The 72089-nt window shown below is 41.6% G+C and overlaps 3 protein-coding genes across 9 annotated transcripts in view; 2 read left to right on the top strand and 1 right to left on the bottom strand.

The window, feature by feature from the left end:
* LOC111975381 (carboxyl-terminal PDZ ligand of neuronal nitric oxide synthase protein) overlaps window positions 1–3997 on the top strand; it is a 193785-nt gene extending 189788 nt beyond the window's left edge. For both annotated transcript variants that reach the window (XM_024003639.2, XM_024003638.2), the window contains one exon: window positions 805–3997. In XM_024003639.2, the coding sequence (XP_023859407.1) occupies window positions 805–1447 (643 nt within the window). In that variant the 3' untranslated portion in view covers window positions 1448–3997. The remainder of the gene's footprint in view (window positions 1–804) is intronic.
* A 12239-nt stretch (window positions 3998–16236) lies between these two features.
* LOC111975304 (serine/threonine-protein kinase Kist-like) lies at window positions 16237–32779 on the bottom strand. Of its 3 annotated transcripts, none has more exons than XM_024003511.2 (8): window positions 31795–32779; window positions 29027–29361; window positions 28617–28814; window positions 26896–26990; window positions 26603–26679; window positions 24698–24796; window positions 22508–22596; window positions 16237–22366 (listed from the first exon to the last, which is right to left on the bottom strand). In XM_024003511.2, exons 1-8 carry the CDS (start codon window positions 32102–32104, stop codon window positions 22220–22222), a joined length of 1350 nt encoding a protein of 449 aa, XP_023859279.1. In that variant the 5' UTR covers window positions 32105–32779; the 3' UTR covers window positions 16237–22219. The 3 variants fall into 3 exon arrangements, 2 of the variants coding, with proteins under 2 accessions (XP_023859279.1, XP_023859280.1); XR_002878816.2 differs by lacking the exon at window positions 16237–22366 and adding an exon at window positions 23358–23461; XM_024003512.2 differs by lacking the exon at window positions 24698–24796.
* On the top strand, window positions 32009–66994 carry LOC111975303 (UDP-N-acetylhexosamine pyrophosphorylase). 4 transcript variants are annotated; one of them, XM_024003509.1, is made up of 12 exons: window positions 32009–32095; window positions 35858–36017; window positions 37048–37385; window positions 44179–44383; window positions 48732–48907; window positions 48997–49169; window positions 55313–55506; window positions 63744–63884; window positions 64425–64613; window positions 64809–64850; window positions 65971–66037; window positions 66227–66994. In XM_024003509.1, exons 3-12 carry the CDS (start codon window positions 37103–37105, stop codon window positions 66317–66319), a joined length of 1563 nt encoding a protein of 520 aa, XP_023859277.1. In that variant the 5' UTR covers window positions 32009–32095; window positions 35858–36017; window positions 37048–37102; the 3' UTR covers window positions 66320–66994. The 4 variants fall into 4 exon arrangements, with proteins under 4 accessions (XP_023859277.1, XP_070303760.1, XP_070303759.1 ...); XM_070447659.1 differs by lacking the exon at window positions 32009–32095 and having other exon boundaries at window positions 32778–36017; window positions 37052–37385; XM_070447658.1 differs by lacking the exon at window positions 32009–32095 and having other exon boundaries at window positions 32778–36017.
* Window positions 66995–72089: the final 5095 nt, after the last annotated feature.

Genomic DNA, 72089 nt, shown 5'->3' with positions numbered 1-72089 from the left:
TGTTTAAATGATTCATCAGAGTAAGAGGAGGGTTAGTTAGACTGAAGACAGAGATTAAACCATACACACACACACACACACACACACACACACACACACACACACACACACACACACACACACACACACACACGCAGCCTTGGGTCTCCCTCTGTCTAAAGAGAAAGAATGAGCTGTCTGTCTACACACTGTAGCTGATCATTGATCTGTCTGTCTCTTGACTGAACTCGCTGCCGAACTCACATCCTCATCATATAATTGGTAAAACCGTGATGTGTGTTTGGGCACTGATGTGTTGAGAAATATGGATTGTGTGTGTGTGCGTGAGTGTGTGAGTGTACATGTGTACATGTGTGTGTGAGTGTACGTGTGTGAGTGTGTGTGTGTGTGTCAGCGACAGTGAGTGGTAAGTCACGTACAGACAGACTAGTCATAAATGACTGGTATTCTTTGCGGTGACTTACTTCTTATTACTATGGCAATGATAAGTCATCACCATGGCAATATGCTCATTTATGGGGGACAGAGAAATATTCCACTGATAATATAAACACACAGTCAACAAACACACACAATCTCACAGCATGAGACAGAGAGAGAGAGAGATGCGAGCAAGTAAGGGGGTGACGGGGAGGGATTGAACAATTGAGTCATTAATTTCAGGTTCAGGCAACGTATTAGGTTTTGTTCATAGCTAAACTGCAGAGCTAAAACGGATGTCTGTGCATCTTCTCTCTCCCCTGTCTACTAAACAGTCACAGRAACACACAAGGATTGACACAGTTCTCTTCTCTTTCCCTCCAGTCATACCTCTCTGGACTCCTTCCCTCGTCTGGACCCCCCTCCCCCCGGTAAGAAGCGTCTTCCTCGTGCCCTGAAGACCACCCAGGACATGATGATCTCATCTGACCCTGTCGTCACCACTCCCCCTGAGACCCCCGATCACTCCCTCCTCTCCTCCCCTGACAAGACCCCCCTCATTAGCAAGGAGCATACCCCACTCCAGGGAAAGAGGGATGGAGAGAATGATGGAGGGAGAGACGGATTCACTGGACTGACTGGCCCTCTGGACAGCGAGAGGAAAGAGGAGGATGAGGTGGTGGAGATGGAGAGAAATGGAAGTAKTAAGATGGATGGAGTGGAAGGGGATGAGACGGAAGAGAGGAGAGAGCCAGAGAAGACCCAGATTCAGCTCCAGCTCTCTGTCCCAGACCTCATCCATAAGGACCACCCGGACCCCCACAGGTCGAAGACGTCTGAGCCCAGGCAGAAGGCACCGGGAGTGGACACGAGGCTGGCCTCCACCCCTCTGAAGGCTCCATACAGGATCAGTCTGAGTGTGAGTGAGGATGGGCTGATGGAGAATGGCTCCCTCTGTATGAGAGGATCAGCAGTTACAGACACAGAGGAGCTTGAACAACACCCCGACCTGCTTTCCTTTGAGTAGAGACACACATAAACACATACACCACATACATACATACATACATACACACATACATGGATACATACACACAGACAGTGATGTGGTGAGGACTTGGCAGAGGGAGAGGAGAAGACAGAAATAGTGTGCGAGAAAATAAGAGGGAGAGAGGATGTTTTTGACTAGACCCTAGACTAGGGTTAGGGCACAGAGATATAGATTGAGATGTAGTGTGTTTGTATGTATGTGAGTGGGAGTTGGATATAGTGGTAGAGAAGTGGATTAAGGAAGGGTATGTGTGAGAGGTAGCAAGAACAAGACAGAGACAGGGAAAGAGTATCTATTTTAGGATCATGAAGGGACAGACCAAAGTGGCTTAGAATCTTTTCAAGACAACCAAAACCTCCTGGTCTGCCAAACATTGTTTTATAACCTTGTTTTAAGTCATGTTTTATAGTGTTAATCTTAGAAGATAATGCTGAAGGAAGATTTATACCCAAGGATTCTAGATATCTAGATTTCAAATAATTAATTTGAAATGTCATAGTACCCTATCATGCTGAGACAGAATGTATTTTTTATGATCTTTTATAATTGTTGCCCCTCAGAAAATGTCAAGCCGTCAGCGCTAAATATGAAAACAAAAGTGAACATGACCAGTAGCATAACACAGTTTTGCGGGGCCACCTCGCAAGATCTTGCATGGATTGCGGGGGTGTCTGGTACGCCAGTGAACACGACATAAACACTGATTAATATGATTCAACACCACAAGCTCTTTCTCTGTTTTATACGCCCACTGTTGTGTTCCTCATTCTCACCCTTCAAGTGGAGACATGTATTGTGGGAGACGTGCGATTGGGTTTGTTTCGCCTGTGYATGTGTCTGGTTTATGTTTGTTGATCGACAGTCATTGTTTTAGTAGTGCCTCTCACAGTCCTGTTGTTTTATTTCCTTTTTATGTGTCATCTTTATTTTGTAATTTGATTTGAAGTAATGGTCATTCTGCAACAAAAAAAGTTTTAAAAAATATATCACAAACACACACACAGGACACATAGTAGGACAGAATGAGGGGAATGTAAGGCAGGTCTCTCACAGAGAAAGGAGGCTTTGTCTGGGGCTGCTATTCTCACTTACAGGCTCCTCACCACTCTACTCATCTACTCCTTCTCTTCCCCTCTCATCCACTCCTTCCTGAGATGAACAAACAGATATAATCCACTATCACAGCCCTTTTATGCTCCTAGCACAGATTGAGATTAATGAGACTTTACACCAGTGTTTCACAAAACTGACCGTAGATCAGTGTGTCAGGGAAACTACTACTCCAATAGAACAATGCTTAGTTATTCTGGGTGGGGTGTATGTGGATCTGTGCTTTCATCAGTCAGCATACAGAATATTAGTCTGGACCCAGTATTTCTGGAATGTAGTAGCCAGACACTGAGACTGGAGAGAGAGAGAGAGGGAGAGGGGGGGGGGGCTGCAGGCGACAACATGAAGATTCATACCATTGGGAGTATTTACATCCAGATTGTTCTTAGCCTATTGTATCAACCGAGTGTTTTCCAAACCGTGGGTCATGGGGACCTGGCTGAAAATGTCTGTGACTAAAAACATGGATTTGTGTGATTGGATGTTGGAAAGGCTATATGTATGTCAATGTGTTTTTAGATAATCTGTTTGATAAGGCAACCTAATCATGATGTAAACTAAAGAAGTAATTGATATATTTTAAATGAATCAATCATCGTTTGTAGAGTCTAGACGGGTGTTGGCGTTATATTGTGATTTCTAAATGAGAACACTAAAGAGGACAGTTGCTTATTAAGCTACATTTTACAGCATCAACACATAGCTTATCTGTATCCATACTATGCTGACCACTTAAGTTATATCAGATCTTGAAATGTGAAGGAATATACTGTACATTTGTGGAAATATTTTTACTACACCTTTATAACGTCTCTGTATATGAAAATCTTTTCACATCTTAAGAAATTAATGAAAGTGATTTATTTTGAAATACAATTTAGTCAAAAATCTAGTAGAACATTTTTCTATTTCGCTAGTTGTAAAGATATTTGATTGAAATGGAATGATATCACATACTGTGCATTTGATTTGTTATGATTGATTTATTCATAATTGTAGTTATTGTTTTAAGTTTTGTATTCTACAAGATGGTCAATATAATTTCACTACTCCGCTGTTGAATGAAGGAAAGCTATAATGAGCAAGGATGATGTGGATGTGTGTGACTGTAAGAGAGAGAGAGAGAGAGAGAGAGAGAGAGAGAGAGAGAGAGAGAGAGAGAGAGAGAGAGAGAGAGAAGCTTGTGGTGTATTTAGAGACATATGGACAGTTCTGATGAAGACCTTTCACTGGAACAGTTTTTCTATTCATTATTTGTAATACATTTGGGTCACCATGTGTTACAACAAATCTGTGATTTAAATGTTTGTTTTTGATTTATTTAGATTTTATAGTTTTATGATTCTCTGTTTTTTAACATTGGGGAAATAGTTACTCTTGCTACTGGAAAATATAAAGTAAAAAAATGAAATATGACTCCTTGTGCCTGTAACTTATTGTCACGCCCTGACCTTAGAGAGCCTTTTTATGTCTCTATTTGGTTTGGTCAGGATGTGATTTGGGGTGGGTATTCAATGTTTTGTTTTTCTATGATTTTGTATTTCTATGTTTTGGCCGGGTATGGTTCTCAATCAGGGACAGCTGTCTATCGTTGTCTCTGATTGGGAACCATTACATTTACATTTAAGTCATTTAGCAGACGCTCTTATCCAGAGCGACTTACAAATTGGTGCATTCACCTTATGATATCCAGACCATACTTGGGTAGCCCTTTTCCCCCCTTTCTTTGTGGGAGGTTAACTTTGTTTGTGGCACATAGCCCTTAAGCTTCACGGTTGTTTTGTATTGTTTATTGTTTTTGTCGGCGTCATTTCTAAACAAAAGGAATATGTACGCTTACCACGCTGCGCTTTGGTCCTCTTCTGTTGACAGTCGTGACACTTATGGACGAAACGGAGAGAACTTASCGCTCTTCTCTCTTTTCAGAAGCTTTCCTGTCTATTTCGGGCCATACAGATGTGGGATCCTAATTTGATCACTTTTTTTATTGCTGAAAAATGTTGCTGCACAGCAGGAAATACACACTTGTAATGTTTTCGAGGTTTAAAAATGCTTCTAACTTTTGTAATTTCCACTTTAAAATGTCAGCCTTGATTTGCCCTAACATGTCAACCCATACAAGAAATGTCCATTAAAGATTTACTATGCAGAAATCGCTTCACCATTTCCTGGTTGCAAAATTCTAATTTCAGTTTATGTGACAAAACAAGCAAGTATAGTGTAGAGAATTATTGTACCATTTTCAATAACCAAAAATGTATTATTTTCCGCTGTTTGAAGCTGGTCTACCAAAATGAAAGTAAAAGACTTAAAAACTAAACTTAAGAATCGGAAGCATAGAAATAACGCATATTGAACAGATCTACCACTTCCTAGATTGCTTTCAATGAGAATGACAGATCTATAACTCACATTTCTATGTGAATTTGGTAGGTTACCCCAAAAGAATATTGCAACTAATTATAATCCACATAATAATTCACATTTCCTGTTGCTGCAAGAMTATTTTCCTGCTGTAGCAAACTGGCTCAGATTAAGATCCTACATCTGTATCCTATTGTATTACTTCTTACTCTCACACATAACCATGGCAACTTGTGTCACATTTAAAAGTGCTACTGTGACTTCCTGTTCTGCTGAATTTAGGWTCCTGGAAAGTTTAGAGACGTCCATCAAATATAATTAGATTTTTCTTTGCAATCACCCATATTTATGTTTCCCTTCATACATGCAGAATGACGATTAAGAGCAGAGGCAGAAATTAAATGGCAAATGTGACCGACTGGCTCGATTCGGTCTTGTGTTTTTACATCGGATAAAAGTAAAGACAGAGCTAGAAAATGGTATATCATACACTACAGTTGAGGAGCAATGGGAAAGTAATTCTGCTTTGAAAGTTGATAAACTTGTTACCTCACTTTTGAGAAAATGGCCCTTGAATGTTTTGGTTAACCTATTGGAGAGCTCTTCAGCATCGTTCATACCCTCATTGTTGTTATGAAAAAGTATAAACAGAAAACTACAGGCTGCATGACATCAGCAGCCTGGTGGTCCAAAATAGCGTAACTAGTGTATTTTAACACCAATAAACCCACCTGTTTAAAAATGAATTTAGTAAATGTCAATCTAACAAACCAGGCAACTAAAAGCAACTTTCTAAACAATGTTTTGGTTTGTTTATTAGCTTGTTCGCTAGCTAGCTAATGTTAAGTTAGCTGGCTAGCCAGTTCAAGTAATGACCATATCATAAAGCTGACAACGTCTTCGCTTTAGCTCATTTGTCTTCATTATTACAGGAAAATAAACTCACANTGGCTAGCCAGTTCAAGTAATGACCATATCATAAAGCTGACAACGTCTTCGCTTTAGCTCATTTGTCTTCATTATTACAGGAAAATAAACTCACAACAATATCATTATTTACAAGTTAATAGCGAGCCAATTACAGAAAAATAGCTTACGATTGTGAGTGTGACGAAATAAAAGCAGCACTCTACCAGAGCATTTTAGAACTTTGATACGTTATAGCCTAATTTGACTTTTGTGCAGGTCATGTTCTTCACATTACCGTCTCTGGTAAATATATACTATATAAAATAAAATCAAAGTTTATTTGTCACATGCACAGGATACAGAAGGTGTTGTGAAATGGTTACTTGGATTGTAAAGTCTTTTGTTTATACATCTAGCTAGCTAGCTAAACAATGAACCATAATTCCAACTCATAACGTTAGTACCCTGCATGAATCTGCAAGTAGCTAACCAACCAGGTTCAATGTTAGCTAGCTAACAATAGGCTATAACTAGCAATGCAAATGGCTCTGAGATACTAATAATATTACAACACAGATAATACACGTAACGTTAGCTAGCGAGCCAGCCAGCTAACAGTACGCTTTAACTTTAAATGTAACTAACTAGGCTATCTTACCCGTATACATGGATGGACTCTTCTCCCTCTCTGTCACGGATGCCATGGTTGCCCTTAGTTTGAAGATGTAATCCGGAGACAGGTGTTTTACACAACAGCCTTCTGTGTGTTCTGTTTTCGACTCCCTCTGCATATTTACAATCAAACGGCTGAATTTTATCCATATCCTAAGCTATCATATTCTAATTCCATCGGGCATTCCACTGATTTCAAAACTCAGTCCTCCAGAAAGTGGAGAGCAACACAATTTGCAATTCTACTATGTGATATCTTTCAAAAAAGCAGCATTAGAAAGGATTGCCTACACATACTGACCAGCTCATGTTATAGACAGAAGTATGCTACATGGCAGACCAATCCAAACTCATCTCTTGGTATGTCCAGCCCATCCATTATCTCAGACAATCATGGCTAGCGGGAAGGTTCCTGACATTTTCCGTGGCTAAACCAACTAGGTTCATAATTGAACAATTGTATTTACAGATGGCATACAAATGAATTATTAAGGCACGTGAAAGTTAACATGTTCCTGAAGGCATTTATGCCAAAAAACATTTTGTTAAAAAAAAGGTTACGTTCAAATGCCTCTTCTGTGAAGTAGTGATGCACGACATACGCCTAGTTTCCTGAAATGAGTCACAAATACTTTGTTCAAATCTTAAGATTGATTTCAAGGGAGCAGTCATTTGTCTTTGTCTTTTTATGGCTCTGTCTTTTTAATGCATTTTGCTAGAGGAGATTTATTGGGCTAATATGTGGGTTCCCACATATTGCAAACTGTGGCTTCTTTTCTTGTATACCCTTTCTATGCTGTACTGTTTGGCACATGTTTCCTGTATGCGGAGGAACTGGTGAAAGCTATACTACCAAATCTAATCAGGACCCTGGCTTGAACCTAAATCTCCTGTCCCTGTTCTCTGAAAGTTCTTCTATGGAGAAGCAAAATAAAGAGGCTACAATAAATAATGTATATTGTCAGACCTCATTTGATGTCCATGAATTTGCATACATCCTCTCTTGCACTAAGTGTCATAAATGGCATTTGTGTCATTTTTCTATTGCCTTCAAATGCTGCATACCTTTTCTGATAGGATCCGGTGTTGTATCTCAAAAATGGAATGCAGCACCAGCGTGTGTCTGTGTGCATACGTGCATACATGTGTGAGGGTCTAACATCCTCTGGCAGCCATGTGCGCCCTGTGTAACAACACTGATTAATATGTAAATTAGATTAAGTGATTTATTTACAGTTACTTTATGCAGATCTTGGCACTAGATTCAATCAGATTGACATCTTCATAGCGTTATTTTGGCATTGTYGGAGGTGGAACTGCGTTAGAGCCAGGGGTTGGAACCAAAATTATTTTCCAACCATTTCGTTTTGATTAGAAGCCATTTTATTTTGTTCCATTACACTCTTCCGACCAGCAAAATAAAGTATCCATTCTTCTCKAATTAAACATCTCTCCCTAATTTCGGTATTGCGCTTGTAACGTCATCAGTAGGCTACAGTACGAGAAGCAAAGTAGAGGGGCAAGTAGCCTACACACACACGCACACCCACTGGCAAAGATTTCCAGCTGGTAGGCAGATGCTGGAATAAGTTTCCAGTTTCCAAAATAATTTTTGTGGGTCTGAAAAAAATCCCTGGAACGTAAAATAACATTATTAACTGATTCAAAATACTGTTCTGTTCCAAAACAGTATAGATCACTTTCGTTTTCGGTTCGGGTTCTGTTCTTCAAATAATGTCATTATTTTCCGGTTTTCGGTTCTGTTCCCTGAACCGGTTCCAACCATTGGTTAGAGGTGTCAAATCCACAAGTGGCTCATTGCATTGGGTTCCCGAGTGGTGCAGCAGTCTAAGACACTGCATTTCAGCACAAGAGGTGTCACTACAKTCCCTGGTTCAAATCCAGGCTGTATCACATCTGGCTGTGATTGGGAGTCCCATAGGGTGGTGCACAATTGGCTGGGGTAGGCTGTGATTATAAATAAGATTTTGTTCTTAACTGACTTGCCTAGTTAAATAATAGTAAAAAATTGCCTTATCGCGGACAATACACTGGATGCAACTAAACCACACCCGACTATAATCCGACAAATTCTATGTAGCTGCATAGAAGTTAATGCAGCCGAATTAGACTGATAGGCATAAATCTCCCATCCAAATGAACATGAAAACATTGCATTAGTCTAACCTCAATGGTTTGACGTTTAAGAGTCATTATTTCTAACATGGATAGAGCCTACATTTTCTTGCTCCGTTTTGAACTTCTAACCCAGTAGGGAGAAGCTAATAAGGAAGGGAGTGGTTTGTCACACACTAACAGCCACTCACCGATATATCAGCTCATACCGCAGTTACACATCTGCCCTGCGTATGCCGGTCAACGCTGTTTTACACTTGATCTGATTGAATCCAGGCCCGCGTGTGTAAACAGTTAATCAGATCAAGGCATACAGACGTCATTACTAATTGAAACGCTTATTTATTCAAGTGTTTTTCTCTGTAAGGGAATCTAGGTCTTGATGCGTAATACATTTGGTGTAACCATCTCAAAGCCTCTGTGTTCATCTTCTCTTCTTTGTTGACTTTATTGTATTTTATGTCCTTCAAAGGGAATAATGAAGTGAACCAAAGAATAAACCGGTTTACCTAGCTATCCTATCTATCAACCAGACAAAGAGAAGAGGAATAGAACAAATTTGTTTTTTGATCACTTCCTCTGAGAAGGATGAAAGTGAGTTAATGTATTATCTGCTTTTTGATTGTAACACATCCTCTGTAGTGAGAGGGAGGTAATTCCACTGACTGAACTTAATCATCTGTTTTATTGTATATTTAATCTATTCTTTAATTTGAGCCAGCAGCAGGCAGGCAGCCACTGCATTTTTTCTTTATCAATAAATATCACAGTGGTCCTCTTCAAAAAACATTTTTATTTATTTATATTATTTTTTATTTAACCTTTATTTAACCAGGTAGGCAAGTTGAGAACAAGTTCTCATTTACAACTGCGACCTGGCCAAGATAAAGCAAAGCAGTTCGACACATATAACAACACAGAGTTACACATGGAGTAAAACAAACATACAGTCAATAATACAGTAGAAACATAAGTCTAAATACAATGTGAGCAAATGAGGTGAGATAAGGGAGGTAAAGGCAATAAATAGGCCATGGTGGCGAAGTAAATACAATATAGCAATTAAAACACTGGAATGGTAGATTTGACAGTAGATGAGTGTGCAAAGTAGAAATACTGGGGTGCAAAGGAGCAAAATAAATGAATAAATACAGTAGGGGAAGAGGTAGTTGTTTGGGCTATTTATAGATGGTCTATGTACAGGTGCAATGATCTGTGAGCTGCTCTGACAGCTGGTGCTTAAAGCTAGTGAGGAAGATAAGTGTTTCCAGTTTCAGAGATTTTTGTAGTTCGTTCCAGTCAGTGGCAGCAGAGAACTGGAAGGAGAGGCGACCAAAGGAGGAATTGGCTTTGGGGGTGACAAGTGAGATATATCTGCTGGAATGCATGCTACGGGTGGGTGTCTACACACACACAGTCATGAATATTCACATGACAGGCTGGCTGTTTACACTCCTTCCTAGCTCTCCTAAAACAGACTGGCAGACTCTGTTTGTTGAGGAGGTAAGGTAAAAGCCCACAGGCCAAAACACAAGAGTAAACACACACTTTTAATAGAGCCAGTGGAAGAGTGGGGAGTCAGTCGGAAGAACTCATTAATCAGAGTGAGTGAATGCATCTCATTTGATTAGAAAGTCTACTAGTCAAAAGTCTAAAGGAGCTTCCACTCCTGGTCTCATACACAAACTACACAGACACAGGCCCAGACAGACAGGTAGACTACACAGGTTAAATGGCACTAGACATAGGTAGAAAAACAGGTGACAAGTTCACCTGAGACACTAGTGAGTATCCTTTCTCTTCTTCTGTCTGTATCTCCCTCTTTCTCTCTCACTCCCTTCCTCTCACTCTGATAGGATAGTCTGAACTCCAATACACACTACACTAGACTACTAAAAGATGTTATGCCTACTGTTGGCCCCAACATTATGTCTATTGTAAATAGTTCCCTGACCTCTGGCTCTGTTCCAGYCTATTTTAAAACTGCTCTGGTCCAACCTCTCCTTAAAAATCTCTTTCTAGACCCCTCCTCACTGAATAATTATAGACCTATGCTAAGCTTCCATTTTTATCCAAGATTTTAGAAACGTTGTTTTCAAGCAATTGTTGGCTTGTTTGAGTATAAACAACTTATTTGAAAAATTCCAGTCGTGCTTCTGCTCACTTCACAGCACGGAAACTGCTTCATTGAAAGACCGTAATGACCTTCTATTGGCTGCCGAAGCCGGTGAATTTTATTTTTTATTTTTATTTTTATTTAACTAGGCAAGTCAGTTAAGAACAAATTCATATTTACAATGACGGCCTACCAAAAGGCCTCCTGCGGGGACGGGGGCCTGGGATTAAAATAAATAAATAAATACAATATAAATATAGGACAAAACAGATATCACAACAAGAGACAACACAACACTACATAAAGAGAGACCTAAGACAACAACATAGCAAGGCAGCAACACATGACAACACAGCATGGTAGCAACACAACATAACAACAACATGGTAGCGACATTATTAGGCAATGCTCTATTCTAGTTATTTTGGATCTCAGTGACGCGCTTGACACTATTGAKCATAACATCCTTGTTGACCGGCTGGAGAGGTGGGTGGGAATCTGCAGCGACGCACGCCTGGTTCAGGTCATATCTTTGTGGCAGACATTTCTCAGTGAGCATGGGTGGTTCCATATCGTCCCCAGGGCCTATTCACTATGGCAGGGGTTCTCAAAGTGCCGTCCGCGGAAGTACTATGGGGGTCCGCTGCCAGATCTCAAAATATATCAGTATTTTTAATTCCACAGCATTCCACCAATTATACATTTTTAAACTCAATACTATTCCTATTATTATTATTTTTACATAAATGCACTGTAATTTAAGCTGTAAAGGTCAAATGCAGCCATTTTTATCTCAATATAAAATAATTCCTAGGTAACAATGAAGTACCTTACTGTGATTGTTTTAAATGAAAATGGTCAAAAAGATACAAAGATATATTATTAGCAAAAGAGCAATTTCTCAAGCAATARTTTTATTAGGACTGTCTGGGAGTGGTATGAGTGGGGAGGGAAAAAGTAGCTGTTATTGGCAGTGTAACGTTCGTCATATTCCTCCTCCTCGGACGAGGAGGAGCATGGATCGGACCAACACGCAGCGAGGTATGTAGACATAATGAATATTTATTAAAGCAAAAACGAACATACGAAGAACACTTGAATAGAAACAAAACAACAAAACGACCTGAACTTGAGAACTTACATAGACACGAAGAACGCACGAACAGGAAAGACTAGCCAAACGAACGAACAAACGAACGAACGAAACAGTCACGTGTGGTGCAAACAGACACAGACACAGGAACAATCACCCACAAACAAACAGTGAGAACAGCCTACCTTAATATGGTTCTCAATCAGAGGAAACGTCAAACACCTGCCCMTAATTGAGAACCATATCAGGCAACACATTTAACCCAACATAGAAACACATAACATAGACTACCCACCCAGCTCACGTCCTGACCAACTAAACAAAGTTAAAAAACAACGGAAAACAGGTCAGGAACGTGACAGGCAGAGTTTGGAACTCACCAGGCAGGCCAAAACTCCTTCCCACCCAAACAGGCTGACATTTCAAGCGGCCTTTTCAAACAGCTCTTATAATAAAAAGGCATTATCATCATTTTCAGAATTTGTCAGTATTATGCCAACTTCAGTGTGGAAATATACACTGAGTGTATAAAACATTAGGAACATCTCCCTAATATTGAGTTGCACCAACTTTTGCCCTCAGAACAGCCTCAGTTCATCAGGGCATGGACTACAAGGTGTCCAAAGCATTCCACAGGGATGCTGGCCCATTCTTGATACACACGGGAAACTGTTGAGAGTGAAAAACCCAACAGCGCTGCAGTTCCTGACACACTCAACCCGGTGCACCTGGCACCTACTACCATACAATGTTCAAAGGCACTTCAATCTTTTGTCTTGCCCATTCACCCTCTGAATGGCACACATACACAATCCATGTCTTAATTGTCTCAAGGCTTAAAAGTAATTCTTTAACCTGTCTCCTCCCCTTCATATACACTGATTGAAGTGACATCAATAAGGGATCATAGCTTTCACCTGGATTCACCTGGTCAGTCTATGTCATAGAAATGTTTTGTGTTTTGACTGCACTGGGGCTTTAAAACTGAAAAGTTCTCTCTCCCTCATGGCAAAATGTGTAGAATTCCAGGATATTAGCTTTAAAAATGTAAAAACTAAAATATCTCTTCCCCATGACAAAGTGTGTAGAATTGCAGGAAATTATCTTGAAAACTGCAACATTTTCTTTCCAATTCCAAGAGGTGGGCCTTTTTAAATGTTCTTTCCCTGGACCTGGACTTGGTTCATCCAGCCATGCACTGCAGACATCATAGTAAAACTGCTTGTAAACTATTTTTATCTCACTCGAGTTGTATTCTGACTTAGAGGGGGGGTCCCTGATGAATTTGCAATCACAAAAAGGRTCCCCGACCCCAAAAAAGTTTCAGCTGATTCAAATTATCAAACCTTGATGATTAGTTGATTAGTTGAATCAGCTGTGTAGTGCTAGGGCAAAAAACAAAATGTGCACCCTTTGCAGTCCCGAGGACCAAGTTTGGAACTGATTGGGGAAGAACTTTGGAACTTCCCCAATCAGAACATTCACTTTCACTATGCAAATGACACGCAACTCTATTTACCAATCAGACCCAGTGACCAATCTAGCATAGCTACCCTTCATAAGTGACTTGCTAACATCAAATGTTGGATGTCTGACAATTTTCTCCAGCTCAATGATAGAAAATCTGAGGTTATATCTGGCCCCCACCTTGCTAGAACTCAGAGTACAGCCGGCCACGACCGGGAGACCCATGGGGCGGCGCACAATTGGCCCAGCGTCATCTGGGTTAGGGGAGGGTTTGGCCGGCGGGGATGTCCTTGTCCCATCGCGCTCTATTGACTCATGTGGCGGTCCGGGTGCATGCACGCTGACACGGTCACCAGGTGTACAGTGTTTCCTCCGACACGTTGGTGTGGCTGGCTGGTCATTTGTCCACAAAGGTAAAGCCTAAGGCCAGAAATCTTGGTGTCTTCTTTGAACCTGACCTAAATCTTCGAGCTGCATGTACAAAATGTTGTCCAGTCCTGCTTTTACTGTATACTGTTGCTAAAGTCAAGTCTTTTATTTCAGTTCTGATCTGGAGAAACATACACATGCTTTTATTTCCTCACAACTAGATTATTGTAACTGTTTTGTATACCTGTCTCAGTCAGAAATCACTCCATTTATTTTTTGTTTAACCTTTATTTAACTAGGCAAGTCAGTTAAGAACAAATTCTTATTTACAATGACGGCCTAACCCYGGCCAAACCCTAACCCAAACGACGCTGGGCTAATTGTGCACCGCCTATGGGACTCCCAATCACGGCCGGTTGTGATGCAGCCTGKAATCAAACCAGGTCTGTAGTGATGCCTCGAGCACTGTGATGCAGTGCCTTAGACAGCTGCGCCACTCAGGAGCCCTCCATCATCTACCGTTAGTACAGTTAGTTCAAAATGCTGCAGCTCGGCTTTTAACAGGCACAGGACAATGTAACTATATCACACCTATTTTAGCTACACTGGCCACCAGTCACTTTTAGAATAGATTTTAAAATTGTATTAATCACGTTTAAGGCTAGGCTTGGTTTAGTCCCATCCTATATCTTGATCTTTAATCTCCCTGTGAACCAGGATGCAGCCTGAGATCCTCTGGCAGGGCACCGTCGACCATTCCAAAATCTAGTTTGAAAACAAAGGAGACCAGTATTTTCCATTAGGGCCCCTGGACTTTGGAATGGTCTGCCAGAGGAGATCAAGCTTGCAGATTCAGTGACTCTTTTTAAATCCCTGCTGAAGACACACTTTACATTTTTCATTTATCCTTCCTCTGGTTTTTGTTTCTTTGTTAGTACAACCCTTTTATTTTATGATGTAAAGCACTTACTTGTATTGCACTTACTATATATTATTATTACACTGCCAATGGATGTCAGCCTCAGCATGGGGAATAGGCTTTATCAGCCTTATCAATCAGTGTGTGTGTGTGTGTGTGTGTGTGTGTGTGTGTGTGTACACACTCCCCCTCTATCCTCCATCCTCTCAGATGTGATGAGGGTGCTGTGCTGATCCTCTCTGGACTAGGTCCCTGCGGGTCCCTCACTCCCCTGCTCTCAGCTTATTTCTCTATCTCCCTCGCTTCCCCTCTCTCCAGGGAACATGCCTGCGACAGACAGTGATTAATTACATCCCTGTCTGACAGGCCCTCTAGGACAGACTATTCCTTGTTCTAGTTCTACCCCTCTTTTCATCAGCAGACCAATGACCAACTCCAGGCTGAGAGCCATGAATCACTGCAGACAGAGGATTTTGTTTGACCCAAAGTTTGACCCTTCAAACTTGTACGAGAGAAAGAGAATATGGGTAAGTCTCTTACTTCCGTCATCCATGCGTTGGTCTGTCCTCCAGGGGCCCAGTGTGGCTGAGCCCAGGTCAGACAAGGCCCKCTTTATGGGGCAGGCTGTAAACAGAGAGCCCATAAATGGGCTGAAAGTCCCACTATTCACAGTAACAGGAAGCAGCAGGACAATGTGTTGGGGGCTGTGGAATGCAGAGTGCTACAGGGGGTCTGCTCTTATAGCTTGACTCCTCACACTGTATTCATTGGGTTTGTTTTTACTTGTTTGAGAGGTCTATCCAAGTTCTAATGTCGTCCTACTATGTATTTTTAATACCTACAATTGGAAATGAACTTGGTCTTGATACAACACTACGTCTTTCATGGGTTCATATGTATTCAAGGCATCATAGTGTTAACCACTTGATCCTGACTGGCTTTGTACTTAACTATGACAAGTTAGCCTGAGCTCCAGGCTTTCCCACTATGGGAGAGAGTTCTCTTCACTTCTATTCCTTTAATAATTCTCCGTCAGCACAGCTCCTTCCACCCCAAAAGAGTTGTGAAAAGCAATTATTTGTTTGCTTCTTGGTAAAAACAGTATGGCAGGGCAATCGATCAGAGTATAACARAGATCAATAGGCCTGGTTAGATTATTAATTTGTGTGTATATGTGTGGTCTGTTCTACCCAGCAGCGAGACAACTGTGGGGATCAATGGGCTCCCGAGTGGCACAGCGGTCTAAGGCACTGCATCTCATTGCTAGAGGCGTCACTACAGACCCTGGTTAGATTCCAGGCTGTATCACAACCGGTCGTGATTGGGAGTCCCATAGGGTGGCGTACAATTGGCCCAGCGTCGCCCGGATTAGGGTTTGGCCGGGGTAGGCCGTCATTGTTTTATTTAACTTGACAAATTCTTATTTACAAAGTGGCAGAAGTAGTAAAAAAATCTATTAGTGGTAGCAGTATGTTGTAAAGTATAGCTGTGCTGACCCCTAGTGGCAGTACTATGCTATTACATCATGTGTAGTTTTACGCTATATTGATATAGCTGATCCAGACCATAAAAACAGACATATAGGACTAACATATATTGTGGACACATAGTCAAGTAGCTTTCTTTATTTTGAGACAATACGAACATATATAATCACACCCTTACAATCACAGGGTTCTTTCTGTGTGGCAATGCATGGACTCTCACACACGCTTGTTCCATCATACATACATACATACATACATACATACATACATACATACATACATACATACATACATACATACATACATACACTTGTTTTATACTCATAATATGTGCCTTCGATAATCCTGATCACACAGATCAGATAGTGTGAGTGATTCACAGTCAAGTCAGTTTTAGTTTTGTTGGAGACAGTTGTTCTTTGTAACAGGGGGGCTGACAGCTGCTCAATGCAGCAGGCTTTCACAAAACCCAAAGGAGACATGTTGCTCAAAAGACAATCATGATAATTTTTGAGTGGGGAAGGGAAATTATTTATTTAACACATTGATATCAGTGCTGTAGTCTTTGGAGACTCCTTCAATATTGCCTAGCAGACAAAACATTGACAATAAAACGCCTCATTTCAATCCTGTCATCTTTGTTTTTTTTATACCATATGGCAACAGGGGATTGGTCTACATCATTGCTGACTTAGATTTTTCTTTCATTTGATCAGTGCTGTAAAGCAGGGTTGATTCAATTCAGTTCAGGAAATCGCCAATTTGTACAATTTCTGACAACAGCAGTTCTGTAACAGCATAACTCCACTAACTAATAAACCTGAATGAAACATAACAATGCCTATCAACAAACTGGGAGGATGCAGGAAGCCTCCCCACATACAAACCTATAAATTAATATACATGTAAATACACACACTAATCTCTAACCTTAACACCCAGCTAAATGTTACTGCAGCAGCTTGGGTCAACACTGGCTTCTAATGAGAGAGAATGAGCACGATGGAGTACAGTGTCAGCTTGGGAGGCATTGCTCATTTTCAGCCTTGACACACCTCCGGCCCACCCCTTCAGTATCCACAGACTAACACCCCCCCCCCCCCCCCCCCACGCGCACGCACTCGCAAATACTTCTCATTCCCCCCCCCCCACACACACACACACTAACCCAGTGACCTGCCACCCTCATCATTTGCCTAATAACCCCAATCCCACACCAGGCCTCACCTTGACCACTCATCTCCACACCATTAAAGCCCTGTATATTTAAACACACCATTAAAGCTCTTTATATAAAGCTTCCTTCCTGTGTCGTTCACGTATGGATGGATGAGGACTAGGGCCGTTCTGTCCAGTCGGCAAAATCTGAGAGTCCTAAAGGAGGGGTTTTATGCATATTAACACGGCTCTGTTCCTCTGCTAGACTGGTCTGTCAGGGTAGGCGGTCAAAGGACAGGGATGGAGGTGGTTTATTGGAACAGGAATAGGGCTGACAGGCGCACACACAAACTCTCCGATTGCCCAGGGTGTCTGCAAACAAAGACACTCCTTCCATCTGTTTCTAAATATATTGGGGTTGGCACGGTCAGGAGGCTGCTCAGTGATATTTCTACAACTGCTCAGAGTAACAACAAATCTTTACAAAGAAAGTTATACAATCATTCTGCTTCCTCTCGAGATGGAGTTGGGCAATAAACAGGATCTATTTTATTCAGTAGCTTATAGTACTACACACTGCCTGCAGGGCTAGCTAGGAAGCTCTTTAGTCTTACCAACACAGTCCCGGGATATGAAACACCTAACTAGATGAGTCTGTACCCTAAAGAATACCTCTGCCCAAAGCAGCGTGAAATGCAGAGCCGTAGCTATACACACACGAGAAAACCAAGGTATGGAAGGTAATTTTTTTAAAGAACAAAACGATTAAATAGGAACTAATTTGGCGTCTCAACTTACTGTTGGGAGTTAGAATAGTAGAATACATATGGTACAATTTATAAACTTGGTTGTGCATCAGCAGTTATCCTGTTGTTGCATGCCACTCACTGAGTCACTCAATTAGCCAATGTCAGTGAAAAAAAATGTGATTGGTAAATTATTCTAGTGCCTCTAGCCAGTTAGGCCCTGACCTCCAGGGGGCCCCCATTGATTTTGTTATTCACTCTCACTCAGATATCATAACATGTCATCGCAAAATGCAGGAGATTAGCTTTTAAAATTGCAAAAATGTCTCCCCCCCCCCCATGGCAAAATGTGTAGAAATGCTGGAAATTAGCTGTAAAATACTTTTTTGTAAACAGAACTCTGAACGTATTAAATTATAGTTTTTAATCCCGGTACTGAGTTAATGTGTAGCGGCTAATTGTATAGCTAATAGGCAATTTATTTGTAGATCGACTGAGGTGAATGACCCTACTATGTTTTTGCTGTCCTCCAAATAGTGTTTAAGAGTTTTTAAAGCTGCAATATGTAACTTTTTGGGCAACCTGACCAAATTCACATAGAAATGTGAGTTATAGATATGTAATTCTCATTGAAAGCAAATCTAAGAAGTGGTAGCGCCTCCTGAGTGGCACAGCAGTCTAAGGTGCGGCTTGGCAGGATCGTGTTTTGGAGGACGCATGGCTCTCAACTGTCGCCTCTCGAGTCCATAGGCGAGTTGTAGCAATGGGACAAGACTAACTACCAATTGGAAATTTTAAATAAATACCTGCACATTGCCTAATTTCAGTTTGTGATACAACAAGCAAACTATTAGAATGCTAGCAACCAGGAAATAGTGGCGTGATTTCTACATGTTGTACCTTTAAAATGCATAGAAATGCAGTAAATGAGCTTCAACTTCCTTCATTTCTTGGATGGAGGGGGGTACTCAGACCCTGGCTACAGCCCTGGTGACTTACTAGCAGCAGAGTTCCCTCTCTCTGTTACTGTTGCTCTCTCATGTACAGTATAGGTACCGGTTTTCCCTGATCAGTATTGTGTCCATAGTCAACATCCAGAGGAATCCTGCTCTGCCACCTGCATTCTAATACTAATATTATATTCTCTGCCATTAGAACATAAGAAGACATAGAAAAGAAACTGACACTGCATTCAGATAGCTGACCCAAAGTGTAAACAAAACACAATGGAGCTACCTGAACATTTGTCCATGAAGAAATGCCATCATGCTCAATGGTTGTGGGGATTAGAAAGGAATCATTGAGATCTATTTTGAATAACACACCTAAGGGACAGTGTGCCAAAACATCAACAAATATACTAAATGGGAACATTATAGTGGTAGACTCTAGATTATAAACACAGAGAATGTACTGTAGCTGAGGCAGTGGATGGATCACCTCACATATTGGTGGTACATCACCCAGAGGTCCTAGAGTCAGTACTTCACATAGGCAGGACGTCGTCAACGATGTCTCAATCAGCATCCACACTTGTCGCATGATGCCAGTTGACTGGAAGTGTGAGTTACAAATGGAGTAAATCGCAGTGTATCAACAATAATGTGCTTTAAATAGTAGTTATTTTTGCTCATGTTAATATGGTCTCTTTTTCAAACAACTTTAAAAAGCATCTGGAAAGGTTGGACAGGCAGGACGGAGCTTTGGAAGATCAGCTACTGTAGGTATAGTATAGGAGAGGAAGACAAGGCCTTTCTCCAGCATGACCGCTAAGGGGTGCTGCAGTATTTATATAGATGGGCAGGATACCACTAGCCCCCTGCCTGAAACCATTCTAGTTTCAATGCCAGCCTACTGATTCAGAAGCCCCTGTGCCCCGCATAAGATTCACAGGGTCATTGGACTGAATAAGAGCAGCAGACAAACAAGGGGGAGAGTCAAAAATGCAGAATAAATACTGCCTCTAACATTTCAGTTCAGTGCATGCAACAATTTGTTGTTAATTTCAACATCAACACACGACATAGAATAATTCAAGACTTTTGTAGCCTATAATCTCACCATAGTCACACCTAAACTAGCTGTTCTCACACATTGATTTGTCATGCAGACTATAAAACTCAGACAGACAGAACTGGAATAGTCGGCTACAACACTGACAACTGTAATGCTCTCCAACTGAAATATTCAACTGTGAAAACCCTATTTCATGGGTTCTGAGCGGACAGTAGGCTTGTTGCTATGTACTGTACAGAGCTAGGGAATGACCCATCCCTTTCATAACGTATCGAAAACTTAACTTCCATTCACATCAGCCCAACCAATCAGGAGTAAACATAGTATATGTGGCAATTTGGACAAAATTGAATAACACTATATATGGTGGAAATTACAAAAAAAGTATATATATTTTTTTATGTACCATAGAAAAGTGCCACAGTTGAATGGTTGGACTTTAGTCTCAGAATGTGATTCTACTGATGTTTGAGTGGTACCTTTGGAATTCAAGTCTCAAAACAAACAACATCTCATAGAAAAATATGTCATAGGAAGGTAACTTTGGATAAGATGAAATTGTGGCTCAGCCTTCAACAAGAGACCCAAGATCAATCAGTAGGAACGGTTTCAATTACTTAAAGATAGCATATTCAAGTAGTTGAGTATGAAAAAAAACATGGGCCCTACTCAAGCTAAACAGCCTGCTGGGTTTATGAGAAACCMATAGGGCACTTGGTACTGTACTCTTTGTGCTCTATAAAAAGGTAGGTGGACATAAAGTAATTCTCTTGTTCGGGGTTTGACATCAGCACAGTGTGGAGTGGGACAGTATGGATTTATCCATCTACTGAGAGTCAAGCCATCTCCCTCTGATAAACATATGACCAATCTGGATCAATGTTAAAAGCAGACTCCAGCAGTATACATCCCAATAGGAGGACATGGAAAATTGTGAAAGGACAGATTTGTATAATCCATACTGTAGCTACATACAGTAATTAAAGCTACAGGGCATATTAGGTTAACTCTGGCCCTAGAGGCTGCAGAAAGCAGAGTGGTGATTTGATATACAGTTGAAGTTGGAAGTTTACATACACCTTAGCCAAATACATTTAAACTCAGTTTTTCACAATTCCTGACATTTAATCCTTGTAAAAATTCCTTGTTTTAGGTCAGTTAGGATCACCACTTTATTTTAAGAATGTGAAATATCAGAATAATAGTAAAGAGAATGATTTATTTCAGCTTTTATTTCATCACATTCCCAGTGGGTCAGAGGACATTTCTCCAAAAAGTACGATCTTTGTCCCCATGTGCAGTTGCAAACTGTAGTCTGGCTTTTTTATGGCGGTTTTAGAGCAGTGCCTTCTTCCTTGCTGWGCGGCCTTTCAGGTTATGTCGATATAGGACTCGTTTTACTGTGGATATAGATACTTTTGTACCGGTTTCCTCCAGCATCTTCACAAGGTCCTTTGCTGTTGTTCTGGGATTGATTTGCACTTTTCGCACCAAAGTACATTCATCTCTAGGAGACAGAACGCATCTCCTTCCTGAGCGGTATGGCAGCTGCGTTGTCCCATGGTGTTTATACTTGAATACTATTGTTTGTAAAAATGAACGCGGTATCTTCAGGCATTTGGGAATTGCTCCCAAGGATGAACCAGACTTGTGGAGGTCTACAATTCTTTATCTGAGGTCTTGGCTGATTTCTTTAGATTTTCCCATGATGTCAAGCAGAGGCACTGAGTTTGATGGTAGGCCTTGAAATACATCCACAGGTACACCTCCAATTGACTCAAATTATGTCAATTAGCCAATCAGAAGCTTCTAAAGCCATGACATTTTCTGGAATTTTCCAAGCTGTTTAAAAGGCACAGTCAACTTAGTGCATGTAAACTTCTGACCCAATGGAATTGTGATACAGTGAATTATAAGTGAAATAATCTCTGTAAACAATTGTTGGAAAAATTACTTGTGTCATGCACAAAGTAGATGTCCTAACCAACTTGCCAAAACTATAGTTAGTTAACAAGAAATTTGTGGAGTGGTTGAAAAACTAGTTTTAATGACTCCAACCTAAGTGTATGTAAACTTCCAACTTCAACTGTAAGTATACACATCATGATAGAGACGGACTGAATGGGGCCTAGGCCTGTGCTCTTCAACTAACGGTGTGTGAGCTCTCAGTGCGCATGTGTGTGTGTTCACTGCACGGTCTGGTACAAGTAGCCTCTCTTGTAAGCACTCAGGGGGTAGAATGTGGCAACGACAAACTTCCTGTCAAAGGTCCGTCCCGTCAGCAGTCTCTGGGCCTCTTTGGAGTCGCCTGCGTTAGCATATTCTACAAACACCTGGGGGAAACACACACACAGATTAAGACAAGCCGAGACAGTAAAAATGCAGGTCTACAATATGTACAAATCTCTAATTTGTATGGAAGTATTTAAATGACAACAATAGACCACTGGTTATGGGGCTAGTGTGTGTCTTACCTGTCCTTTGCCTGGGTTCTCCTTGGGAATGAGAAGAGAGACYACAGAGCCGTACTTCTGGCACTCCTCCTTCATGTCCTCCAAGATGTCTGACAACACAACAGCATCATTTTGATCAGTGTAAATCGAAATAGTCACATTTTCAGGGGCATTTTTGCCACAAAAAAATTGTGTCATTTCCATATATATTTTTTTCACAATGTAGCATCTGATCATATGTTTTAAAAGGATACTGCACGATTCTGGCAATTAATATATTTTTCTATTTACCCAGAGGCAGATAAAAATGTTTTTGCTCACAGTATGAAGGAAGTTAGATGTACAGTGCCTTCAGAAAGTATTCACACCAGTTGACTTTTTCCAAATGTTGCTGTGTGACAGCCTCTATTTAAAATGTATTCCATTTTGATTTTGTCTCTGGCCTACACATAATGTCAAAGTGGAATGATATTGTTAGACATTTTTCAAAAGTCATTAAAAATGAAAAGCTGAAATAACCCTTTGAGCATGGTGAAATTATTAATTACACTTTAGATGGTGTATCAATACCCACAGTCACTACAAAGATACAGGTGTCCTTCCTAACTCTGTTGTCGGAGAGGAAGTAAACCGCTCAGGGATTTCACGAGGACAATGGTGACTTTAAAACAGTTAGAGGGTCTTTAATGGCTGTAATAGGAGAACACTGAGGATGGTTCAACAACATTGTAGTTACTCCACAACACTAACCTAAATTACAGAGTGAAAAGGCTAGACAGCCATTTTCAAGTTTTGCCATAGATCTTCAAGGTGATTTACATTCAAACTGTAATTAGGCCACTCAGGAACATTCAAGGTCGTCTTGCCTTACCTTTGAAGAGCTTCTTCTGTTGGCACTCCAAAAGGTCCCAGTTACATTACAAATGGTCCYGTCCCGAAAATGCATCCTTTATGCAATTTTGCACTAAAGTGAAACTGCAAAGAAAAATGGCAAAGAAATKTACTTTATTTCCTGAATACAAAGTGTTATGTTTGGGACAAATCCAACATAACACGTCACGGAGTACCACTCATGTTTTCAAGCATGGTGGTGGCTGCAACATGTTATGGGTATGCTCGTCATCGGCAATGGAGTTTTTTTTAGGATAAAAAGAAACGGAATAGAGTTAAGCACAGGCAGAATCCTAGAGGAAAACCTGGTTCAGTCTGCTTTCCACCAGACACGGGCAGACAAATGTACCTTTCAGCAGGACAATAACCTAAAACACAAGGCCATATTTAAACGAGTTGCTTACCAAGACGACCTTGAATGTTCCTGAGTGGCCCAATTACAGTTTGAACATAAATCACCTTGAAGATCTATGGCAAAACTTGAAAATGGCTGTCTAGCAATGATCAACAACCAACTTGACAGAGCTTGAAGAATAAAATAACTGCAAATATTGTACAATCCAGGTGTGCAAAGCTCTTAGAGACTTACAACTGTAATTGTTGCCAAAGGTGATTCTAACATGCATTGACTCAGGGATATGAATACTTATGTAAATTAGATATTTATGCATTTAATTTTAAATAAATTAGCCAACATTTCTAAAAACATGTTTTCACTTTGTCTTAATGGGGTATTGTATGTAGATGGGTGAGAGAAAAAAATCTATTTCATAAATTTTGAATTTAGGCTGTAACGCAACAAAATGTGGAATAAGTCAAGGGGTATGAATACTTTCTGTAGGCAGTGTAGTTTTGCAAGCCAATGCTAACTAGTGTTAGCTGACTGGAAGTCTACCGGTACACTTGCAAAACTACCTCTAACTTCCTTCATACTGCATGCAGAGACAAACATTTTATCCACAAGTTAACCTGACTCTGGGTAAGTAGAAAAATGTCTTAATTGACAGCATATTGCAGTGTCCCTTTAAAAGCTAGAGTCAGCGACACATGAAGTGGACAGCAGAATTGTGCAGACTTCCGCAACTAAGGGCGCAGACAAACTTCTCAGYTGTTTTGGTCCCACATGTACAGATACTTTGTTACATAGTCTTGCTGCTGCTCGTGGCAACGTCATATCGCTGAGTCTATATATAGCCTCATCATATGGTTTAGTTCACCGATGACTCGTGGCACTGACTTGTGGTTCCACGAGCCCCAGTGTATTTCCATCGCCGATATTCAAAATTACCAACTGTAGGAGAAATTAGGGCTGTGCCCTACCTTCATACTCCTCCTCATTGTGTAGGTGGCTGTCGTCAATCAGGTTGAGCAGGCGCAGAACAGGAGAGGGCAGCAGAACCAAGTCTTCTATGTGAGGAGCTGTCACACATTTCCTCAATCAATAGGTTTAAGAAGCCTTCTCTGTGGTTTATACAGCTCCACCCAACCTCTCTACTATGATTATAATATTTTTTGTTTTCAGTGAAAACTCTATATGCATATCATAAAGAGGTAGATTACAAGCATAGAGGGAAAAAGAGGGTTGGGAACAGGTGCAGAGAGAGATAAGATTATGCTATAATGCAACCTATCATATGAGCTGGCTGAGAATGAGGTACAGTGCCTATCATAAGTATCCACCCCCCTTGGATTTCTTCATATTTTATTGGGTTACAAAGTGGGATTAAAATTAATTTGTACTTTTTTGTCAATGATCCACACAAAAAACGAATACATGTCAAAGTCAAAGCCAGGTCGCAGTTGCAAATGAGAACTTGTTCTCAACTAGCCTACCTGGTTAAATAAAGGTGAAATAAAAAAATTTAAACGTGGAAGAAAAATGTTTGTATTTTTATGAAAAACAAAACGATAATATACCTTGATTATATAAGTGTTCACTGCCCTGRGTAAATACATGTTAGAAACACCTTTGGTGGCAGCGATTACAGCTGTGAGTCTTCTTGGGTAAAAATTATTCAAGCCTCTGTCAAGGTTTAGGGGATCATGGCTAGACAGCAAAGTCTTGCCATAGATTGTCAAGCAGACTTAAGTCAAAACTGTAACTTGGCCACTTAGGAAACTTCACTGACTTCTTGGTAACAACTCCATTGTTGATTTGGTCTTATGGTGTATGTAGGTTATTGTCCTGCTGAAAGGTGAAGTCATCTCCCAGTGTATGGTGAATGTAGACTTAAGCAAGTTTTCCTCTAGGATTTCACCTGTGCTTAGCTCCATCCCGTTTATTTTTATCCTGAAAATCTCCCCAGTCTTTTCCAATGTCAAGCATACCCATACCATGATGCAGCCAGCACCATTCTTGAAGATATGGAGGCAGTTACTCAGTGATGTGTTGCATTTTCCCCAATATTACAGCTTTGCATTTAAACCAAAATGTATATTCCTTTGTGTTTTTTTYAACAGTATTACTTTAGTGCCTGGTTGTATACAGGATGCAAATTTATTTTAYTCTGTATATTTGTATTCTTTGCACTCTGTCATTGAGGTCATTACAATGTTGTTGATCCATCCTCAGTTCTCCCTTCACTGCCATTGAACTCTGTAGCGGTTTTAAAATCACCAATGGCCTCATGGTGACATCCCTAAGCAGTTTCCTTGTTGTCCTGCTGCTCAGTTCAGAAGGACAACTGTATCTTTGACGTGTCTGGGTGGTTTAAGACATCATCAACAGCATAATTATTAACTTGCCCATGCTTAAAGAGATATTCAATGTCTGATTTGTTTTTGTTAGCCAGCTACTAATCACTGCCCTTCTTTATGAGACTTTCGAAAAGCTCCCGGGTCTTTGTTAATGAATATGTGCTTTAAATGCAATACTTGACTGAGGGACCTTACAAATGTTGTATGTATGGGGACAGAGGAAGGGATAGTAATTCAAAAATTCTGTCAACCGCTATTATTTCATTTATGTGATTTGTTAAGCCAAATTTTACTCCTGAACTAATTTACGCTTGCCTAAACAAATGGGGTGAATACTTCTGAAACGACTATATTTTTATTAAGTTTGTATTAATTTGTAAGCATTTTTAGATTTTTTTTCTCACTTTGACATTATGGAGTATTCTGTGTAGATCAATGACAAAGAAAAACAATTAAATCCATTTCAATTCCAGTTTATAATGCAACAAAATGTCTGCTGTGGACTTTGTATTGGTGTTTCTGACTTACCAAAGGGAATACTGAAGAAAGGGCTAAGCAGGGCCGTCTCGGCTGTGCCTCTGTGCTTGGGGTCATAGTGAAGCATGCTGCAGGTGCACACAAACATTACAAAAATTAATGTCAACGTTAGGAACCCCTCTCTCAGGAAAATCATCACATGCATTTCAATAAGTTTACAATTTTGAAAATGACAACTTATGTTTAAGGGAGCGCAGAGTCAATTTGCTACAATGGATCAAATGTCTGCATTTATGCACAAACTAAAACTAAATGCATATGGATGAATGAATGAATGTTGTTACCTCTTGATCAGGTCTCTGAGGTGATAGACAGGGATAGCAGGACACACCACACTGTTACTGGCAAAGATATGGTCGACTATCGCTGCACTGTTGTCCTGCAGCAGCAAAGAACAGTAGGCAACATAACAGCAGGTTGGACAACACTCCCAAATCTGTCTAATAAATGTATATTACCTAAATGTCTTATCTGTGTACAGTGCATTCAGAAAGATCAGACCCCTTCACTTTTTCCACATTTTGTTACCTTACAGCCTTATTCTAAAATGGATTAAATAATGTTCCTCGTCAATCTACACACAATAACCCATAATGACSAAGCAAAAACAGGTTTAGACATATTACTTTGAGACTTGAAATTGAGCTCAGGTGCATCCTGTTTCCATTGATCATCCTTGAGCTGTTTCTACAACTTGGAGTCCACCTGTGGTAAATTCAATTGATTGGACATGATATGGAAACGCTCACACCAGTCTATATAAGGCCCCACAGTTGACAGTGCATGTCAGAACAAAAACCGAGCCATGAGGCTGAAGGAATTGTCCGTAAAGCTCAAACAGAATAGTGTTGAGGCACAAATTAGGGGAAGGGTACCAAAAAATGTCTAAAGCATTGAAGGTCCCCAACAACAGTGGCCTCCATCATTCTTAAATGGAAGTTTGGAACCACCAGGACTCTTCCTAGAGCTGGCCGCCCAGCCAAACTGAGCAATCGGGGGAGAAGGGCCTTGGTCAGGGAGGTGGCCAAGAACCCGATAGTCACCCTGACAGAGCTCCAGAGTTCCTCTGTGGAGATGGGAGAACCTTCCAGAATGACAACCATCTCCGCAGCACTCCACCTATCAGGCTTTAATGGTAGAGTGGTCAGATGGAAGCCACTCGTCAGTAAAAGGCACATACCAAATCTACGGTGAAGCATGAGTGGCAGCATCATCCTGTGGGGGTGTTTTTCAAGGGCTGGGAGACTAGTCAGGATTGAGAGAAAGATGAACGGAGCAAAGTAGAGAGATCCTTGATGAAAGCGCTCTGGAGCAGGTTCAGGACCTCAGACTGGGGCGAAAGATCACCTTCTAACAGGACAACGACCCTAAGCACACAGCCAAGACAACACAGGAGTGGCTTTGGGACAAGTCTCTAAATGTCTTTGCGTGGCCCAGCCAGAGCCCGGACTTGAACCCGATTGAACATCTCTGGAGAGACCTGAAAATAGCTGTGCATTGAAGCTCCCCATCCAACCTGACAGAGCTTGAGAGATCTGCAGAGAAGAATGGGAGAAACTCCCCAAATACAGGTGTGCCAAGCTTATAGAGTCATACCCAAGACTCGAGGCAGTAATCGCTGCCAAAGGGTCTGAATACTAATGTAAATGTGATATTTCWGTTTTTATTTTTAATAAATGTGCCTGTTTTTGCTTTGTCATTATGGGTTATTGTTTGTAGATTGATGGGGTGAAAAAACTATATAAATCAATTTTAGAATAAGGCTGTAATGTAACAAAATGTGGAAAAAGTGAAGAGGTCTGAATACTTTTTGAAAGCACTGTATGTGAAGAACATATTGATCTATTAGCTACAGGTGGATCAGAGTCCACTGCATTGTATATGACAATGTGGTAAAGAACAGTCATTTAAACAGGTGTGTTTGTGCTGGGGTGGAACAAAAGCCTGCACAGTCAGTATAGTGGCAATACAGGCCCAGAGTCGGAGAGCCGTGCTGTGGACGTACCTTCCACTCGGGTAACCTGACAGTGTCTTTGAGTTTGATGCCGGAGTGCATCTCCAGCAGGATGATACCCAGGCTCCAGAGGTCCACAGTGGCCGAGCAGCCAGAGTTACCCTCCGTCTCGAGCCCCGCCTGGGCCAGCGAGTTCTGAAGCTCAGCCTCCGGGGCACGGTACCCATCCGTCTGGATGTACTTCACATCCTTGGAACACACAAGGAAAGAACGGACACTATTATACGGGCAGAAAACCACACACACCAAAGTTTAGCCCGGTCCATATAATTGTTTCCTAGTTGTATGTCAACTAATTTTATGCATAACTGATCAATGTCCAAAGATGCTAAAACCAACTTGAAAACCCTCCCTTAGAGGTATGCAGCCCACACCAACCCCTGTTCTCAACTCCACTTCACCTGGTTACCCTCCTTGAAGCTGAGTCCAAAGTCGATGAGTTTGAAGCACTCGTCGTCTGCGCTCCAGAGCACATTGCGGGGCTTGAGATCTGCGTGGACGTAGCCCTCTCGGTGGAGGAAGGCCAGGGCCTCCAGGATGTCTCTTGCGCAGTGCTGCACCAGCCACATGGAGTGGCCCTGCTGCTGGGCACCACCACTCTGGAGGCTGCCCACCTGGCCCTGGGTACTGGCCCTAACCAGCAGCTCAGACACACTGACATCCAGCAGCTCTAGCAGCAGGCAGCGTGTGGCCACACCCACATGGCTGTGGTTGGTGAACACCCCATACAGCGTTACTATGGAGACATACAAGAATGAACAGTCAGCATAAGCACAGATTTGATTGGGTGGTGAAGTTGKGGGCTCTGTTTGAATACTCCAAAAATGCATCCCTCCCTTGAGGTTACACTGATGTGATCTGTAAAGCAAGGTTATCACTCTGTTATAAAAACATGGAAGTCTTGTCTGAGTATTCACATATCATGAATGTAAAGTAAGTGTATGGCGATATCGATTTAATAATCAAAACCATATTCTTTTAAAGCCCACTCCGGCAACAATTCCAAAGTCCACTTGTAAACGTGGTGATAATCAATAAATATAGAGAACATTGAATTGTTTTATATAGGGGCAAAGTAAACTCTCCAATATCTTATCTTTCATTTAATTGTTGTAGAACAAGGTTGGGTTATTAGTAGAGAACCACCGATAATCTGTTGAGCCGATATATCGGGTCGATATTGGCTTTTTGTAGTCTGTCGGCCCTTCGCTGATAGTCACTCTACATCGGGGGGGGGGCAAAGTACGGACCGCATCTGGCCCACCGGGCACTTCAGTCCAGCCCGCGAGACAAAAAAAAGAAAAATGTGGTATCCAATTGATAGTTACAGTCTTGTCCCATCGCTGCAACTTCCGTACAGAGGTCGAGAGCCGTGCGTCCTCCGAAACACAAACCAGCCAAGCCGCACTGCTTCTTGACAATGCCCGCTTAACCCGTAAGCCAGCCTCACCAATGTGTCAGAGGAAACAACGTACACCTGGTGACCGTGTCAGCGTGCATTCGCCCGGCCCACCACAGGGGTCGCTAGAGCACGATCGGTCAAGGAAATCTCGGCCTGCCAAACCCTCTCCTAACCCGGACGACGTAAGATTGTGCGCCGCCTCATGGGTCTCCCAGTCACAGCCAGCTGTGACAAAGCCAGCTGTGACACAGCCTGGGATCGACCCCGGATCTGTAGGGACGCCTCAACCTTAGACTGCTGCGCCAGCCAGAAGGCCCTGCAAATTGATTTTAACAAACAATAGGTCCCCCAAAAAATGCAGCCCGCTGTTGAATTTCAAAATCCCGATGAACATGCAACATGTTCCGCAAGGAGCCATCTGACTTGTGGTGACAGTCGGATTAAATGGATTGTCGTAATAGGGAAAGGATGAATCTTCCTGCATGTTTATGAAACGGTGTAGATCAGCGGGTGTGTGCGCACGCTCTAAATTCTCAAACTATGAGCAGGTTTGAGTCATTCAGGCAGAACGTGCATCGTTGTTTCATCTTTTTTCCTACCCTCGCTCTCCTTGTTAGATATTATGCACATTATGACTTGGTAGCTAATGTCATCGCCATTGAGCTAGTTCTCATAGTGGCCATAAACCTCACCAAGAGACATGAGCGATGTGGAGATGTGAAAGGGAGCGGAGTTACAGCCTCGCTCTATCAAGTCATAGCAGTAGGATCAACCCACCCATTTCTTGACAGATAGCTGAACTAGCCAATTGAGTCGTTTCGAATTTCATCCTGGCAGCTGAAAAATAAATACTTTTCCCGATCACAGAAAATTACAACAACAAAAATACTCGTTTCATAAGAATCCGTGATCACAAGTCATCATGTTGGACCCATTTGCATTGAGTCTACGTTCTTTTATGTTCTCAAACTAACATCTGTGCCTATATGATGTCCTTCCATACAGGCATGACATTCTGGAGTGATGCTTCCTTGCAAATGTTGTGGCTCAGTAGGCTAATATAAGTCCCAAATGGAAGGCAAACATAGTTTGTCATCTGTAGCACCAGACTCCACTGATCAGCCAAAACAAGCGCAATAACTCAATGCATGCACATACTCCTATTGAATATGTATTCCCCTGTATTGTGAGTATGCCTATACCATCTTAATTTACCCACTTTATCAAGAGATTTACCATTCAAATTAAATTATTACCTTTATGTTGTTATGTTGGTAAAAACAAATGTATTGTTTGGTTTTAAAATCTATGCATTATGCATACTGAATATCAGCCTAAAATATCAGCTTCCTTGACCCCCAAGAATTGATATTGGCCCTAAAAAAAATCCATATAGGTCGTTCTCTAGTTATTACGATGCGTCAGTCAGGGTCATCATCGTCAGGTGTTGGTTTGACGTGGCTGAGAAGGGCTTTACGACATGCCAATGAAGGCTTTAAAAACCAGCGTTGCCAGAAAAACAGCTTACTATGACAGATCAGAGACAATATTGAGATTTGTGACTTGGTTGTAATGACTGACAGGCAATCAGCTTGATAAAAACACAGATTTCAAGTATGAGGCTAAACCCTTTAAAATACGACTCATAATTTGATTCTCAGATTACCTCATCAATGACCAGGTTCACTAGAAGACGAGCTCTGTAATTCCAGAGATTGTGCACAGTAACATTACAACCATATTACAATACAATAAAAAGGTCCGTACCGATGTTTTTGTGTCCTTGGATGTCTTCCAGCACGGACCTCTCCTTGTGGTACCCGTAATCTCCGCCCTGAGCGTCCGCCAGGAACTCCTTAACGGCGGCCGTACTCGTCCTTCCCGAGCTCACCCGGTATACCGAGGCCGAGACGCCTTGCCCGAGTCGGGCCTGGACGTTCCAAATTTCTCCAAATATTTCAAACAACACCGGCTTCATGGCCTGATCAACGGTTCCGGGAGATCCTGCCATCAATACTGCGCTGCTATCTGGACGGGGTATCTTCCCACTTGGATCTGATGAACTACAGTGAGCCATTGAGATGAGTGAATCAAGGCAAATTAGCTAGCTAGTTAAGTTTTAGACAGTTGTATGCAGCTGCGGGAACATAGCAATCGACCAGCGAGACACCCCGATAAAAATATCGCACGTTTCGACACTAGCCAGCACTGTAAACGTGTCTACTCTCCATTTCTCGAACATTGAACTCAATAAATCAGTTGCGGGTTTCAACTTTAGCTACCAATAGCTGACATGTTAGCTACTTCGCATGTGCTAGCTAATTTAGTTAACTCAAACAGTAATTTAACATGCATRCACACGGTCACCAGATTAACGACCTAAATGCAAGCATTTATTCCGAACACGTTGGTTAATCCAAGTCATTTGCAAAAGCAAAAATGTCTCCCTTCTTGATTTGTATAATGGTATATTTTGTCATTGTTTAGCCGGCCATCTTCCCGGAAGCAGCAGCCGTCATTAAATGGTTAGTGCTATTGGGATTCTTGGGACGTCCCTACCCCCTAACCTTGAGSTCATTTGAGTAGTAACGCGAAAGCAACCGACTGTAGACAAAAGTCGAAGAGTGAAGTCGGACACTGATGTGGTTTTCCAACARCAAGGCTCAGTGCAACATGGCGGTGTTGACATTGTTTATACAAGTTTGTCTTTGTAATGTAAAAATAAACAWGTCTCCAACCCCCATATCACACACTCCCAAACGAAATATACACTCAGCGTACAAAACATTAGGAACACCAGCTCTTTAACGACAGACTGACCAGGTGAAAGTTATGATCCTTATTGATGTCACCTGTTAAATCCACTTCAATCCGTGTAGGTGAAGGGGAGGATATAGTTTAAAGAATAATTTTTAAGCCTTGAGATAATTGAGGCATGGATTGTGCATGTATGCCATTCAGAGGGTGAATGGGCAAGCCAAAATATTTAAGAGTCTTTGAATGGAGTATGGTAGTAGGTGCCAGGCACACCTGTTTGAGTGTATCAAGRACTGCAATGCTGTTGGTGTTTTCATGCTCAACAGTTTCCCACGTATCAAGAACAGTTGACCACCCAAAGGACATCCAGCCAACTTGACACAACTGTTGTAAGCATTGGAATCAACATGGGCCAGCAACCCTGTGGAATGCTTTCAACACCTTGTAGAGTCCATGGCCTGACAAACTGAGGCTGTTCAGAGGGCAAAAGTTGGTGCAACTCAATATTAGGAAGTTATYCCTAATGTTTCGTACACTCAGCGTATGTGTGTACATTGTACTATCAATTGGTGAGAGAGAGCCTCATACCATATTCAATTGTACATATCCACTGTTACATGAATTGCGGCAAAGTTGATTCCTGTTTCAGTCAGGTCTTCCTTCACATTCGCGTGAGTCAAACAAAAACTCCCTAATTTGACAATGGAGCCTCCCATAATGCAGGTAGTGGCTGCAGCTTGTAACTGCAGACATGTACAGTCAACTAAATTACCTTTGATCACATGGTTTTTGAAAGTTCATGCAGTTCTCTTGTAGGCGTTACATGAAGAATATGAACTCTGGTCTCCTATAAAAGCAACCAACATCTTAGACGTGGCCTGGCCCACCGTACCTCTTTACCCGTCCAAATGAAATATAGAATTTATTGGACCAAGACACGCGCCGACAGAACGACGCACCCGAGCGAGTGAAACAGCGCCCCTCTGATGCTGTCTGGATAAAGGGAGTATGGCATGTCATGCTTTTTCTGGCCAGACCGCATGAAATTGTTGYATGTTGTGTCAATATTGGTATGCAACTGTGGAAAAGTTTGTTTGCCTTTGGAAAGCCTAGCTTCGGGGCTAGTTAGGGACTGTCAATAAATTACACAATATAAATGAGACAATATTTTCATTTTGCACACCTTTTATTTTTCTAATTTAATGCTTTCAATATTTGTATTAATTTATACAATTTAAAGTTGGTTTGAAATTTTTAAGTCATTGAAATGTGGAGCTATTGAAATTTTAACATATTTTCYAATTTACCAATGGTTCCTGACTAGCCCCATAGGGATATTCAAAGTCAACCCAAATTTACCATGGACATTATGATTGGGTCGCATGCAGCTGCATTGAACGGATTATGGTCACCTTCCCCTGCTCAGACGCTGCATGCATCAACCAATGGTTGTTTCCACATCATCGACTGTGTCACTATCTAACAGGTTGCTATAACATATGTACCTAGCTGATACATAAAATACCTATCCAGGCATTGTAAGATCTAACAGGCGTCAGCCACACCTGGGCAGAGGAACACGCCCGATTACTTGTGTGCTGCAAGCTGTGGGAAGGTTTGAAACAAACTCAACCTTCATTTACGTTGGTCGTGTTCCCCTGCTCAGACGTTGCATATACAGGTTGGTTGTTTAGCAATAAAACCGAYGCATGCGCAACTATGGGGCAAAACAGACTGGGTTGGCTTAGATTGTTGACAACATGTGAACTATATTTAGTCTTCAATGTTTATTGAAAACATAAATACATTTGCACAATGAGCACTTGTCTCAAATGCATCATTATAGTTGTTGGTTAGCTAGCTAGCCATATTACCATAGATGTGACATCAGTCAAACACCTCAAAGCAAGACATAGTATTAAGAACAAGATAAAACTAAACGAGCCACCTCCGATTTCCATCATGGTAGCTTTTGTCATTGTTGATAGCGATCTGGCCATCCAGGATCACAGTAACGCGGAGACTTCTGCCCCATTGAAGTGCGTGCATCGTCTTTGTGACGTTGTCAGCTAATCCGTCTATTGGTGCTTTCGAGACAAATTAAATAAAATGTTATTGGTCGCATACACATATTTAGTGTATGCGCATATTTAGCAGATGTTATTGCGGGTGTAGCGGGTGTACCGAAATGCTTGTGTTCCTAGCTCCAACAGTGCAGTAATATCTAAAAATACACAACAAGACACACTAATCTAGAAAGTAAAATTATAGAATTAAGAAATGTAGAAACAACTGAAATTCAGGTAGGAAAGTCAGAGTTCTCGAAAGATGTCACATTTTTGACTTGGAATTCCGAGTTGGATGACTGTTCAATTCGATTGTCCAGTTGTTTTCCAGTTGTCTTGAACGCTTTGAAGTCAGAGATTTTAGAGTTTCGAGTTCCCCGTTGTTTTGAACGTGGAATATTCACATCGACTGACAAATTGCTATAACATATGATGTGCTTAGCTGATACTTAAAATACCTTTCCAGGCGTTGTAAGATCTGACAGGCGTCAGCAACACCTGGGCAAAGGAATTCGCCAATTGTAACGCTGTCATGACCAGAAGTCTCACAAAACTCAGTTTTGGACAAGACTGACTTTATGACCAAAATTATCCTATTTACACTTTGTGGTCAATTTTGACAGTATAATAAATGTTTCTGACTCATATCGATGCACATAGGGTGTTTTCGAAATAAGAAGTTGGTTTTAACTTTTAAATGTGAACTTCAACCGGGTATCAGAGTTGTTACGTCCCAAGGATCTCATTTAGACTTCTCCGTAATTAAARTCAAACGTCACGTTTCTACTTCTTCTCGTACCTGATTGGATGGATAGTTGTTATCCCCTACAGATATGGGATCAGTCTACAGTTAAACAATTACATATAATTATAACGACGGCAATTTTTCTCGTTGGATGGTCTCATAACTATTTTACTACCATAGTCTGTTCATGGTTCATCTTTATGGTTAATCTAATCTTTCTGATCTTTCTGAGTTTGCTGACTTTTTCTTCAATACTGTAAAGGCAAAATGTAAGTGAGCTGCAGGGCGTTCCCATTCGACTCGAGTGCCACGTCAAAGCGATGTAGGAGGTGTACTCGAGGGGGCGGGGGCACGGTGGCCAATACAAGAATCTGCTGTTAGACGCTGTCCGGCCAAATTGATTCCTAGACACAGCGTTGAAGGTAAGCTTATATGAACTCAAATTTCTACTATCTTAGCTACATTTACATCGAATAATCTAGTTAGCCCAAAAAATATATAAACCAGGTTTGTAGAATACGAGGTTTCAATTATCATCATTCTTACTACATAGCTTACTGTTTAGGACCACAAATGGTATGATGATGATGGTCATCATTTAGTCAGGTTGCAGGTTGCTAGCTAATATCCGTTTTTATTAGTTAACATAACCGAGGAATTATGGCTCTATATGATAGTGTTAAATGTGTAGTATTACAATAGTTAGCTAACGTAGAAATATCCTGCCTGGAAATAGATTTGGTGCATCAAAGAGGGACTTCTGTATCTATTGCATTTTAGAACACTTCCTATCTCTTGGATTGTCTGACAGGGGAAATGTTCTGTTTAGTGTCAACATAAGTAAACACCACTTGGTGTCCCGAGGATATGGTTCTGGCCTGCTTATTGCAGTAGACTAGGCTTCAAGATAAAGCACATTTACGCCAGTATTGGGGTGGCAAATTGACTGCTCAGTTTCTGTTGATGTAAATCAAAGGGAAAATGGTCAGATGGGCATGTAGTCTAGTTTGTAACAAGTCCCCTACTGGACTGTCCTCATATATATGTACCTAATGAAGTCACCTAGCTAATGATTTGCTTGAAGAAACATGGCAGGCACACCCGTGTCATTATGGTACCACAGAGATCAATGATATACGTGTTGCTCATCTGTATGACTAAAATTCAGATAATACATTGTACAATCTTTGTAGTCATAAATATGGCCATTGTTGAACCAGAGAGCTACCAACATCTATGTTTCTATTTAGAACAAGTGTATTGAAATGACGCTGTACAAGTGTTTTTATATCTGATGTGACTCTGAACCTCACAATACGTTTCCATTGTATTGGGTGTGGTAGTTGTCAGAGGAGTTGTGCCCAGTAATTTGGTCAACCATCATGACTGTGTAGGCTAGTTACATATTCCTGACACTCACAACACTTTCCTATTCTGTTCTGGGTGTGGTAGGTAGATTCCCTAGAGGATATTATTTTAGCCCTAACCCAGCAGTGTGATCATTGTCATGGAGAGCACCAGAAGCAGACTGGCCCAGAGGCTAGCTGAAGCCGGCCAGTCTCACCTTGTGCAGTTCTGGGACGAGCTGACCCCCGAGCAGCAAGCTGAGATGACCTCTGACCTAGAAGCTATGGACTTCCAGGAGATCAACAAGTTCTTCCGCAGCGCCATGGAGGTGTCGCGCAGCAGCAAGCAGGAGAAGATGGACGCCCGCATGGAGCCGGTGCCCAAGGAGGTGTTGGGCAGCGTGACCAGGGACAGAGACTGCATCAAGGGCTGGGAAGAGAAGGGTGAGTTGGCTGGTACAGGGGTTCTCTTTTTTGGGGGGGGGGGGGGGGGGGGGTTGTTGGGACAAGACCAGGATCAAGTACTGTATGTCAAATACATGAAAACTCCAATCTTGATTTAGCTTGGAGTTGACACTTTTGTGACTCAGTCATAATGATGCATTGCTTCAGCAAAGCCTGAAGCAGTTTCTATTTAGCTTTATAAACTGGAGCTTATTTCATTCAAGGGATTGAATTCCACCGATTTACAACAACCTCGATTATTTTATATGCTACCAGGAAGTGAAACAGACAGACGGGGAAATCGTATAAGGTTTTATGGTGCGCGATGTGTGTGTGCGCGATGTGTGTGTGTGTGTGTGTGTTGGTCTTCTCAGTTACGCAAGGGCATTAACTGAGGTCAAACCTTATGCAACACTCCCAGGTAGTGGGATGATCATTTCTGCAGGGCTACTGAAACTAACCCATCTAACATGTCTCTGGTAAACCACTTCAAACAGCACAGTGACAAGCCGCAGCATGGAGGATTTACTGGGTTCAGATAATGCCAATCCTGAGGTTAAACAAGACCTGGCAACCGTTACATGACCTGGCAACCCTTAGGGTAAAGGGGGTAAACCATGATGGCTTGTGATGTTGAAATGGCTAAGTGGGGTCCTGGCTTTTATTTCACAAAGCACCGTCAGTGAGTTAGCCATCTAATAACTAGAGATGCACGATATATCKGTAAGCATATCGGAATTGGCCAATATTAGCAAAAACCGCTGATGTGCAAAATCGATGTCAAAGCTGACGTGCATACCTATATAACGTAGGTAGATGATGTAATGACGCCACAAAATACAGTGCTACACAGAACAAAAGCAGAAAAATACTAGGCGCACTTCGAACAAATAAACAAGTTCAAGTTGAGCAGTCATTTGAAAGAGTAAGAACATTTTCAGCGAGACAACTCAAAGGCGAAATCCATTAACGCCAAGATAATCGTTCTCTGTCATGGATGATGTTGGCATTCGCCGACTGGTCGAGCACCTCAAGCCCCGGTACACAATACCAAGTAGGCGCTACGTTTCGGTTGTTACTCTACCAGAGTTACACAATATTGTTGAAACGCACATCCCTGAGCTACTTGCTTTGGGCGTCACTGCTATTAGATTCACGACTGACATTTGGACCAGTGACGTCAGCCCCATGAGAATGCTGAGTCTGACAGCACAGTGAGTCGACGAGGATTTCGTAGTGAGGAAAGCCGTATTGCATGCTCAAGAATGTGCAGGTTCTCATACCGCTGCTGCCATTTTAATTGCATTTGAGAACATGTTTTAAACTTGGAAACATGAACACACTTCTAGCTCCATTCGAACAACTAACTTGAGAAATAAGCTAATCAACTGCATCTGCAGCAGACGTGAAAGCCGACATGGCATTAACGCCTGCTCAACAAAACTGCAGACTCAGACCGTGGGGTTAAAACTTGCAAAACTACTCTACAAGAGGCTGTGAACAAGCGATTCGGTGGCATTCTCTCYGAGCCTCTACTGTCGCCACCATGCTCGATGCTAGGTACAAGGACTGCTACTTTGATGCAGACAAGAAACAGGGTTTACGTGAAATGTTAGACAGCTGGACAAGATGGAAATGGACACAGTGATAGTGCACACCGAGGAAGAGAGGCCACGGACAGACAGTTGAAACTTCACTGCTTGACATGTATGATGAAATCCAGGTTGAGACTAAACAAATGAACAATGAAACAGCACAGCAACTAAGTGAAATATATAGGTTTTGATTATGTTTTACTGGTAATGGGGACATGCATAAATGCCACCAAAATAACTTTGTTTCAACTATTTAACTGTACTAGAATGCTTTAAATGCCGCTAAAATTGTAAATATCAGTATCATTTTTTTGGCAAGGAAAATATCGGTATCGGCCAAAAATGTATCGGTGCATCCCTAACGACACTTATAACGCTTAACACTGATTCATAATGAAAGCTGAGATATGGGTTTATTGAGAACATCAATTCAGTCACACCATTCCCTTGTCCAGTTTCTCATTCTTCATGATCTAGGAAATATGGCGTTGTTTGAGAAATTTAACTGGCGTAGTCTTGTGAAATAGACTACTTCCTTGGAGTAAAACCTCTGAATGTTCATCAGGCCTGACCTATAGCCGGGGATGTCCAGCCTGAGGGATGAAGGAGAAAAGCGGGAGCTTCTGGTTCTGCTTGGGACGTAAATGGGGTGCTGCTCACTGTGCCCTCACTCATGAGGTCATCCAGCTTTGCGTCAGTTCTTAAGTGTGTGTGTGTGTCAGGGCAGCCATCATCTACAGCAGCAAGCTGAGGATACATACACCCCAGGGTGCGTATGAATCAGGATAGCCAAAGCCTACAATAGCACCTCCCAGTCAACTCTCAATGGCTTAGGACCCTTGTGTGTGTATGTGGTGTGTGTGTATTTGTGGGCTAATCACTGACTCACATAGCAACAGTTTATTGTAAGATAAAGTAGAGCTGTATAATAAGGGTGTTGTTGACCTGGTATGTTTAGATAGTTCAATTACAGTCAGTCAAACTCAGAATAACCCATAGAGATTATCTTGCTGTTTCACCTGCAATGATTATCAGAACTCCTTGCCAAGGTAGATTATACTTTAGCCATAAAAAGTCCATAGTGTTCTTGAGTTTTGGCAACCATCACAAGTATGTTTAGTTTGAGTTATATTGCTTGAATAAGCTATAGGCCTATTGTTTGTACCATATTTCATAGTTCTACAGTTGCCATGGTTCCCTAGCAGGAGCCTAAGCAGAGGGCTCCTGTACATTTTTGTGAATGTTTTTAATTTATGGCATTTTTTAAAACKTATTAATTGTTCATTCATAAAAAAACATATGTAAGGGATAAATGGTGACATTCTGTACATTACCTTATGCCTTTTCGGAGTTTATTTTTCCAAGGTAATGTACAGAATGTAGGCATTTATCCCGCTTATACCACAATTGCCAAATAAAACAATATGAAAGCACACATTTACCGGTATAAATACTTTTTTTTGTAAATCTATACATTTTTATAAGCAAATTCCTACTTATCTTTCGATTGCTAGAGACGCTACCCAGTCGTTCATTCTTTGTTCCGTTGCCATACTCGCTGGTAAAGTTCTTATCCCTTGCTTGCTACGGCTAACACAATCACGATAGCCAGAATAACAGAAAAGTTGCTGTTTTTTATTGATATTCATTTGGATACATCCATAACAATGAGCTGATAATGCCCAAWTTTTGCCTGGCATAGCTAGAAAAGTTTGCCTTCTCATCAAGGCACTCGAAACTGTTCATTACGAAGAGCTTGCATTGCCAGAAGCTAAATAGTAAATTTGTTACGAACAAACCTGAATAAAAAAAATATCAGTTGCTGAAAACAGCTCRTCAAACTTTGGGAGGAATTGACGCCATAGCGCCACTTGCGTCATGACTGCAACAGTAGGAACCAGAGAAATTCATGTTCATCACTCACTACATTGCTAGCTAGCTAAGGTTTTATTTACATTTAATTTTTTTACTTTTTCTTGTTAATCCTGTGTTTACAATGTATCCAATTTCCATWTGTGTGGTTGTTGGTTTAGCTTTCAGTAACTTTGTAGCAAGTACGGTCTGCATGTGTAGGTTCTTATTGCGTCATTATTGCAAGGTGTCTATATATATATATATATATATATATATATATCACTGTCCCACATTCTGTGTTGTGTCGTGCATATGAACAGCCCTTAGTCGCGCTATATTGGACATACACCACACCCCCTTGGGCCTTACTGCTTAATTATACCATGAAATTGTTGAATACACTTTTCTGATTGGCTTGAAGGGCATTCTAGAGCGTGCATTAGTTCCGTATAACGCACTGTGTATTTGCACGGTAGAATTCAATGGCTATAGTTCATTCTTACATGTTCTATGTCCAAGCTGCTTTTGAAAGAAAAAGTCGAATTGAGAACCGTTATTAAATTGTTGAGTTCGATTTTCCAAATGGCAAGCTAGGACTTTTTTTGGGTTAGCTAAACTAGCAAGTCTGTTTGGTTACCAAGGCACCTACTGTAGCACGCTATCTAGTTCACTGAGGTAGCAAGTTGATGTTGAATACATTTCTATTGGCAATTGAACACATTTCTAGTAACAAATGAGGCAAAGWTTTTTATAACTAAACCAAGATAGGCTATGGTCTGTCGTTTCCAGTGGGAACAGATGAGTCACAGTGGGCAGAACAAGCAAGGAGGTGGGTAGAGCCAAGCACGCGCTAGTGAGATCCTATTGGCCCGTTCTAGCATACATCTGCATATTTACGTTAGGGAATATTTACACTGTGTATTGCGCGTGTGAAATAACTCAATTAGACTTTGCACTCCTTCTAAACAACGCWATTTTTTAAATKATTTGGTGAAGGCTAAAGTCTATAAAACTTAGTCCACTCTGTTCATAACAGATTCTAGTTTTGGGAACAGAAAACTCTGACATCAAATTTTCATCGATGAGAAAATTTGCTCAATGTAGGCCAAAATCCATCTTCTAACCACTGCCTGCCAGTGGGCTTCATCTCACTACCATTTGCTAGTGAGTGRAAATGTCAAGCGGATGCTGCATATTTATATATCCAGTGAAATATCTGTCTCATTGTTCTGTGGTAGAGGTGTGCAGTGATGTGGGGAGGGCATAATTACAAGGCTGCTCTTGAATTATTATTGAAATGTGGAGTGGTTTCTGGCACCGTGTAACTGCCGTAGCATCATCCAAGTGGGTGCTTAATTTTGTTTGTCGTGAAGGAGTAGCTAGCTAGCTACAGTTGAAGTCAGAAGTTTACATACACTTAGGTTGGAGTCATTAAAACTAGTTTTTCAACGACTGCACAAATTTCTTGTTAACAAACTAGTTTTTGGCAAGTCGGTTAGGACATCTACTTTGTGCATGACACATCATTTTTCCAACAATTGTTTACAGACAGATTATTTCACTTATAATTCACTATCACAATTCCAGTGGGTCAGAAGTTTACATACACTAAGTTGACTGTGCTTTTAAACAGCTTGGAAAATTCCAGAAAATGATGTCATGGCTTTAGAAGCTTCTAATAGGCTAATTGACATCATTTGAGTCAATTGGAGATGTACCTGTGGATGTATTTCAAGGCCTACCTTCAAACTCAGTGACTCTTTGCTTGACATCATAGGAAAATCAAATGAAATCAGCCAAGGTCTACAAAAAAGGTAGACCTCCACAAGTCTGGTTTAACCTTGGGAGCAATTTCCAAATGCCTGAAGGTACCACGTTCATCTGCACAAACAATAGTACGCAAGTATAAACACCATGGGACCACGCAGCTGTCATACCGCTCAGGAAGGAGATGAGTTTTCTCCTAGAGATGAACGTACATTGGTGCGAAAAGTGCAAATCAATCTCAGAACAACAGCAAAGGACCTTGTGAAGATGCTGGAGGAAACAGGTACAAAGTATCTATATCCACAGTAAAACGAGTCCTATATCGACATAACCTGAAAGGCCGCTCAGCAAGGAAGAAGCCACTGCTCCAAAAGCCAGACTACGGTTTGCAACTGCACATGGGGACAAAGATCATACTTTTTGGAGAAATGTCCTCTGGTCTGATGAAACAAAAATAGAACTGTTTGGCCATAATGACCATCGTTATGTTTGGAGGAAAAAGGGGGAGGCTTGCAAGCTGAAGTACACCATCCCAACTGTGAAGCACAGCGGTAGCAGCATCATGAGGATGGTTGTTGGGGTGCTTTGGTGCAGGAGGGACTGGTGMACTTCACAAAATAGATGGCATCATGAGGATGGAAAATTATGTGGATATATTGAAGCAACATCTCAAGACATCAGTCAGGAAGTTAAAGCTTGGTCGCAAATGGGTCTTCCAAATTGACAATGACCCCAAGCATACTTCCAAAATTGTGGCAAAATGGCTAAAGGACAACAAAGTCAAGCTATTGGAGTGGTCATCACAAAGCCCTGACCTCAATCCTATAGAGAATTTGTGGGCAGAGCTGAAAAAGTGTGTGCGGGCAAGGAGGCCTACTAACCTGACTCCGTTACACCAGCTCTGTCAGGAGGAATGGGCCAAAATTCACCCAACTTATTGTGGGAAGCTTGTGGAAGGCTACCCAGAACGTTTGACCCAAGTTAAACAATTTAAAGGCAATGCTACCAAATACTAATTGAGTGGATGTAAACTTCTGACCCACTGGGAATGTGATGAAATAAATAATAGCTGAAATAAATCATTATCTCTACTATTATTCTGACATTTCACATTCTTAAAATAAAGTGGTGATCCTAACTGACCTAAGACAGGGAATTTTTACTAGGATTAAATGTCAGGAATTGTGAAAAACTGAGTTTAAATGTATTTGGCTAATGTGTATGTAAACTTCCGACTTCAACTGTACCTACTACAAGGTACATGGACTGCAGTGGCTTAGCTCAAACTTAAACTGACTGAGTTCTACTATGGAAAAGACAGACGGTGGGAGACCTTTGAGACAGCGCTTCCTGCCTGCCTCTGGACTTTCTCTCCCAGCTTGACCACCTCTCTCAGATCAACATTCAAGCCATGAACTTTGTAATAACTGTCCATCTCATGTGGTTTTTCAACAAACAAAAAAATGTCCTTTGAAGCGCTTTGAGATTCTGTGAAATGTGAATTTATTATTATCTGTACATGTTGTAAAATAAATGATAGTTTTGTACATTAACTGTTGTTCAATTGTCTCTCCCAGGTCTGCGGTGTATCTCCCAGAGCAGGGTGGCTGTTCTCCTGTTAGCGGGCGGCCAGGGGACCAGGCTGGGGGTGTCCTACCCTAAAGGCATGTACGACGTGGGCCTGCCCTCCCACAAGACCCTGTTCCAGATCCAGGCAGAGAGGATACTGAGGCTGCAACAGCTGGCAGAACAGAGACATGGAGCCAAGTGCTACATCCCCTGGTGAGAGTGGGACTGGCAGATAAGGGCATAATGATACACTATGGGGGATATACTGTATAGAACATACAGCACCCCAGCAAACTGACCACAAAGCACTGTTTCTCAATCCATTCCTGAGGAGCTCATTTTTGTTTTAGCCCCATTTGTGAAATCACAAACAAGCCATACAATGTTGTTATTGTATCAAAAATACGTTGTTTTTTTTATGTTCCCTCTCTGTTCTCCAGTTTCATCGGTCTGATTATTTACTAGACTTAGATAAGGAGCCTTCAGAAAGTATTCACACCCCTTGTCTTTTTCCACATTTTGTTGTTACACAGTGGGATTAAATTGATTTAATTGTAATTTTTTTGTCAACTGTGTACACAAAATACTCTGTCAAAGTGGACGGAAATTTCKAATATTTGTAAAATACTMATTTATCTTGATTAGCTAAGTATTCAACCCCCTGATTCAATACATGTTAGAATTCCCTTCGGCAGTGATTACAACTCTGAGTCTTTCTGGGTAAGTCTCTAAGAGCTTTCCACACCTGGATTGTGCAACATTTGCTCATTTATTATTTTCAAAATTCTTCAAGCTCTGTCAAATTGGTGGTGGATCATTGCTAGACAACCATTCTCAGGTCTTGCCATAGATTTTTAAGCAGATTTAAGTCAAAACTGTAAGTTGGCCAATTCCAGTGGTAAGCAACTCCAGTGTAGATTTGGCTTTAGGTTATTGTCCTGCTTAAAGGTGCATTTGGTGGAAAGCAGACTGGACCWGGTATTTAGTGAGGATTTTGCCTGCGTTTAGCTCCCCCCAAAACTTTTTTGCAGTATTTAGTGGTTTGCTGCAAACAGGATGCCTGTTTTGGAATAATTTTATTCTGTACAGGCTTTCCTCATTTCACTCTGTCGATTAGGTTAGTATTGCGGAGTAACTACAATGTTGTTGATCCATCCTCAGTTCTCTCTTATCACAGCCATTCAACTCTGTAACTGTTTTAAAAGTCACCATTGGCTTCATTGTGAAATCCCTGAGCGGTTTCCTTCCTCTCCTGCAACTRAGTTAAGAAGAACACCTGTATCTTTGTAGTGACTGGGTGTATTGATACACCATCCCAAGTGTAATTAATAACTTCACCATGCTCAAAGGGATATTGAATGTTTGGTTATTTTTCTTTTTTTACCCATCTACCAATAGGTGCCCTTTGCGAGGCATTGGAAAACCTCCCTGGTCTTTGTGGTTGAATTTGTGTTTGAAATTCACTGCTCGACTGTATGTGTGAGGTACAGAGATGAGGCAGTCATTCAAAAATCATGTTAAACACTTATTGCAAACAGTGAGTCAATGCAATTTATTATGTGACTTGTTAAGCACATTTTTTTTCTTCTCCTGAACTTATTTAGGCTTGCCATAAAGTGGTTGAATACCTATTGACCTAAGACGTTCCATCTTTACATTTTTTTTATTAATTTGTAAACATTTCGAAGACCATAATTCCACTTTGACATTATGGGGTATTGTGTGTGTGTGTAGGCCAGTGACTGAAAATCTAAATTGAATCAATTTTAAATTCAGGCTGTAACAACAAAATGTGGAAAAAGATAAGGGGTATGAATACTTTCTGAAGGCGCTCACCTGTATCTATCAAGGAAGTGGTTTGATCCCGGAAAGGAGCAGGATTATAATTCCCTGTGGAGTAGATGAAGGAAGTCATTAAGACGATTCGGGAGTGGGTTGACGGAAGGAGACGTCTTGCTGGCGTCCAGGGTTGAGCTGGGCTCTGTCTGTAATTAAGGTCAGGGTTCAGGACTAAGAGCTCACCATGAGATGCCAGGTGACATTCATTCCAGTCATAAGGAAGTACTTCTGGTTTTGTCTAGTCATGGGTGATCAGGGTCGTTTAAGATGAGGCCTTTTTTCTCTCTCTTTTCTCATCAGCATGGCATTATTTCTATTACAGCATATTGGATGACTGTCATTCATATTCCATTCATCCAGTTCAATGTAACATTGATAAGATTAGGCTACTACATAATACTCTAATTTTCCTTATACCGGTCATGACGTTTCTACAACCTAGCCTATGAATGAAAGTTACCAACGTATGTGCACACAGTTCGAGAAATGTTTTTGAGGTGAGACAGTGGCACATGCAATCCCGCCTTACACGCTCTTGCCTGCATCTAGTTGATATAGGGTGTAATCATTAGTCCAACAGTTGAAAATGAGAGTTTCTATTGGACAAATTCAGCTATGTTTATCCCCGTTTTATTCCGTTTGCTTCCGTTTTAAAAAACTTTTTTCAACCGAATTGGCAGAATGAATACATACCTGATCATGCTTAAACACAGTTTACTATCATAGCAGCCACATTGTATTCCTTCTCGCGCTCTCCTCCTCTCACCTTTTCCCTTCGTTTGTGTACTTCAATGCACAATACATCAGCTGTATGTGACCAGGTGAAAAACCTTTCCAAGGCAAACCATATCATAACCGTTACACACAGCCTACATCATTGTCACCATATTAGCTAAAGTAATGTAGTCATCATAGCTAGCCATATAGTCATCATAGCTAATAGAACTAACGCGTTAGTAAACCTGCTAAAATCATGCGATAACGTTTGTGTCAAGGTAAGTTTTTGGTCATTAAGCAGTTTATACCGGTGGGCCCCGGTTGCACTAAATTATTAAAACCAAAATCTTACCTTGAATTGGAGAAGTTCCAGTGTTGTGTTGGATAGTCATAGCCAGCTTGCTAACATGGCATCCATCTTTTTGAGTAGGCTAAACTAGCTAGCTGCATTTGCTAGCTAAATAAGTGAAATTGAAAGTTTAAAAAAATCTCTTGCTTCTCCATTTTGGAATAAATATTTTTTCAAAACTGTTCAACTATTGTCTTTCGCTCTCTGAGTCAACTACTCACCACATTTTATGCACTGTAGTGCTAGCTAGCTGTAGCTTATGCTTTCAGTACTAGATTTATTCTCTGATGCTTTGATTGGTTGGACAACATGTCAGTTCATGCTGCAAGAGCTCTGATAGGTTGGAGGACATCCTCCGGAAGTTGTCATAATTACTGTGTAAGTCTATGGAATGGGGGTGAGAACAATGAGCCTCCTAGGTTTTGTATTGAATTCAATTTACCCAGTGGAGGACGGAAGCTAGCTGTCGATCTTCATGGCAAAATAGTTTGTTTTAATAAATTATTTGGTGACGTGATTTATATTTAGTATAGTTTTATCGAAAAAGGATAACTTTAACTAACATTTTTTTAAATGAAACTCACTGAGGAGGATGAACATCAACTGTTGTTCATTAGTGCTGAGGGATTAGTGCTTTTTGGGTTCGGTTTTGGTTGAGTTTTAGAAGAAAAAAAACAATAATAAATCCATTGTGGGTTCAATGCTGTAACACGGAATAAAACAATTGATGGTGAGTGACTGCTCRTTACTGTCACTTATTAGGCTATAACCATCTTATTTACTTTACTTAAATAAAATATTCAATCAAGTTGTCGGGTAGAGATGCCTAAGCAACCGCTCTCTATCCCCCTCGTGTCTCTCTATCGCTCTTCCTCTCCATGTCTGTCGAACTGCCCCACAGGTTTGCCCCAAGAACCAATGAGAGCAGGCAGCTGTAGGGCGCAATGGATTCTGGTCATTGTAGTTAATTAGCACGTTGTCTGCGCTTAATTGGTTATTTAAAAACAAAAAATAAACGGACATTTCAGTTAATGTKCATAGAAATAAAATGAATTAATGGGTTGCATCTCCATCACTATGTCACGTCGTTGCCATGTTGATGCTCGGGGGCTAAGGACTGCTCGGTCTAAATTACACTATAGGGGCTTGGGAATACGATGACATTAGTGAAGTAGAGACATTTAGTAAGAATAAGCTTTCCCATCATGTCAAATTTACTTTTATTCAAATGGCAATTATGTCATTAGCTAGCAAAGTTTGTACAAAATAGCTAGCAATGCTAACGTTAGCTAGCTCAAATCTGGAGGCCTCCCCTTAATCTTAGCTAGCTAAAGTTAACCACATTGCCACCATGTATTTTTAGCTTTAGTCAGATCAGAGCATTCAGATGTTAAAATTCWTCTGGATGAAAATGTTAGCCTAATCTGGCAATGTGGATTATGAATAAYTTATTGCCAAAGTTATTTTATGGGACTTCTTATGAGTCACTGATACAGTGAAAAGTCAAACTTTTGATAAAAAAAGCAATTGAAGCACTGTCTTGAGAGTTGTATTAGTCTTGAATCAAACCCAATGTATCACCCCATTCTCCCTGTGCATAATGACCAGTGAATGAATGAATCATGAACTGAATTGTGCCTCCTGATTTCCCCCTAGGTACATCATGACGAGCGGCCGGACCATGGAGTCAACTAAAACGTTTTTTTCGCGCCACAGCTACTTTGGGTTGTGCAAAGACAACGTGATTTTCTTCCAGCAGGGCATGCTGCCTGCCATGGACTACAATGGCAAGATCATCCTGGAGAGCAAAAACAAGCTGGCCATGGCCCCAGGTACATAACCTAACGTGTGTCGGTGCGTGTATGTCTGTGTATTTTAGATGATAACAGGGGTCTCGTGTGTGTGTGTGTGTGTGTTTCAGATGGTAACGGGGGTCTTTACAGAGCTCTGGGTACCCAGGGGATCGTGGAGGACATGGATCGGAGGGGGGTCAAGTTCATCCATGTCTACTGTGTGGACAACATCCTGGTTAAAGTAGCAGACCCTGCCTTTGTTGGATTCTGTGTCCAGAAAGGAGGAGACTGTGGGGCTAAGGTTAGTAGCCCTCCGTCTCTTTCTCACTGGAAGTTTTTGTTCTTTCTTTCTCTCTCTAGCTGTCTCTCTCTGCCCTCTTCTGTGTCTCTCTCTCAACTGGGGGCCAAAGGTGACTCACCAAATGTGATCCAATACTCTTAAATGACTTCCTTCCTTTTCTCTCTATCCTAAATTGGTTTCCTCTCCTGTTCCTCGCTCCCTCTAAGCCAATGTGCACAAAGGCTTTGAACTGAAAGCAATATGGTTGGTCACTTTTGAATAAGAAGGAAGAATTAAAAATTAATTTAGATAAATCCTTGATTTCCTGGTTGTTCATCTCCTTTTATACAATACCAGACCAGGAAGTAGTCTTGGTTCTATGTGTTCAGTGAAGGTGTGTTTTGACTGTGTTTCGGTAAGAGAGTGTGATTGAGGGGATCCTATTAAACTGGCCCGGGTAGGCGGAGTTTGCAACGAGTAAAAACGAATTGCATTTGTTTTGGAAACGGGCTGCCTCCTGGGTGTGAGCCGGGCGCCCCTCTGGCCGATGGTGAAGTAGACTCAAACAAAAGGGACTTAGGTTAAGCACGTGGAGTGATGAGTAAGATTCTGTGCTTTCACATGCCAAAGTGATTGCTTGTGATTAAAACGCTTTGCCTGCCTTCCCAATGAAAACTAGTTAGATATTCAAACGTATATTTTATGGAAAATAAATGTTGAATGTTTCTGTACGATGCATCATGCTTCTTGTTGACAATATTACAGAGCAGCTCAGATTACTGTACCATTTGAGCGGGATGCTCCTCCCTCAGTCTTTTGCATGGTCACATGATGGACCATAGCCCAGTGCAACCTGGGCCAGTTTAACCCCTTATTGAAACAGTGAAAACTGCCCTGGCACGACTTCCTCTATAAAGACCTGCACTTCTAATTCACCACTAGGTGGGGGTGTAGTCTGCTATCATTCAGGAGTTCAGTAGCAGAGCGCTGAGGTCTGAACAGTGGAGTTTTTAGCCAGACAATGTAAGGAACTATATGATAGACTATTCCATTTAAAACACATCCAGGGATGCGCATTCATTGCTAATTCAAGTATTTATCTCTAGTTTGATGGCTGAGATTATATAGGACACATAAACTAAAATCTATACTGAACAAAAATATATAAGCGCAACAATTAAAAATGTTACTGAGTTACAGTTCATATAAGGATACCAGTCAATTTAAATAAATTCATTAGGCCCAAGTCTAGGGATTTCAAATGACTGGGCAGGTGTGCAGCCATGTGTGGCCCTGAAGGGCATAGGCCCACCCACTTGACAGCCAGGCCCACCCACTGGGAAGCCAAGCCCAGCCAATCAGAATTTGTTTTCCCCCACAAATGGGCTTTATTACAGACAAAAATACTCCTCTTCACCACCCCACCCCCCTGCAGATGATCCCGCAGGTGAAGAAGCAGGATGTGGAGGTCCCGGGCTGGCGTGGTTACACGTGGTCTGCAGTTGTGAGGCCTGTTGGACGTACTGCCAAATTCTCTAGAGTGACATTGGAGGCAGCTTATGGTAGAGAAATTGACATWAAATTCTCTGGTAACAGCTCTGGTGAACATTCCTGCAGTCAGCATGCCAATTACACACTCTCTCAACTTTAGAAGTATGTGGCATTGTGTTGGGTGACAAAACTACACGTTATAAAATGGCCTTTTACTGTCCCAAGCACAAGGTGCACCTGTATAATGATCATGCTTTTTAATGAGCTTCTTGATATGCCATACCTTTCAGGTGGATGGATTATCTTGGCAAAGCAGAAATGCTCACTAACAGGGATGTAAAACAATTTGTGTACAATTTCAGATAAGCTTTTTGTGTGTATGGAACATTTCTGAGATTTCTATTTCAGCTCATGGAGCATGGGACCAACACTTTACATGTTGTGTTTTATATTTTTGTTCAGTGTAAATAACTGCTGCAACTATATGAAGTGAGTGGCCTGGTTTTACTACCTCATTATGGACAGTGAGGGAACCACATAGCCCTCCAACACAGACAAGGCTTGGCCCACTCAGCCTATAGTATCACAAGCCTCTTAGGTGCGTTCAACAAAGGAACTAGTTCACGAACGTTCGTTAACATATTCCATTTGTTTTGTGTTAGCTGCGAACATTGGCTAACAGTCTGAGAAGCTAGTGTGCAGCGAAAACAGGTGTCTATTTCGGATCTAAACTGCCTCTAAAAATAATAGTGGCCATGTACTGTAAACTTTCTACTATTTTTAGGTGAAGTGAATGGGAATACCTAGTCAGTTGCCAGCACAACTGAATGCATTCAACTGAAATGTGTCTTCCGCATTTAACCCAACCCCTCAATCATTTAGTAGAATGAATTTAGTAGGAATACTTAAGTCATTCCCAGTTTGAATATTGTTGCTACAGTAATCCTTACAAAAAGTAGGTATTTGATGTTTCACCGTAACATTTTGGAATGTTCAACTGAAATTGTTACTCTGGCAACGTGTTCGCCGCAAACAGAAGCCTTGTTGAACTCGCCTCTGATATATGATCTGTTTTTTCTAGACAATGAGTTTGGGCACAGTGTACTATTTTTGATAGGGAAGAAAACTTTACAGGGAACAGTGGTTAAATACGAAACTTAACTGGGTTTTTTTTCTCAGGAAAGCAACAGTTTTTACTACTTGTTTAACTAGCGTGGCAGTGCAACTATTAAACAATTTTTCTTTTTATAGTTTTTTATTTATTTGACCTTAATGTTGGGGAGATCTGGCTCAAATTCAGCAGTACAGCATCCCCACCATGCGTGCGCGAAACACACACACCGTGAGGCCAGTTCATGAGTAATGTGAAGAGAATAGAAGTAGTAAGACTCAGACTTGGGTGATTCGTGGGAATTACGAGCAGAGATGGGGCCCTAGCTGTTCTATCATCCATTTCCTCCTGATGGCAGCTTTGTGACGTATAACATCCTCTCATCACTGTCTCAGGACAGGAACACGCGCACAAACACTCAGCAATATTGTAGCTGGCTGGTCCCAGTTTGACACTAGAAGCTGCTATTACTCTTCATTAGTGTGCTTTCTTACATTAGTGGACAGTCCTCCCTCACCCTCCTGTATTCCCCCTAAACTCCTTCCTATCTCCTTTAGTTAGTTATTACTGACAGGCCTGCTCCTGTTGGAAAAAACAGTTAGCAGTTAACACACACACACCAATGCTCTGCAAGACCTTCAGCAGATTGTTCAGTTGACATTTTAGGCTTTAGTTCTGCATTATTGGCTTGGGTTCTTCTCAGTCACTTGATAGACCATGAGATTGTCCCTAAAAATAAATGTAATGCACTACATGGCCAAAGGTATGTGGACAACTGCTCATCAAACATCTCATTCCAAAGTTGTGAGCATTTCATATGGATTTGGTCCCCCCTTTGCTGCTATAACCGCCTCCACTCTTCTGGGAAGGCTTTCCACTAGATGTTGGAACATTTGCTGTGGTGACTGGCTTCCATTCAGCCACGAGCATTAGTGAAGTGGAGTACTGATGTTGGGCGATTAGGCCTGGCTCGCAGTCGGCATTCCAATTAATCCCAAATGTGTTTGATAGGGTTGAGGTCAGTGCTCTGTGCAGGCCAGTCAAGGTCTTCCACACCGATGTCGACAAACCATTTCTGTATTGACCTCGCTTTGTGCGTGGGGTCATTGTCATGCTGAAACAGTAAAGGACGTTCCCCAAACTGTTGCCACAAAGCACAGAATCGTCTAGAATGTCATGGTATGCCGTTGCGTTAAGATTTTCCCTCACTGGGACTAAGAGGCCTAGCCCGAACCATGAAAAACAGCCCCCGACCATTATTCCTTCTCCACCAAACTTTACAGTTGGCACTATACATTGGGGTAGGTAGCGTTCTCCTGGTATCCGCCAAACCCWGATTTGTTCGTCAGACTGCCAGGTGGTGAAGCTTGATTCATCACTCCAGTGATCGCGTTTCCACCGCTCCATAGTCCAATGGCGGCGAGCTTCACACCTCTCCATCCGATGCTTGGCATTGCACATGGTGATCTTAGGCTTTTGTGCGGCTCCTCGGCCATGGAAACCGATTTCATGAAGCTCCCAACGAACAGTTCTTGCGCGGACGTTGCTTCCGGAGGCAGTTTGGAACTCGGTAGTGAGTGTTGCAATCGAGGACAGACTATTTTTACACGCTTCAGCACTCGGCAGTCCTATTCTGTGCGCTTGTGTGGCCTACCACTTCGCGGCTGAGCCGAGAACTGCTCCTAGAAGTTTCCTCTTCACAATAACAGCACTTAGAGTTGACCGGGGCAGATTTAGCAGGGCAGAAATTTGTCGAACTGAGTTGTTGAAAAGGTGGTGTTCTATGACTGACACTTTGAAATACATTGAGCTCTTCATTAAGGCCATTCTACTGCCTTGTTTGTCTATGGAGATTGCATGGCTGTTTTCTCGATTTTATACACCTGTCAACAACGGCTGTGGCTGAAATAGCCTAATCCACTAATTTGAAGGGGTGTACACTTATGTTCCTCTAATTTTTTGGGGTACTGAGCAAATTTCAGGTTCGCTGAGCGCAAACTTGAAAGTTGTGAAAATTCTGTGCAACTTCCAGCGTGCGTTTACTGTGAACACTGAGGCTGTACCTGCTYTAAGTTAAGTTTTAACTGTGGCCAAGTAGGCTACTGTGGCTATTTAATCATAATATAAGCMTACCAGAGTGGCCTACCATCAAAAACAAGGGAGAAAATGCATCCCATAACATTTTAACATGGAAATGGCTGTTTTGTAGTTCAGCTTACAATTGCGGCCAAAGTGTGGTGTTTGTGTAGGCCTACATTACATGAGACTTTTGAAAAAAACATGCAGGGCTTGACATTAACCTGTGTATCCCCTTGTCCTTCAGTCAAGGAGGTGACTGAAAATGTTCTGTGTTGTTTGATTCAAGAAAACACTTTACAAAGTTAAATGCATTATTATTCCCATACTATTATTACAGAGAATCAGACAAATTATGCTACCCTCTGCCTAGTGGCTACTTAGCTTATTCAAGCCTGTCTCAAAATATAAAATTATCCCTTTAAGACTAACATTTTTTTTTACCTGATGTGCTTTTCAAAGATTTCTGGAAATGTACATGTTTTGTGCTCTTGTAGGAAGAAATCACTCCCCTATTGCTGACGACTCACTAACTAGCAAAGGATATTAACAGAATGTGCACACATGGTTGTTTCATGCAGCTCTCGCTTTGATCTTAAAAYAAGCGCATCTACTCAAGACCGCTCATGCTGTAAACACAGTCCAGTTCAAAGTAAATGGCACAGATCCATATATGGCAATGGTCTATTTGCATATAAACCTACTGAAGCTCTTATTGGTTATGCCGCACCGGTCTGTGTGGAGTACGGGCTGAGGCATGCGTGTCAATGCAATAGAAACCTACTCTGATGTGTTCTGCAGACAACTAAGTCTTGTGTAGTTTGTTTTGCATACYAATAAGTCTTGGAGAGTTAGTTTTGTGTTCGTATGTTGCTTTGAAAGTGGCTAATATTGCATTGATTCTATCACAATTGCCACAGTAAAGGGAAACGTTGATAGTGTTAATTAACAGGGAAAACTCTGAACTTCACTCAACTTTCTAATCTCGTGCTTCTCCGTGGGCGGATACGGTATTTCTGCACGGCAGTCTCGCCCCGTGCACCACACAGTTTAGAGGGAGCATTGATGTCCACATACTTTTGTGTGTGTGTGTATATATATATATATATATATATATATATATATATATATATATATATATAGTGTATTTAACTCCAAGTTGAGAGCTGTAGTAAACCCATTCCTGTTGTGTGTCAGATTAAGAGCTGTGGTGTGGAGGTTCTGATAGGATCAGAGGAATGCAGGGACCCACCCTCGTATCATTAACTGACAAACATTACAGTTGATGTGGATTCTTGCCCCAAGACTAACCCCCTCATCAAGCCCAGCTCTGTCATTTTGACTACCAACCAGATGGGCTGAGGGCTGGATTTCTGATTTAGACCAAAATGTAGAGTCAAATGCTATTTTTAAGAATCCCATCCATATCTACATTTCTGAGACGTTTTGACCCAGGTAAAATCCCTTCCTGTGGCATCACTTCCAGGTTGTGGAGAAGACCAATCCAACGGAGGCGGTGGGCGTGGTCTGTAAGGTCGACGGACGTTACCAGGTGGTAGAATACAGCGAGATCACCTTGGCTACGGCTGAGAAGCGCAGCGCGGACGGACGGCTGATGTTCAATGCAGGAAACGTTGCCAATCACTTCTTCACCCTAGCCTTCCTCAGGGACATCGTCCAGTGAGTCTCAACACACACAAACATTTATGCAAACACACACACCTCCATACAGTAAGTGAGTAATTACATGGTGAATGTGTATCCCTCATTAAGCAGGTATTTGAGGTCATTACCTGCCTAGTGGAAGCCTCAACCTGAGAGCTTAGTAGTGGCCTTGGACATAGCTGGTTTCTAATGAGCAGTGTCTGTCAGCTGATATATCCCTGGAAACATCGCAGTGACTTTAATGAATCTAAGGTGAAGTAAATGAAAGGAGCCAAAGCTGAAATTTAGTTTGGACTTATTTTTTCTTTTTTTTTCCCTCTTCACTTTTAACAGTTAAAACCAAGTGTGTGTTTCAAAATTCCTGATCTCACTCTCTCTCTGCATCCACCTCACTCTCTCTCTGCATCCACCTCGCTCTCTCTCTGCATCCACCTCGCTCTCTCTCTGCATCCCACCTCGCTCTCTCTCTGCATCCACCTCGCTCTCTCTCTGCATCCACCTCGCTCTCTCTCTGCATCCCCCCTTTCAGTTCAATTCAAATGGGCTTGATTTGACATGGGAAACATATGTTTCCATTGCCAAAGCAAGTGAAATAATCATTAAACAAAAGTAGGGCTGTCCTTGACAAAAAAAAATCTTAGTTGACCAGGAGTCGTCTGTTCTTTTGACCAATTAATTGGTCGAAATTTTAAAACATATTTTTTATTGACACATTTGATGTGTTTTAATCAAATCAACCATATTCACTGAGCTTGCCTGATGCTTTAAGCACACTGTTTGATTAAATAATTAAGACACACAAATGATTAGAGGGAGTCCGACAGCAATTGATTTGATTGTGCCATAATAACAGTAAGGAGATCAAGAAAAAGGAGCATTATTATAATAATATTTTTTTCTGACAATTTGGAGCAGTGTAAACAACACTACATAAATGATACCAGGGAGGCTGTTCTGAGGGACAAAAAGTGTAAACCATTCATAACAGCAAAGAAAAGATTAAAAACTGAAGCTGAATTTGTGAAAATGTTTACTTGACATGTTGTTGTGAGGCTTGATGCTCATGGAATGAGTAGGCTATTAAACAAACACTCAAACAGGCAACAGAAGCAGGATCTGTTTTATTTCTGTAGATATTGATTTATAAAGCCACGCACATTTAACAGTTAGGCTATTGATTATAGACCTAATTAAGTTGTGATTTCCTCTCTCACTTTTTGTAGAAAAGGCAATGGCAGTTTTCTCTTCTCCACATTCTGCTTCTGCCTCCGCTGCATTGTTCTCAACACCAATGTACTGGTTAACTTTGCTATTATGCACATAGCAACATTGTCTAGGAAAAGGCGCCAATTCAACAATGCACTGATGTGTTTCAGAACCGCGGACAGCTATCACTATCCAACACGGGAGAAAGCGCGTTTGTTTTACCATTGTTCTTATGTAATATAACCATATACAATTTCAGTAGCACATGTCTTAGAGTGATGAACTGTACCATCCCCAGGGCCTCCACAATGGATTAGTCCACTCAAACAGATGCGAATCAGACAGGTGTCTTGTACACCACGATATTTGTATTTAATTTTTTTGCTACTGCTCAACTAAAGAAATCTTGGTTGACCAACAGCCTATCGACCAAACAATCGACGATGGCCTTTTACTGTCCCCAGCACAAGCTGCACCTGTGGAATGATCATGCTTTTTAATCAGCTTCTTGATATGCCACCTGTCAGATGGATGGATTATCTTGGCAAAGGAGAAATGCTCACTAACAGGAAGTAAACACATTTGTGCACAAGTTGAGAGAGATGTTTTTTTGTGCGTATGGAACATTTCTGGGATGTTTTATTTCAGCTCATGAAACATGGGACTAACACTTTTGCATTTATGTTTTTGTTCAGTCTAGGATTTCTATTTCTTTTTGCAATTTAGCAGCTATGAAACAAAACAGCAGAAATACTTTGAAAACAGCTACTGCAGCATTTTTCTAACCCTAACTCACACATGTGCTCATACTTGACTTTTTACTATTTTTATTCAATGTTATGCTCGTACTGTAGAGCCCTGCAACTTGACCAACCGCCAACGTGGCTGGGGATATAGACATTCTTACCTGCCAATACCTAAATCTACCCGCATTTGGCAGGTGTTAATTGTATGCCCTGGATATGGGAGTTTATCAATTTTGGATTTGTTTTCAAATTCTTTGTGGGTGTGTAAAATATATGGGTCTCTAATATGGTCATACATTTGGCAGGAGATTAGCAAGTGCAGATCAGTTTCCACCTCATTTTGTGGACAGTGGGCACCTCCTGTCTTCTCTTGAGAGCCAGGTCTGCCTCTCTCATTAGCAAGGCTATGCTCACCGAGTCTGTACAGTCAAGGATTTTCTTAATTTTGGGTCAGTCACAGTGGTCAGCCACTGTGTACTCTCTGTGGGGTCTTTGTTGTTCTCGCTCTCTCTCGCTCTCTGTATCCCCATCTTTCTCTTACCCACTTTCTCTCTCTCCTCCCCTGTACTGGATGGCCGTGGTTTTGCAAGCTCGATCCAACTTTGCTATTTTGTGATTATTTTGTTTATTTCTACTTTATTTGCAGGGAATGTATCTGCTATAATTTCTTACAACCGACAATAACTTTTGAACATCAGATCGGCAGTTACTTACCTCAATTCTGACTTCTATTCATCTGGCCTGGGCTCTTTCTGTAATTCCGACAAGGATCAGCTGACTTTAGAGGCAGGAGTGGGGGGGTTCCTGGCGAGATTAAGGTCAAGGGAGAACCAGCCACCTCTTCCCTCCATTCTACTGGCCAATTGATAATAAGATGGATGATCTCCGATTGTGGATTTGCTACCAACGGGACTCTCAACTGCAATTTTCTCTGCTTTTCTGAAACATGGTTCTCGGACAAGATGGATTCTCCATTCACCGTGCGGACAGGACAGTTGAGTCATGAAAATTGAGGAATTGGGGGTTGGCCTCTTCATCAACAACAACTGGAGTGCTGACCCGAGCGTGGTGGAAGTGTTGACCCATTGTTCACCCGTTCAAGAGCTAACCACCTCCGTCATCGGCTTCATTAGGAAATGCATCAGCAACGTTGTCCCCACAGTGAAGGTTTTCTGCTTCCCCAATCAAAAGCCCTGGATTAACATGGAGGTTGGCGCTAAACTAAAGGATGGAGCTACCGCAAACACGGCTATCGCAGACATCCCTGAGACTATGGCTGAGGACAGGAACAAGTATAAGAACTCCCGCTATGACCTTCTCAGACTCATCAAACGAGCAAAAGGGAAATATAGGAATAAGGTGAAGTCATATTACACAGGCTCCGCCATGTGTCAGGGGCTACAGTCCATTACKGATTACAAAGGAAGATCCAGCGTGATGCCGCTCTACCGAACGAGCACAATGCATTTAACGCTTTGATAATAACATCATGCCGCGTGTCAGGGCCGCCACCGACTCAGAAAATTGGGTGATCTCGCTCTCTGAGGCCGACGTGAGTAAAGTCTTTATTCAGGTCAACACCTGCAAGGCCCGATGGTATTCTAAGGTGCGTTCTCAGAGCATGAGCAGAACAGCTGGCCGGCATATTCACAGTAATTTTTTACCTCAGTCTGTAATCCCCACATGTTTTAAGATGACCACCATCATTCCTGTTTCCAAGAACTCTAAGGGTTCATGCCACAATGACTACCACCCTGTAGCACTCACATCTGTAATCATGAACTGCTTTGAGAGGCTGGTTAATGGCACACATCAACTCCATCATCCCAGACACCTAGACCCACTCCAATTTGCGTGCCACCCCAGCAGAGCCATAAGCGGCGCAATCTCAATTGCACTCCACACTGCCCTCAACCACCTAGATAAGGAGAATACCTATGTGAGAATGCTGTTCATTGACTACAGCTCAGTGTTCAACACCATTGTCCCTCCAAGCTAGTCACCAAGCTTAGGACCCTGGGACTGGGGGCCCCACAAGGGTGTGTGCTTAGTCCCCTCCTCCCTTTTTGCCCACGACTGCATGGCCGCGCACAAATCCAACACCATCAAGTTTGCAGACAACACGACTCTGGTAGGCCTGATCACCGGCGATGATGACCTGGCAGTGTGGGGCCGGAACAACAACCTCTCCCTCAACATCAGTAAGACCAAGGAGCTGATCGTGGACTACAGGAAAGGGGGTGGGGGGAGTTGTGAGTACGCCCCCATTCACATCAACGAGGTTGCAGTGGAGCAAGTTGAGAGCTTCAATATCTGTGTCCAAATCACAAAGAACTTAATGGTACACACACACACACACACACACAAAGTCGGGAAGAAGATGCTACCACATCTCTTCCCCCTCACCAGGTTGTTTGGTCTCAAATCCTCAAAGTTCTACAGCTGTACCATTGAGAGCATCTTGACTGGCTGCATTACTGCTTGGTATGGCAATTTTAATATATWTTTTTTTATTTTACCTTTATTTAACTAGGCAAGTCAATTAAGAACAAATTATTATTTTCAATGACGGCCTAGGAACAGTGGGTTAACTGCCTTGTTCAGGTGAAGAACGACAGATTTTTACCTTGTCAGCTCAGGGATTTCGATCTTGCAACCTTTCGGTTACTAGTCCAACGCTCTAACCACTAGGCTACCTGCTGCGATCGAGGGTAGTGCAATGGCACTGCCCCCGATCGCATGGTGCTACAGAGGGTGGTTCAGACAGCCCAGTACATTAGTGGGATTCAGCTCCTTGCCATCCGAGATCTATTTATTTTTTACATTTAACCTTTGTTTAACTAGGCAAACTCAGGCGACGCTTGGCCAATTGTGCGCCGCCCTATGGGACTCCCAATCACGGCCGGTTGTGATACAGCCTGGATTCAAACCAGGGAGTCTCTAGTGACGCCTCAAGCACTGAGATGCAGTGTCTTAGACCGCTGTGCCACTCGGCAGCCCAGGCGGTGTGAAAGGAAGTCCCGGAAATTGTTAGACTCCAGCCACCCAAGCCATAGACTGTTCTCTCTGCTTCCACACAGCAAGCGGTACTGGTGCATCAAGTCTGATACAAACAGGCTCCTGAACAGCTTCTATCCCTATGCCATAAGACTGCTAAATAGCTAACAAAATGGCTCCATGGACAATCTGAGTTGACCCATGTATTTTATTCTTATTTTTGCACTGTCTCTATGCACACTCACAAGGCCCTACACACTTATGCACACTGACACTCACTCACGCACATAATATGCACATACATTTATTCACCTCCCTCTGCAACTGAATCCTGGACTTCCTGACGGCAACAACACGTCTGCCATGCTGATCCTTAACACTCGGGCGCCTCGGGTGTACTTAGTCCCCTCTTGTATTCCCTGTTCACCCACGACTGCGTGGCCAAACACGACTCCAACACCATTAAGTTTGCTGACGACACAACAGTGGTAGGCCTGATCACCGACAACGATGAGACGGCCTATAGGGAGGAGGTCAGAGAACTGGCAGTGTGGTGCCAGGACAACAATCTCTCCCTCAATGTGAGCAAGACTAAGGAGCTGATCGTGGACTACAGGAAAAGGCGGGCCGAACAGGCCCCGATTAACATCGACGGGGCTGTAGTGGAGCGGGTCAAGATTTTCAAGTTCCTTGGTGTCCACATCACCAATGATCTATCATGGTCCAAACACACCAAGACAGTTGTGAAGAGGGCACGACAAAACCTTTTCCCCCTCAGGAGACTGAAAAGATTTGGCATGGGTCCCCAGATCCTCAAAAAGTTATACAGCTGCACCATCGAGAGTATCCTGACCGGTTGCATCACCGCCTGTATGGCAACTGCTCGGCATCTGACCGTAAGGTGCTACAGAGGGTAGTGCGAACGGCCCAGTACATCACTGGGGCCAAGCTTCCTGCCATCCAGAACCTATATAATAGGCGGTGTCAGAGGAAAGCCCATAAAATCGTCAGACTCCAGTCACCCAAATCATAAACTGTTTTTCTCTGCTACCGGAGCGTCACATCTAGGACCAAAAGGCTCCTCAACAGCTTCCACCCCCAAGCCATAAGACTGTGAAAAATTCATAAAATCGCCACCGACAATTTACACTGACCCCCCCCCCCCCCCCCCCCTTTTGTACACTGCTGCTACTCGCTGGTTTGTTTGTTACCATGCATAGACACTTCGTTCCCAACTACATGTACCAATTACCTCAACTAGCCTGTACCTCCGCACACTGACTCGGTACCGGTGCCCCTTGTATATAGAATTGTTATTCTTATTGTGTTACTTTTTATTATAATGTTTTATTTAGTCTCTTGGTAAATATTTCTTCTTCTTGAACTGCACTGTTGGTTAAGGGCTTGTAAGTAAGGCATTTCACCGGTAAAGTCTACACTTGTTGTATTGGCCAATGTGAACAAAGTTTTGATTTGACTCTACACACACGCACCCCATACAATCATCATATACGCTGCTGCTACTCTGTTTATCATATATCCTGATGCCTAGTCACCTTACCCCTATCATACAGCGCCTTCAAGAAAGTATTTACACCCCTTTTTCCATATGCTGAATTTCCAGTGGATTAATTTGAGATGAGTTTGTCACTGGTCTGCAAACAATACTCCATAATGTCCAGTGTAATTATGTTTTTCAATTTTTTTTTACAAATTAATTAAGAATGAAAGCTGAATTGTCTTGAATCATATAAGTATTCACCCCTTTTGTTATGGCAAGCCGCTAATAAGTTCAGGAGTAAAAGTTTGCTTCACAAGTCACCAAATTGCATGGCCTCTCTCTGTGTGCAATAATAGTGTTTAACATGATTTTTTTTAATGACTACCTCATGTACCCCACACATACAATTATCTGTAAGAGAATTTTAGAGAATTTCAACACAGATTCAACCACAAAGACCGGGAGATTTTCCAATGCCTTTGCAAATTAAGGGCACTTATTGGTAGATGAGTAAAAACATTCAATATCCCTTTTGAGCATGGTGAGTTATTAATTACACTTGGGATGGTGTATCAAAAAAAAATACACCCAGTCACTACAAAGATACAGGTGTCCTTCCTAACTAAGTTGCAGGAGAGGAAGGAAACTGCTCAGGGATTTCACAATGAGGCCATTGGTGACTTTTAAAACAGAGTTGAATGGCTGTGATAAGAGAGAACTAAGGATGGATCAACAACATTGTAGTTACTCCGCAATACTAACCTACTTGACAGAGTGAATAGAAGGGAGCCCATACAGAATACAAATATTCCAAAACATGCATCACGGCACTAAAGTAATACTGCAAAAAACAGGGGTAAAGCAATTACATTTTTGTCCTTAATATGAAGTGTTATGTTTTGTGCAAATCCAATACAACACAATACCACTCTCCATATTTTCAAGCATGTTATGGGTATGCTTGTAATCATTAAGGACTGGGGAGTTTTTCAGGATAACAAATAAATGGCGTGGAGCTAAGCACAGGCAAAATTCTAGAGGAAAACCTGGATTATTCTGCCCTCCACCAGACACTGGGAGATAAATTCACTTTTCAACAGGACAATAACCTAAAACACAAGGCCAAATCTACAATGGAGTTGCTTACCAAGAAGACCGTGAATGTTCCTGAGTGGCCAACCTACAGTTTTGACTTAAATCGTCTTTAAAATCTATGGCAAGACTTGAAAATGGTTGTGTATTAATGATCAACAACCAATTTGAAAGAGCTTTAAGAATTTTGAAAAGAATGGCTAAATATTGTACAATCCAGGTATCCAAAGCTATTAGTGACTTACCCAGAAAGTCTAACGGCTGTAATCGCTGCCAAAGGTGATTCTAACATGTATTGACTCAGGGGTGTGAATACTTATGTAAATTTGATATTTCTGTATTTCATTCTCAATAAATTTGCCAAAATTTCAAAAAACCTGTTTTCACTTTGTCGTTATGGGGTGTGTAGATGGGTAAAAATGTAATCCATTTCATATTCAGGCTTTAACATGACAAAATGTGGAATAAGTCAAGGGGTATGAATACTTTCTGAAGGCACTATAATCTACCTTTTATCAATCCAGTATCCCTGCACATTGTAAATATGGTACAGGAACTGACCTTTAATATATGTGTGTGTGCGCTTGTTCTTTTATATCTCATGTTTTTTTGTATTACATTGTTATTAATTACTGCACTGTTGGAGTTAGAGCTCGCAAAAAAAGCCATTACTTGTGCATGTGACATTGAAACTTGAAACTYTCTCTCAGGATGTTCGAGCCTCAGCTGCAGCATCACGTGGCCCAGAAGAAAATCTCGTATGTGGACATGCAGGGACGGCTAATCAAACCCRACAAACCCAACGGGATTAAAATGGAAAAATTTGTCTTTGACATATTCCAGTTTGCCAAGTAAGTGCAGTGATTTTCCAGCTGGCTTTAGCATGTGTGGAGCTGGCTGCATTTCCCCTTAACCTGCGGAGAGGAAAGGGGGAGACATAGCCAGGCATCCGTTAGTAAGACCCAGGTCCTGACACCCAGATCTCTGGAGCCCCAGCTTCCATCCCCCATCTCCTTGGCAGGTTCCAGGACCTCAGACACCTAGCCCAAACCCCAGCTCCATAGCCACTGCCCCAGAGCCAGCCCAGCCCTCCTCCTCCTGCTGCTGGGGCCTGTAAGATATAGGTTTTACGAGCTGCTCCAGTCTCTCTCTCTCAGCGGTTGATTCATGACATCACCTCTGTGTCATGTTGCTGCTTTTAGAACTTTACATGGAGTCAAAGGATTCCTCATTGCAATGAGGACGCAATTCTATGTGGCTCTATTTTAGAACTCTGCCATTCTCAGGTTGTTTTGATAAAGATGATAAATATGTTTTGTTGTTCTGGGGGTGGGTTACCTTGGAAACGGTAGCACTAAAGATGCATTTTCACACTGTTTTGTGTGTCTCAGGGCCTTTGTGGTGTATGAGGTTCTTCGTGAAGACGAGTTCTCTGCCCTGAAGAACGCCGACAGCCAGGACGGTAAAGACACGCCCACCACTGTGAAACACGCCCTCATGTCCCTGCATCACCGCTGGGTCCTCAATGCTGCAGGACACTTTATAGATGAGAACGGGACACGTGTGCCTGCTATACCCAGGTGAGAGACAAACACACACACACCAAACACACTCACAGTGAGTATACATTCTATTTATCTCTCCACCTGTTGTCACGTTCATCACCATATAGTCTCCCTGTCACACCTTTTCCACAATCCCACTTTTTCTCACAGCATCCCTCTCACGGTTCCCCTTAACCCTGTGTGTCCTGTGTAATGTTTTAATGTTTCCAGAGATGGACCTGCAGGATGTGGCACAGCTGATGTCAACCAGAAGTAACTATTCTCTGTGCTACTGACTGAGTTACTGCATGGTGATGGGGCTTTGGCTTTCACACAGTTGCTCACTGTAACCCACTGTCACACACACACCTGGGCTGTGTCTCAATTCTGTATACTGGCTTCCTCTGTCTCCTGTCCTACTTTCACCTGATCAGTTTATTATCAGTGTGGGTGAAGGGAAGGAGAGGAAGGGACTATGATGTTGAGATGCAGCCTGGGGTTTAGCTGTGCTAGGGCCCAGGTCAAAAGTCATGGAGGTCACAGGGTACCTGACCTGCCCACTGACTTGGTTACTGTCCAATAGTCTTCATATGCATCCTTCCTTCCTTTCTTTATTTAGCCAATCAATGGTCTGCATGTGATTAGGTCAGTGTAGGCCAGTTTATCATCCTGTTGGTTTCACCAATCAAACCATACTAGAGCAGTGATTATCTCAAGGAAGGAGGGAGGGATGGAAGGAAGGATGCATAAGATATTGGTGCAGGGCCTAGTGCTAACGGGGACAGTAGCTACTAACCCACGGAATGTGGAGCATGCTGGGTAATGGGCACTGGGCATGCTTTGCAATTGATTTTGAGTGGCCATTTCAGATCGGATGTTGGCCAGTTACCTGTGATTGTGACGGCAACACTAAATACATTTAAATCATTGTTCAAAGATTATGATTTAAATGAAAGTAGTGTATTCAACAGCATTTAAAAAAATATTTATTACATTCATAAATGTTAATAAATGCTACTTAGTGGTGTCATTAAATTGCAATAAGGTGTAATGGCTCTTTCTGTATGATATATGCTCTCTCCCAATCAATATAGACTTCATTCACTTCCACTTCAAACTACCTACTTAGTCTTCCTGGACCTAGATGAAGCCTACTCCTGGACTAAATAGAATCTCTGAAAGTGCTTTTTAGCCCAGGAATAGGGTTCATCTGGGTCCAGGAAAAAGGTCTAGGAGTCTCTCGGATGTGAACGCTTTAATGCTTTGCTCCAAACATCGAATCATCTAAGAACAGCTGGAGGAGAGAATCACACATCCAGCTGCCTCTTCTCTTTTCTTACTCCATACACAAGAGAAAAGCACTCAACCTTTCCTCCTCTTCTTTTCCCCACAGTCTGAAGGATGGAACAGACCTGCCAATCAAATGTGAGATCTCCCCACTGGTGTCCTATGGAGGAGAGGTAAGGGACTTAACAGTAGGGACCTGTTCAAATATAAATAAATATTAAAAAGTGATTCCTGTTATAGTTAGTTAATTCAGTTAAAATATAAATAAATATTAAAAAGTGATTCTTTGTTATAGTTACTTAATTCAGTTTTACCAGTGTTGATGATATAATAGCCTGATGTCACTTCCTGTTGTGTTGCAGGGTTTGGAGGAGCTGGTGAGTGGGCGAGAGTTCCGCCCTACCCTGGTCATCGATGAAAGTGGAGCCCACGAACTGGTGAAGAATGGCTTGTGAGGGATGGAAAATGGAGAGAGAGCGAGTGAGCAAAAACCAGAGATGAGCCAAAGACCTATTCCACTCCTTCCCCCACTCCCTCTCCTCCTCCCTACAACTGGAAGAAACTGTGATGTTTGTTTCCGTGCAATAATGCTGCGTTCATTTGCTTTCCTAAATAATTGAAACACAATGCATTTCCGACATCCAAAAACGAGCTTCTTAATTGGAATTTTAAGTGGGAAACCCGTACTATAACTCAGGAGATCCAACCCCCAGTTGAAATGTTTTCCAAATTTTTGTTTTTTCTGAGGAGCATGTGGCCGCAGCACAGGATGAAGGACAGAAGCCTTGCGGGGCTGGATGAAGCAGTCTGAAGATCAAGCTATTTATTTTGCTTAAGTCCAATATTTTTATCTGTCTTGTAGATGGAAATTACCACCTATGCATTTTACCAAGTGATTTGTACATACAGATACAAATAGAGATGGGTACAGCAATTGTAGTCAGATGAACCTAATATAAATGATTGATTTATTATTAACATGTAATGTTTGTTCATGGAAAGAGTTTTTTGATGATAACTGGGTTGCATAGCACACTACTGCTAGTCTTCTGCCTGATTGGCTTCCAAATGACGCTGTTGACATAAGAATTGTTTTCCATTTTCTTTATTAAAGAAATATCCAATTTGAAGAGGTATGAGTCTTCTTTGATTAAATCTAAGGTTAGCGTGGTGTGTGTGCACCTGTGTGTCTGCGCACCCTGTGTGTGTAGATTTGATTTTGCATTAGAAGTCCTGGTGTGTTGAATCAGAGTTTCCAGGAAGCAGCACATGGTTTATGTTTTAAGATGGGCCATAGTGAGCATGCTACACTTACTGCTGCAGCCACTCAAACATGACCATGTGCATCGATAGAGTTTTAGCACACTGGACTGTCCTTAACTGAACTACTGTAGAGCGTGCTTTCCTCACTAAGCCACACCATGCTTTTCCATCATGAAGGAAGGGGTGCATTTAAAGGGGAATTCCACCCCCTTATCATTATTTGATACGTTGATCCTTACCTTCTTAATCCTCATTATCCCTTTTATTTCCTGAGTCTGGTGTTTTAGTCCACATCAGCTATGGAACACTGGCGGTGATGATGTCATCAGGTGGTGACTGTCCTTACTCATCACTAAGGTGAGCTCATTCTGTGGTCCGAGTGTTATCAACGTATAAAAGTGCTTCATGAATTGTATAACAATTGTAAGTATCTGTGTGTACTTGCAGTGTGTACTCACTGGCCTACACACAGTACCCCAAAATAAAWATGAAAAGCTGAAATGTCTTGAGTCAATAAGTAWTCAAGCCCTTTGTTATTGCAAGTCTAAATAAATGAATGAGTAAAAGTTTGCTTAAGTCTCATGTTGCATTTACTCACTCTGTGCAATAATAGCGTTTTTGACTACCTCATCTATGTACCCCACACATAATTATCTGTAAGGTCCCTCAGTCAAGCAGTGAATTTCAACATAGATTGAACCACAAAGACCAGGGAGATTTTCCTATGCCTCGCAAAGAAGGGCACCTATTGGTAAATCGGTCAAAAATGTTTTTGTAAAAAGCAGACCTTAAATATCCCTTTGATTATGGTGAAGTTATTAATTACACTTTGGATAGTGTATCAATACACCCAGTCACTACAAAGATACAGGTGTCCTTTCTAACTCAGTTGCAGGAGAGGAAGGAAACTGCTCAGGGATTTCACAATGAGGCCAATGGTGACTTTAAAACAGTTACATAGTTTAATGGCTGTGATAAGAGAGAACTGAGGATAGATCAACAACATTGTAGTTACTCCGCAATACTAATCTAGTTGACAGAGTGAAAAGAAGAAAGCCTGTACAGAAGGAAGGAAGCCTGTGCATCCTGTTTGCAACAAGGCACTAAATTAATACTGCAAAAAAATTGACAAAGCAATTCACTTTTTGTCCTGAATACAAAGTGTTATGTTTTGGGCAAATCCAATAAAACACATTACTAAGTACCACTCTCCATATTTTCAAGCATAGTGGTGGCTTCTTTGTGTTATGGGTATGCTTGTAATCGTTCAGCACTAGAACAAAATCTACACTGGAGTTGTTTACCAAGAAGACAGTGAATGTTCCTGAGTGGCCAAGTTACAGTTTTGACTGAAAATCTACGGCAAGACCTTAAAATGGTTGTCTAGCCATGATCAACAACCAATTTGACAGAGCTTGAAGGATTTTGAATTGAATAATGGTCAAATGTTGCACAATCCAGGGTTGAAAAGCTCTTAGAGACAATCCCAGAAAGACACAGCTCTAATTGCTGCCAAAGGTCCTTCAACAAAGTATTGACTCAGGGGTGTGAATACTTATGTAAACGAGATATTTCTGTTTTTAATTTTCAATAAATTTGCAAACATTTCCAAAAACATGTTTTCACTTTGTCATTATGAGGTATTGTGTGTAGATTGGTGAGAAAACATATTTAAGCCATTTTGAATTCAGGCTTTAACACAACAAAATGTGGAATTATTCAAGGGGTATGAACCATTTCTGAAGGCACTGTATTTGTCAACAGTATCAAATGTAATTTCTTCCACACCAAGAATATGCAACGTTGAATTTACGTTTTTTTGTGCTTTCTGAATTTTTGCTGCCGTGAATTAAAGTGGTTTCATCGCTCCCTCAGGCTGTCAAAATAACTTTCTCCTGAAGGAGAAAAAAGCATTCTGATTGGGTACTGGGCTCTGACTTAATTGAAACCTTATTTGTAGCATGTGAAATTCTGGGACTTTGGCATGCCCCTAAGAATTCTCAGAATGTGATTCCCCCCTCTTTCTCTGCCTCCGCTCCAAACTCCATTTTATTATTTTTTCTATTTTCAAGGGTGTCTTGCATCAGCCCAGTGTGTTTGAGAGGGAACTGAGCGGAGCGAGGAAGAAAAGATCGAAAAGGCTTGGATTCTGACAGAACTGGGGACACGGACACTCACTGGAATACTCCACCGCTTCCTCTGAACAAATGGTTTGAAAGGACAAAACTCTTTAAAAGTACGTTTCAATCCTCCTTTTTCTCCAAAATAACATTTTTTWWWAAATGTGTTCCAAGGGTTAAGGGTGAAGGGTTCCACTGGAAGCTATAGTGATGCTTTTGCTTTCTGTAGAATTGTGTCACTACCTCACACTAGTCTAGGTGTCTCAGCGTGTTTATAGTCTAGTTTTGAACCCAATATCCCCGTTTTTCTTGAGTGAGAGAGAGCTACTGTTTGCATGGCAGACTAGAATAGAGGATAGCAGAGAGATGAGATGCAGCCTATCTCAGATCCACACTTCACTGTGAAAAGCACCGCTGCAATCCAGCTGCTATACACAGAGGCCTTTACACTCATACTGTATCATAATGTGTCTAGTTTGTTTTAAAACGACATCTCTTTAAAAATGTTGACTGCAAAAATATGTTGTGCTTCCCCATTGATAGAGGGATATTGAAAGTCTTGTTTTATTGTCTGGAGAAGCAGCAGTGGAACTAATGCAGAAATAGCTTGAGGCTTTTTCAATTTCGTGCATCGAGTTCAAACCCCAGAGATAATTTGTTGTGCTTTGTTTTTCTGGCCATTTGTTTACTGTGTTTTGGAAAAGTTGAGCAACTGTAGACCACTTGAGTTCCTGGCCCTGATACGTTATTTTGGCTTGGTATTATCATACATACCATGCATCTTTGTGTGTCTATCCTTGTCCTCTTGTGTCATGCAGGCAGTATATAGGTATTACGTAGGTGGTATGTGGGTGACAGATCCAATCCAAACAGATGCTATATTCAGCCATTTTGATGTGGGGACGTAACACAATCACTTAGCAGGCACTTTTATTCCAAATAAATATCAATATATACATAGTCATGACTCATACAGGATGTAATAGTCACTGGTCTGGTGTTGCCGACACCTTACTCCAGCCGGGCTGAGCCATCTGAGCCAGGTTAGTGGAAATGACCACAGTCATAAAGGACAGTTGTTCTGGGGAGGTCAAGGTGGTGAGGCATGTGGTGTGACCCCTTTAGCCATTCCTGGCAGGGTGTGAGTGGGTATGTGAGCGTGTGTGTTGAGCCAGGTTCATGACCTCACTGATGGTAATAGCCAGTCCTGACATCTCTCTTCCAGCTCTCAACATGTGCTTTAAGTTATCAGAGGAATAGACATATCATTTCAATTAGCAACTCCTCCCTCGCTCTCTTTATCTCTCCATCCCTGCCTCCCTCTCTCCCTCCTTCCCCCTGGGGCCTCAGAGTCTGTCCAGATACAGAGGTAGAGATGTAATGACACACTACTGAACCAGCAGGGTCCGGGTGTAATTTCAACTCCTTTCAAAACACAGCAGAGGCACCCAGTGCTTACATGGACTTGCCTGCCTGCCGTAGGTCCATGTCTGACTGAGCCCATACAGATCAGGCCCCTCGTTGGCAGCATATTCCATAGTATACATTTTTGATGTACTCTTATGGGTCGCACTTTATTTGGATAGTTTGGATATGCCATAGAATACTTTTTCTATGGATTATTGTGGGTCACACATTATTTGGATAGTCCGGAAAGTCCATCTGTAGGTGCTCTACTCTCAAACTATCTGTTGATAACAAACTGCTTGCTAAAGTTAGGGTTAGGCTTAAAGGGTGTTTTCACATATTTTCCTCTTTAAAATAACTGATCTGTCCTCTTTAAACTCGGGGTTAAAAAAAGCAAATGTACTCAGAACATGAGAACATATGAAAGCTGGTGGTTCCTTTTAACATGAGTCTTCAATATTCCCAGGTAAGAAGTTTTAGGTTGTAGTTATTATAGGACTATTTCTCTCTATGCCATTTGTATTTCATATACCTTTTAGTTTAGTTTATTAATTTGACCATTTAAAAAAAAACAAGCAGACATAAAACTTAAAAGCCATACATGCACATTAATAAAATCATCGASGATAACACACAATAAAGTCTGGGACTTATTTCCATTGTGGTCCTCTTGAGACAAGATGGCTAGACAAGATCGAACACAGTATGGCAGTGAAATAATAAAACAAAAACATAGAAGAAGAACATCTATCTCATCATTCCAGTTACATCATAGGGGTTATTCATATGGGCATTGGATGTTCTAATAGGTACTTTAATATTGCCAGCCTAATCTCGGGAGTTGATAGGCTTGAAGTCATAAACAGCGCAATGCTTGAAGCACAGCGAGGAGCTGCTGGCAAATGCACGAAAGTGCTGTTTGAATGAATGCTTACGAGCCTGCTGCTGCCTACCAGACTGCTCTATCAAATCATAGACTTAATTATAATATAATAACACACAGAAATACAAGCCTTTAATATGGTCGAATCCGGAAACTATAATTTCGAAAACAAAACGTTTATTCTTTCAGTGAAATACGGAACCGTTCCGTATTTTATCTAACGGGTGGCATTCATAAGTCTAAATATTGCTGTTACATTGCACAACCTTCAATGTTATGTCATAATTATGTAAAATTCTGGCAAATTAATTACGGTCTTTGTTAGCAAGAAATGGTCTTCACACAGTTCGCAACGAGCCAGGCGGCCCGAACTGCTGCATATACCCTGACACTGCTTGCACAGAACGCAAGAGAAGTGACACAATTTTCCCTAGTTAAAAGAAATTCATGTTAGCAGGCAATATTAACTAAATATGCAGGTTTAAAAATATATACTTGTGTATTGATTTTAAGAAAGGCATTGATGTTTATGGTTAGGTACACATTGTTGCA

The sequence above is a fragment of the Salvelinus sp. IW2-2015 genome, linkage group LG16 (assembly GCF_002910315.2).
Source record: "Salvelinus sp. IW2-2015 linkage group LG16, ASM291031v2, whole genome shotgun sequence".
In the NCBI taxonomy this organism is placed as follows: Eukaryota; Metazoa; Chordata; class Actinopteri; order Salmoniformes; family Salmonidae; genus Salvelinus; species Salvelinus sp. IW2-2015.
This window is presented reverse-complemented; position numbering and strand designations above follow the sequence as displayed.